Source organism: Gymnoscopelus microlampas, assembly GCF_963454915.1.
Source record: "Gymnoscopelus microlampas genome assembly, chromosome: 5".
Taxonomy (NCBI): Eukaryota; Metazoa; Chordata; class Actinopteri; order Myctophiformes; family Myctophidae; genus Gymnoscopelus; species Gymnoscopelus microlampas.
This window is the reverse complement of record NC_139942.1, coordinates 25,076,250-25,144,599: the sequence shown is the minus strand read 5'-3', so window position 1 is coordinate 25,144,599 and position 68,350 is coordinate 25,076,250. Positions and strand designations below refer to the sequence as shown.

At 41.8% G+C, this 68,350-nt stretch overlaps 4 protein-coding genes and 1 long non-coding RNA gene across 6 annotated transcripts; 3 read left to right on the top strand and 2 right to left on the bottom strand.

The window, feature by feature from the left end:
• Positions 1-19,915: 19,915 nt before the first annotated feature.
• LOC311045005 (kinesin-like protein KIF2C) lies at positions 19,916-27,416 on the bottom strand (the record flags this gene model as incomplete). Its single annotated transcript, XM_084056816.1, has 15 exons — positions 19,916-19,995; positions 21,098-21,233; positions 21,893-21,961; positions 22,049-22,130; positions 22,333-22,400; positions 23,079-23,189; positions 23,687-23,900; positions 24,196-24,338; positions 24,858-24,949; positions 25,506-25,569; positions 25,711-25,801; positions 25,976-26,138; positions 26,646-26,700; positions 26,984-27,079; positions 27,336-27,416. The coding sequence occupies 15 exons, from the start codon at positions 27,414-27,416 to the stop codon at positions 19,916-19,918; spliced, it is 1,545 nt and encodes a 514-aa protein (XP_083912942.1).
• Positions 27,417-28,459: 1,043 nt separating this feature from the next.
• Positions 28,460-29,914, bottom strand: LOC311045825. The gene is made up of 3 exons (XR_014600811.1): positions 29,867-29,914; positions 29,188-29,289; positions 28,460-28,593 (listed from the first exon to the last, which is right to left on the bottom strand). It is a non-coding gene; the product is annotated as an uncharacterized lncRNA (long non-coding RNA).
• A 3,250-nt stretch (positions 29,915-33,164) lies between these two features.
• On the top strand, positions 33,165-33,926 carry LOC311045845 (phosphoglycerate mutase 1-like; the record flags this gene model as incomplete). Its single annotated transcript, XM_084057903.1, has 1 exon — positions 33,165-33,926. One exon carries the CDS (start codon positions 33,165-33,167, stop codon positions 33,924-33,926), a length of 762 nt encoding a protein of 253 aa, XP_083914029.1.
• Positions 33,927-38,279: 4,353 nt separating this feature from the next.
• Positions 38,280-45,323, top strand: LOC311045004 (uncharacterized protein; the record flags this gene model as incomplete). The annotated part of the gene is made up of 6 exons (XM_084056815.1): positions 38,280-38,654; positions 39,794-39,940; positions 40,252-40,518; positions 41,349-41,954; positions 42,563-42,664; positions 43,230-45,323. The coding sequence occupies 6 exons, from the start codon at positions 38,280-38,282 to the stop codon at positions 44,421-44,423; spliced, it is 2,691 nt and encodes an 896-aa protein (XP_083912941.1). The 3' UTR covers positions 44,424-45,323.
• A 794-nt stretch (positions 45,324-46,117) lies between these two features.
• LOC311046323 (uncharacterized protein) lies at positions 46,118-65,357 on the top strand. Of its 2 annotated transcripts, none has more exons than XM_084058555.1 (11): positions 46,118-46,150; positions 46,276-46,444; positions 48,278-48,364; positions 48,491-48,556; positions 49,181-49,241; positions 58,936-59,192; positions 59,339-59,404; positions 61,156-61,216; positions 61,310-61,513; positions 61,850-63,788; positions 64,461-65,357. In XM_084058555.1, the coding sequence occupies exons 2-10, from the start codon at positions 46,284-46,286 to the stop codon at positions 63,185-63,187; spliced, it is 2,301 nt and encodes a 766-aa protein (XP_083914681.1). In that variant the 5' UTR covers positions 46,118-46,150; positions 46,276-46,283; the 3' UTR covers positions 63,188-63,788; positions 64,461-65,357. The 2 variants fall into 2 exon arrangements, with proteins under 2 accessions (XP_083914681.1, XP_083914680.1); XM_084058554.1 differs by lacking the exons at positions 46,118-46,150; positions 46,276-46,444; positions 48,278-48,364; positions 48,491-48,556; positions 49,181-49,241 and adding exons at positions 53,084-53,462; positions 55,948-56,097; positions 57,273-57,338; positions 57,474-57,539; positions 58,767-58,827.
• Positions 65,358-68,350: the final 2,993 nt, after the last annotated feature.

The following is a 68,350-nucleotide window of genomic DNA, read 5'->3' as shown; positions in this document are numbered from 1 at the left end:
AATTAAGCACAGAGAGCCAGCGACCTCATAGATCCTCATCTTCTCTTTATGGCAGGCTGCCCACATCACAGCTGAACTGATGGCTCCTGCTGCAGATACCAGCTCCTGACCTGTGTGTGTAGAGAGGATGGATGCACAGAGGAGCACACACACACACACACACACACACACACACACACACACACACACACACACACACACACACACACACACACACACACACACACACACACACACACACACACACACACACACACACACACTGGAGTAACAAAAGACCTAACTCATGATCTGGTGGTGATTGTAGCTCTCTCTCTCTCTGTGTGTGTGTGTGTGTGTGTGTGTGTGTGTGTGTGTGTGTGTGTGTGTGTGTGTGTGTGTGTGTGTGTGTGTGTGTGTGTGTGTGTGTGTGTGTGTGTGTGTGTGTGTGTGTGTGTGTGTGTGTGTGTGTGCGCGCGCGTGCGTACGTGCGTGCGTGCGTGCGTGTGTGCCGCTTGGGTGGCCCAAAGGATGAGCGCTCATTGTTGTTGGAATTCAATAGGGCTGATTAGTAAAGAAAAGTGTGTGTGTGTGTGTGTGTGTGTGTGTGTGTGTGTGCGTGTGTGTGTGTGTGTGTGTGTGCGCGCGCGTGTTTGTGTGTGTGTGCGTGTGTGCCTGCTGACATGCACTGGCATGCAAGCCCTGCGCAGGCCAGGGTGGGGGGTGATGTATGTGTTTGTACTTTCTTTTTTTTCTTCTTGCACCAAGCACAGCTAAGAGAAGAATGGGGGAATTAGCTGTAAAGCCAGCGAGGAGGCATACATACTGGAGGATGACATACCACACAAATCTGGGGAGCTGGGATTGTTTCCGAGGCGGGCCCCCCTCGCAGACCCAAGCGCTGTGCTTTGTGTGGCGCTCAGAGCTCTTTCTCCCACAGCCACGAGGCAGTGACTTTTATAGGAAAAAAAAATCATCGCTTGATGTTCCATCGTTTTATGTGAAGCGGCAATATTCCTATGAATTGAGACATCTGCTTTGCAGCGCCGCGAGATGTGAACTTGGCCCTTAAGGATGTTTAAGCACTACAAGACATTTCTTGAAGTAATTAAGCACAATGTTGCAGTCCCAGTTGGGTTTGCTGGAGAGTGCATGACTGCGTCAAAGCCCCAAGAAGAAAGAACGGGATGTGGAAATTACACGCACGTCGTTGTAGCTTTGTTCTGGACAACTCTGTGGGACAAATACTGATATTAGAAGTTGTGTTACTTACAAAGGTCTTTGGGAAACTAATAGTTATTGTTGTTGTCGGGCAGAATTGTTGCTGTAGGGCGGTAAATTGAAATTTACCGCCCTACTTGATCATACTACAGCGTCACACAAAAGCATCAAAAGTATCAGATCCGCAAGATCTGCTATTTTTACAGCCTATTCTTGAATTTGAATCCTGAAAAGTAACAGTTTTGGACATCGGCAGAGACGATATGATCTTGTTATGTGTGAATGATCTGTCACCTTCCCCATAACAGTCACATTCCCCATTATGTAGGAAAGGTTACAGCCATCATGTTGAGCCATGCAAGACAAAGATCTGATCAGCCTCTGCATTTCTTTACTTTCCTTCCAGGGAGTAATCACTTCTTGACCTACATGAACCCTGGCACTCCTATTCTGAGCATTTCATAATAGGCAGGAATTAGGTACAAATGGACATTCAGCAAAAAATGGACGGACATCTGGCAAAAATGGATGAATGTTTGGTGAATGTTCTACGAAAATAGCAGATACAAGCTCAGAAAGCATTGTGTTGAGACATTTTTAAAATCTGACATATAACAAAGTATACAGGTTTTAAGCGGTTACTAATAAGTGGGCCAATTATGTGATATGCATCCATCCATCCATCCATTGTTTTATCTATCCATCCATCCATCCATCCATCCATGCATCCAGCCATGCATTGTTTTATCTATCCATCCATCCATCCATCATTTTATTTATCCATCCATCCATCCATCCATCCATCCATCCATCCATCCAACCAACCAACCAACCAACCACATTGACGTATTCATCCATTGACTCCCTCTCTTAATAGTGTTGTTTATTCATTTGCACACGTACGTAGACACCAAATTAATGCAAATTGAAAACAGTCCGTGAATAATGGGAAAAGTCAACGAGCAGGAAAACAAACGTCACCAAAAAACAAAAAAAAACATTGCTGTCGGGGGAGAAACCTCTTATCTCCATATTTATTTATTTTTATGTTTTCTTGTAAATTAACGCCCTACTCCGTCCAACTAATCACACAAAAGTAGCAAAAAATAGACGATTTACGACCTCAAAGCATGTTGCATTGTGATGCGTTTTGAGCTTGTAGATCGGCTATTTTTGCTATTATTGAACCTGAAGCTTGAAAATGTACAGTTTGGGACATATGAGGTTTCGATCCGACAGCAACGACATCAACGCACATTCCTTCGATGACTCAGTGGTTCCCTCAGTCTTGTATACATCCTCTCTGTATGATGCAAACTCACCTCAGCAACACTGTGTGTGCGTGTGTGTGTGTGTGTGTGTGTGTGTGTGTGTGTGTGTGTGTGTGTGTGTGTGTGTGTGTGTGTGTGTGTGTGTGTGTGTGTGTGTGTGTGTGTGTGTGTGTGTCTGTGTGTGTGTGTGTGTGTGTGTGTGTGTGTGTGTGTGTGTGTGTGTATGTTCCCTCCAGTCAACCGTATCCCAGATTGTTGCTCCGACTGACTTCTAATCATCTCTGGGAGAAACAGAGGAAGTCAAAGATCAATATTTACCAAAATGCTCCTCAAAATAACAAATGTGTTTGTAATTTACGTCGTGTGTTATACGTTGTGCGCACGTGTGTATGTATGTATTACTCGGTGTATGTGTGTGTGCGTGTGCGTGTGTGCGTGTGCGTGTGCGTGTGCGTGCGTGTGTGCGTGTGTGTGTCTACACACATAAGCATCAGGGTGTGTATGTATACCTGTGTGTGTGTGTGTGGTATGCATGGATAGTTTTTGTGTGAATGTATTTGTTTATAGTCTGCTATACTAGCGGTTCTCAAAGTGGGGTCCAGGGACCCTCTGGGTTCCTCGAGGGAGGTTCCAAATGGACCTTTACCTGTCTTTAACTCTGAGAGTGATCAAATGGAAACAAATGGACCCTTACAGTTCTGAAACTCTGAGAGCGTATACAAATGGAACCAAATGGACCCTTACAGGTATGTTACTCTGAGAGCATACAAATGGAACCAAATGGACCCTTACAGGTATGTTACTCTGAGAGCATACAAATGGAACCAAATGGACCCTTACAGGTCTGTAACTCTGAGAGCGTACAAATGGAACCAAATGGACCCTTACAGGTCTGTTACTCTGAGAGCGTACAAATGGAACCAAATGGACCCTTACAGTTCTGTAACTCTGAGAGCGTATACAAATGGAACCAAATGGACCCTTACAGGTCTGTTACTCTGAGAGCGTACAAATGGAACCAAATGGACCCTTACAGGTCTGTAACTCTGAGAGCGTACAAATGGAACCGAATGGACCCTCACGGGTCCATTCGGTTCCAGTTGTACACTCTCAGAGTTATGGCGGCCCTTGAAATTAAAAAAGTTTGAGAACCACTGTCTTGGTTGAGACTGGGTTTGGGGGTCTGGGGGGGTTGAAGGAATATGAAGTTCCAGGCAGTCATGCAGGCGGGCGGGAGGGAGAGAGGGAGAGAGGGAGGGAGGGTCTGTATAGTGTAAACATGTTTTAAATAAACAGGAACCAGCGTAATGCCCTTTTAATTGATTCATTCTGTGCTGCGCTGTTTACAGAAGGGCCTAAATATGAGCCTCTTAAGGCAGAGGGCCTAGTGTTTAGAAGTGGTTTGTTTGGTTCAAACAATAACAGTTTGAAACGCCAGACACAGTCATGGATTTTGGGGGTGCTGCGCAGCGTCGCACCGCTGTGACTGTCTCTGTGGCGTTTGTTGTGTTGCGTTCCACTTTGCGTCTCTTCATCAACAACATCATCATCACGCGCTGGTTGTGTTTTCCATTCCCTGACGACTCCATTTTGGAGAGAGAGAAGGGGGGGGAGGGGCATTACAACGGGCTACGCAACCGGTACCCCCACTGTCTCCGCTCTGCAATTTACAGCCCAGACAGGGTGTGCGTCTGTGTGTGTGTGTGTGTGTGTGTGTGTGTGTGTGTGTGTGTGTGTGTGTGTGTGTGTGTGTGTGTGTGTGTGTGTGTGTGTGTGTGTGTGTGTGTGTGTGTGTGTGTGTCTCCGCGCGCGCGCCCGTGTGTGTGTGTGTGTGTGTGTGTGTGTGTGTGTGGAGTCAGCCGCGGTGTAATGATATGGTGGCATGGCGTGGTGGGGTGCTTGCTAAGGAAGGGCTGGGGTTGGTAATTAAACAGAATGCGCACACACATACACACACACACACACACACACACACACACACACACACACACACACACACACACATACATGGTGAATGAGGGGCGCACAGGCGTAGAGAGAGACTGTTGGGGGGGGTGTGTTGAGAGAGAGAGAGAGAGAGAGAGAGAGAGAGAGAGAGAGAGATGCTAAACACATCCAAGTGGTATAGCGTTGGCTGTGGAAACCTCGTATGTCAAAAAAACGTACTTTTCAGAATTCTAATTCAAAAAGTAGCAAAGATAACAGCTCTACAAGTGCCGTGTGACGTGTTTTGAGCTTGTCGGTCTGCTATTTTTGCTACTTTAGTGTGACACTGTAGTATGACGTGGTAGGGCGTTAATTGACGAAAAAAACATTAATAGTTCAAGTATGGAGATAAGAGGTTTCTTGTCCCACAGGCAACGATAGTAAAAGGTAATGAAGGCTCAGTGCTGGGGCTGGCATACAGACAGCCATTTAATGTGGTGAGGAGGACTGGGGCATGCTGGGAGTTCAAGCAGAGCCGTACACTGTGCGCGTTAGGGCAAAATGTGCGGGGAGATGCAGAAATAACAGTCTACGGGGTATAAAGGCCTAAATCCTGAGTGTTAACCACTTAAGACCTTATTTATTGCATTGTCGTATAGTACGGTTGGCGGTGCATGGGGGGAAAAAAACATCTGATGTACCAGCTCACAACGTGTCACGCAGTGAGTGACGTGTTGTAAGCTTGCAGATCTGATTAATTGAATTTACTGATGAATTGAGTACAATGGACCACAATGGAAAGTTGGACACAGGCCCCAGGGGCTTTTTGTGTTATCTAAATAATATCTAAATATACTGTTAACAAACTCGTTAATAAAATATTCAATCAATCAACCTGCTTTGTATTTTTGCATTTTTTTAAATTATAAAAATGTAATAAAAAGCTTGCCGTCATGCCTAAAATAGTGGTTAATTCAACTGTGAAAGTGCAAAAATGCAACCCATATTTCACTTGTCTGGTCCCAGTAACTCCAGCTTCAGGTACTCTTAAAGCCTAATTTACGTTCCGTCGCACAAAGGTGCTGCAACGTCAAAAATAGCAGACCTACAAGCTCACAATGCGTTGCGTCCGTGACGCATTGTGAGCTTGTAGGTCTGCTATTTTCGACAGGCGACACCGTCGCGCGCCGAAGTATTAGTAGAATGTAGCCAAATATGTTCCATATCTACTGTGTAATTGTCCATCTGTGCAGGGTCAGGGACCCAGCAGTCGTGTTCCTATAGCCCAGACCTTAACATAACGTCTGGGCTAAGGAAAAAGTGGCCCTTATGGAGCCACATTTCTTGCGGCTCTTGCGGAGTCCACAATAATACACGCCACAAGTTTTTTCCATATCTTTCGCAGTTATTTTACATTTCATCATTTTAGTTTTATTTTCTTCAGCCGTTGCATTAAAGTGGAGTCTTGCTGCAGTATGTTGTTCAACTTGGGGTTTATACTGTTAGGTATACAGCTCTGCGCTGGAAACATTGGGGACCCACATGTCATAGTACTGTACCGTTTTAAGCAAACATATGACTTCCCCACTCTGGTTGGCCCAATAAAAAAACCCAAGTGGGCTTGAAGGATTAATTTCAAAAGCACACTGACACATTTCTGCGCTATTTGCGGTTCATGGTTTTGATTGGTGTTCATTTGAAGAGGTTATAACGTACGGGGGCCTGCAGTATCTCACTCTTTAGGTTTTTTTTAATGGTCCATAAAAAGAAACTGAATTAGTTTCAGAATAGAACCAAAATGAGAGAATTTAAAGGCATGGATTAAACAGTTTTAAACTAATCTGTTTTTCTTTTTCTTTTCTTTTTTCTCTGTCTTTTTAATTTCAAGGAGTATTTCTAAAGACATATTTGCAGCGGGTGGGTTATAAATTAAATCCACGTCTGTTGAACTGTTTTTTTTTTCTTCTCTTTTTCATTTCTTTTCAGTCTGTGACATGGCTCTGCTCTGCTTTCTATAGGAAGGAGCGTTTGAGCAGGAAAAAAATGGTGAGGACTAACTGGGAAATTGTGAGCGACAGAGTGGCCCTGTGGACTAGTTACTGACCAAATGCAGAGCTGCACCACTCTCTGTGTATGAAACACAAACCTTGAAGCTATTCTAGCACTGTAGCCCACAGGGCATGTCTACAAAGTGGCTACATGCCTAGCTATCATATTCCATCACTTTAAATGTCTACTTTCAGTGAATGGCATATACACATGCATTCATTGTGGAAGTTTCTTGTTATTGTGGAAGGCCACTTGTAGGGGAGGCCGCAGTGGCAGGCCTGCTGATACAGGATACAGTAGATGCAGGACAGGACACAATAGATGCACGATAATAGACAGGAAAAAATAGGTAATCAGTTTTATGTGACATCTCGGCATGCTGAATCTGTTGTAAATTGCTTTAACAATTTAAGCCCAATTTAAACCTCTTATCTCCATATTCTAACTTTTTGTGTTTTTTTCGTAAATGAATGCCCTACTTGATCATAGTATATCATCTCACAAAAGTAGCAGATCCAGAAGCTCGAAACGTGCCGCGAAGCAACACGTTTTGAGCTTGTAGATCTGCTACATTTGAATTTGAATCCTGAAAAGTAACAGTTTTGGACATGTTCCACCCAACAGAGATAGTTGTCATATGACAAACAGTCAATCTACAAGCGCAGTGTTGACGCTTTGAACTTGAGCTTGTTTGTTCAGTTACAGGGGTCTCCCTGTCTCTCCAGCGGTTTAATTCCAGCCAATCAGGAGAGAGTACCCATTTATCAGCTTACATTTTATAGTGTTCCAGTTACAATTGTGTCTGCTCATTTCTTTGTGTCATCACTTCCAATATCACTTGTTTAATCTGTATCCTGTGTGAGTTCTCTATCCTGATTGGATCAAATTCATGGTATCCCGACCTGAAAATGCATTTTCTGTTTAATAAAGAGCTGGAGAGACATGGAGGCTCTATTGCAATGAGTATCAGAATATAGAGCTATTTAACACTTATTTTAACCAAAAAATATCACTTACACTGCCTTTAAGGTTCTTGCTCAGGGACACTTTGACATGTACCCTGGGCGTCTCTCAGACAGGGGGTGAACTGATGACCTACTGATTACCAGACAGTGTGCAATTAAAAAATGCAATAAAATCATGATGTCACTCTGTCTTTAGCTTCCTTTCCCCCCTCCATTGTGTTGCCTACCTGACAGCCTCTGTGGTGCAGCTGTTCATTGATTCTTCACAGGTGTCAATCAACAGGGGTCATGTTCCACAGGTAATTCCTAAACAATGAATCATTCAGGGGGGTAAATAACAAAGTTAATTTTAACAGTTCACAGCTGTTTCGCCCATTTATTATTGTTGTTTTTACCTTTATTTAAGCAGGCAAGGCAAGATTAAGAACAAATTTGTATTCACAACTGCGGCCTGGCAAAAGGAAGGCGTCTTGAAGGAGAGGGTAAAGGGGGACGCGCATTACATTCACCAATTCACTCACACATTCATAGTTCATACACCGACGGAAACCACGCAAGGCACCAACCTGTACAATTAGGGGTTCAGTGTCTTACTCAAGGACACTTCGGCACAAACTCTCGGGGAACCCGGGATCAAACTAGGAACTTTCCGTTTCCCAAGCGGCTGCCCTACCTCCCTCGCTATTGCAGCCCCAAGAACCCAAATACAGGAGAGCGAGGCAGGTAGTGTTCAAAACCCATGATTGGGTGATTTAATACAGGTGAACAGAGACAAGATGTCACAAACTAACATGATGCGACAGCGACACAAACAATGACCAAAATGTGACTATAAAAACATCACATGGAATCCAATTTGCATGACTTCACTTTTTTAAATATACACGAAAGGGTGATTTATACTTGGTTACGCACCAGTGTTGTGCGACGAAAATAGGTTACGATTTGTGCGACATGGTGTGCATGTGCAACCAAGTATAACTCTCATGCATTATTTAAGACAGCCCAAAACACATTGCGTTCCTCAACCAATTACATCTTTCACTTATAATGACATGCCTAAAGAGGACGGCAGGTGTTGAAAGTGTTTAAATGTCTTTTGTTCCCCACTCTAAAGCTGCCTGACCTGTAGAACCTCCTTAGTCACAGGTTAACCCACGCATCACTAATTGTGGGACGAGGGACCCCACAGCAGAGTCCCCAACTAGATCTGCTTTTTTTTTTTGACAATTCCTTTGACATTTCTTTTAAATGTTATGTGTATGTTTTACCTTTTTTTTGCACTTAGCACGGTGACTGCACTTTTCAACAGATACAATAAACATCTAGATAGGCACTCAAAACAAGTGTTATTATATTAACTGTGGGAAAACCGGGACATTTTAGTGTTTTTGAAATATTTGGCGGGACTCGGGGACTCCCAGCTTGAAACCGGGACAATCCTGGCCAAACCGGGACGTCTGGTCACCATATAGCCCAACCACCCCTGACTTTAGCTGAAACCCCAAGTCAGTCCACGGCACGCTGCATGAATCCAGACAGAGACAATTACAGAGATCACTTAATGGGTTTGGGCCCGAGCGACCAAACCACCACCATCACACACTGGGGTTTAGCTATGCTGCCTGTCCTATGGCTAACACACAGACCACACACACACACGCGCACGCACACGCACATGCACGCGCGCGCGCACACACACACACACACACGCGCGCGCGTACGCACGCACGCACGCACGCACGCACGCACGCACACACAGATTTCATATTAACCACCATATTTGAGCTACATTGAGGGTTGCCCTGTCAAAAAGAGGCCAGGAAGGGACATTTCTGCTTGTATCCTGAGCGTGACGGCTAACAAGCCGACCTGCAGTGATGAAACCTTATGTAACTGGAAATGCATTCCAGATTCACACACACACATTGCTTTCACTACAACTGAGTGATAATTGTGTCGTGAATTTCGTGTGAAAATAAAATGTCTTTAACATCCATGATCATTATGTACGTAGGGCTGCAACAATCCATTATTTTCATGGCGATTATTACGTTTTTGATTAATTGAATAATCGAGAAATGATTATATATCAATGCAAACATTATATATCAACAAAATCGATTGACCACTTAACCCTAATTTATACTTTGTTGCACAACGAAATAGTGAAAACAAGTTTGTAGACCGGCCATTTTCACTATTTTCAATTGTTTTTATTAAATAATTGATTTATTTATTAAATTATCAATGATCAATACTTTGTTATAATCGATTACATGGATTAAATGTACGATTTATTTTATAAGGGGTCCGTGGCACAAAATAATTTCAGATGGGGGTCTGCGGCCAAATACATATTTTACATACATACATAACATACATATTTGGGGGTCCTTGACATGAAAAAGTTTGAGAACCACTGGTCTATACTCGTGCCAGTGCCCAAGGTACTGGCCATACAACTGGAGTTGGTCCCTGAGCACAGCACTGTGGCTAACACAGGTTCAAGGTTCAAGGTTCAAGGTCTTTATTAATGTCCCAAAAGGGCAATTAGGTTTACAGCAAAGAGGTAGTGGTTTAAAACATACAGACAGTACAGGACAACAACAGATGTGAAATACCATAGCATAAACAGAGACCTGGGCGCGTCTAGTGCAAGTATAGACAATCCATAGACAATAAAAAAATAAAAATAAAGGCTACATCCAGAAAGTGCGTCGATATAAAGTGCTGGCATAAAGTGCTTGTCAGGATGGATCAAATTCAGAGGACATCTTTGAATATATATATTTTTTTCATTGCATACGTTTTTAATGCAAATCTTTGCTTCTGGGCGTCCCTGGCGCAAAATATTTTTGAGATGGGGGGCCGCAGCCAAACACAAATCATTTTGGGGGTCCTTACCTTGACATGAAGAAGTTTGAGAAGCACTGCCCTAGACAGTACTCTCTAACACTTCCATGGTCACATTAACACTGATGATGTTACTGTGTGGGCTGTCACACCATTTTAGCAGGTGATGATTGCTTTAAACAAGCGGTCAGCTAATTGCGCAACCATTAGTATTCAAATGGCTTCAGGGGAAACCAGAAACCACTGAATGTAAATGTTCCACTGGATAATATTAGCACGGTTATGCATTATATTTATTTCCAACACACTCTTCCATTTGACATCAAATATTCACAGCAATACAAACAAACAGAAAGTGAGTGAGAGTTGTGAATGATGGCCTTGTGTCCCCATTTGGCACCAGAGTCCCCTCGCCTTGTGTTTCCACTGACACAGGCTCCTCTAATTCACCGCGGTGGAAAGTAACTAAGTACATTTACTCAAGTACTCACTTAAGTTCGATTTTGAGGTGCTTTTACTTTACTTACTTTACTTTAAGTATTTCCATGTTTCAGTAATTTATACCTCTACTCCGCTATACATCTCAGAGTCAAATATTGTACTTCGCGTTGTGAGCTTGTAGGTCAGCTATTTTTGAAAAAGTCCTTTTACTTTAATTATGAATACAGGCCTTTTACTTTAACATAACATTGTACCAGAGATTGTTTTGGTGGTATTTCTACTTTTACTTAAAGGCCTCCTATCACCCGTCTTCATATACAGTAATTGGTCTTCACTAATGCTTATTATAATATGGCACCATTTCTATCTAATAAGTCTGTGTCTCAGAGGAGCGCTGTGGACAGTTCAGAAACCTGCCTACCAGTGACAGCATCGGTATAGGTCATTTCTTTTAATTTTTATTCTTTTTATTTATCAATGCAAGAACAATGGCTTCTATATCAAATGCTAACTCTGCAGGATGAGAAAAGCTGCAGTTTCTATTAGCTTGGAATCCCCACTGATGATGTCATTGGTAGGGGTTCTGACCTGTCCATATAGCCCCACCAATGAGACACAGAGTGAGTAGACGGAAATGCTGCCACGTTATGATGAGCATTAGTGAGGACCAATTATATGAAGATATGTTTGAAAATGGGCGAAGAGCTATAATTTTAAGACGGGGTGCCGCGATTTTCAGTGATTCCCCCCCCCCACCTAAAACATAATCATCAGGTATTATGGTCATACAAGGAGGAAGATTTTTTTCAAAAAAGTGTACAGAAATTGTTAAAATTATGTTTTTATGTGGACACGCCTCCAGTTCATGAAGTATACCTGGTTCTCACCTTAGCACCTCCTCCACCACCTTAGCACCACCCACCTGTCCTAGTACCTCCTGCTCATGCCCACACCTGTTGTGTAATGATAATGAGGGGGTGGGTATATTTTTACTATGTCACTAAAGCGCTGTTTTTCTATTGGCACGCTTGACCCTCAAGGTTTCAGCCTCCAGGTAGAAAACTAGTTAGAGAAGACATAAAACACAATAAAAACACCACCAGGGGGCTTAATGAAGTTCTATCAACCTCATAGACACATGAAAAACAGAAAAAGTGCAAAACCGTGGCACCACCTCTTTAACCAATTGAACCCTGTAGTCCATATTCTGAGGGGAACATTAGCCAAGGAGTCCCAAGGCCTTGTGTTTCCAGTGAAACGGGCTCCAGTAATCCAGTCCTGCCTGGGTCTGAAATGGGAGCTAGGTATCAAAGAACATGCTGTAGTGGTTGTGTGCTGATGGAGCCAACCACTGCTCCAGCAAACACTTTCCAGGAGCCCGTGTGGCTACACCTGTGTGTACCAACCTGCTGTCCTCCTGCTCATTACCATGGAAACCTAAATAAATAAATAAACAAAATTACTGTTGAAGAAACAAACAAAAAATCAGCAGCTGGGCAAACATAATGTGGTGCGGTGTGGTGGGCATGGACTTGGCTGTGGTGGTGTACAGTACATCAGTGATTTCCAAACGATAGGTCCCGGACGCATTTCTGGGTCACGGACCTATTTTTATGGGTTGTGAGTACGTACCAGTATGTTTTGTATTTTTTTTTTACGTCTCCTACAATTTGTTTAAGTTATTATTTCAGAAGATGTAAAAAAAAAAAAAAGACAACTGGATTTTTTTCAAATGTTCTATCCCTAACATTTTTCAAGAATAATTTTATAAATGTTTCAACAAAAATAAATCCATACATTAAAAAAAACGTTAAAAAATAGTGATATTAGCAGATCGACATGGTCACCACGCATTGCAATGTGATGCGTTGTGACCTTGTAGATCTGCTATTTTCACAATTAAATAGGACTTAAAAGACCTTCATATAATTGGTCTTCACTATTGTTCATTATAAGATGGCACCATGTCTGTCTACTTACTCCGTCTACTCAAAACCACCTACCAGTGACATCATCAGTAGGCAGGTTTTGTAATTTCAAGATTTCAAATATCTACTTTTAATTTTGTATTAATGCAAGAACAATGGCTTCTGTTTCAGCACGCTAACTTTACAGGAGGAGATAGGCTGTAGTTTCTAATAGCTTGGAATCTCCACCGATGATGTCATTGGTAGGCATGCAGTTTCTGAACTGTCCACAGCTCACCAATGAAACGCAGAGTGATAGACAAAAATGGTGCCATCTTATAATGAGCGATAGTGAGGACCAATATGAAGATATGGTTGAAAATGGGTGAAGTGCTCCTTAGAGTGATTCATTCATGATGTATTTTTGTACGTTCGGGGCCCAAGGAGACATCACATTTCACTCTTGGGTCTCGAGCTAAAAGGTTTGGGAACTTCTGGTGTACATGTTCATTGAAACTTTTCACTACTTGAACTCAGTTATATTATTTTCTGGTTTATATTTTTATTGTTCACACCAGCAGTTGCAGTTGTACAACATATGGTCCCTCATATGTATTTTGAATACAGGCCTTTTACTTGCAACAAAGTATTTTTATATTGTGGTATTGCTACTTTTACTGAAGTAAAAAACTAATCTGAGTACTTCTTATTAGTACGTTTTTGTACGTAATCTGAGGCTGCTTATTAGCCAAGTGTAGTATAGGTCCTACAGTCTTCCATTTACAGTGTAATCTGAGTTCATCAGTTTCTGTTTGCTGTTAGACTGCTCTCTGCTGGTCCTAAGGTATAATGCAACACATATAAAAGACTAACCTTATTTCAGATGACACATTGATGTGGAAAACAAGTAATATGAAATTATATTTATCTGTCTTTGCCGAATGTCCACATTTTCAGTACCTGACAAAAAGTTTTTTTGCCCCCAATCGTCTTGACAGTGACCTGTCAGTATCCCATGCATACCAGATAAAGCTATGGTTTTCAAACCTTTATGAATATTTTGGCTTTATTGTGTTGCTCTTCCACTGATCAATTTAAGACTAGGACAAGACACTAAGACAGCATTTCCTTCATGCAAGCTTTCATCTGAGAGCTTTTGAAGAGTTGGGCAATGGGCAACATAACACATCTAAACACAAGTTGACCACATTCTTGCTCCCACACTCAAACCACGCATAAGCCAAAAGAACAAGGAGAGACTGACCACCAAGGTAAAGAGAGGAAGAAATAGAAGAAACAGCAGTCAGACATGCCTCTCACTCCTGACAGTGTCTGGGTGGCTTGTGTGCGTGTCCATGACCATGTATTGCATGTGTGTTTTGTTTATTTAGTCTGCATTGAGGTGATGGGAACAGAGCCATGTCCACTGCCAGTTTTCTTTACACTGAGAGAATATGCCTGTGGACAGCTGGAAACCTGGGAGTGCTTAAACACACTCGGGGCCAACAGAAACATGAAGACAGAGGCGTCATTTCAGAAAACATTAGAGCTGGGGTCTTCAACCGTTTTCAGGCCAAGGACCCCTTAGCTGAGAGGGAGATGAAGCAGGGACCCCTGCTACATGTTGTATAAAATTGTGTTGCATATTAAACTTTTCATAGATGTCATATAGCTTCGTAGACTTGTTTAACAGCAGTGTAAATTAATGTCGTTGTTTTTTTGCTTGCTTGTTTACACATTATCTTTTCTATTGTTGTTGAAATTCTTTATTGGGAATAACCCCTTGAGATGATCCATCTCATTTTCAAGGGGGTCCACAGATTACAGAATACATAATGATACATACATTTAGAAACAGTTTTAAACTATTGAAAAGATGTTATTGACCGAATATGTTGGATTCATGTTAGTGTGTATTTTCAGACATTTAACTATTTAAACCCTCAATACTTAGTAAACTTGACCTTTGGCTCTGTACTTGGTCTGCTCTTTCCACCCCCTGTACACCAAACAAAAAACAACTACAGATTTGATGAAATTAACTGTATAATGACACCGTCAACGATGTTAACAGCAAGTGCAAGGACTTGCAAGTTCACAACTTGGGGGATGGGTACATTGCTTGACCTTGTTAAAACATTTGAAAGTGGGAGATGCTGGTAGCAGTCGCATGCTCTCGACATACATACAGCATATAGCAGTAGTCTTGCATTGCCAGATGACTGGAGACCCACTGCACGCCTATCTAAATTAAACAAAATTCTAAATGTAGTTTGCTAGAACAGTGACGAGAATGGCTGCTGACAAACCTACGCCTGGGCCAACTGCTTGGGTCAATCAATCCTGTCACCGCCCCAATATGACGGACCACCCTCCTTCTTTGCTGTGGTTCTGCAACTGCAATGCAGTTATCTATCTATATAAATGCACAAAACGTGTGCCCCTGCACGTCTCCATAACTGTCAGGTTTCAAACTTGGCATGTGTATCACAGAGGACCTGAGGGAGTGATGTGCCAAGTGGGAAGTCGGTCATATTGGCAGTAGAACTATCTATAAACCCTCAAATCTCCATATGTCTGTCTGTGTCCCTTTTATGTCCATAATCTCTGTATGTATCTCTGTATGTATCTATGTATCTATCTGTCTGTCTGTCTGTCTGTCTGTCTGTCTGTCTGTCTGTCTGTCTATCTGTCTGTCTAATGGGTATTGCACTGACTAAGTACTCTGACAACAGGTATACATGTATTGCATAACCAAAGGGGAATGCGTTCCCAACGGCATTGTTTAGTACATCGTTTTTCTTTACACCTGATCAAATTAGTCAAAGTGTATCTATAGCTTGCTGCTTCAGGAGAAATGGAAATTCAAAAACATGTTTTAAAGCTATTTTAAAAAATATTTTTGAGAGCGGAAATGACAAACAGACGACATGCAGCTTCCTGTGCGGAACCTTTAGGGGACGTAATTACAGACCCTGCGCAGCATGTGAGGATTGTGGAAAAGGCTGGTCTGGCTTCAGAGACTAGTCTACACACAATGTGACTGACAGACATATAAATGGTTAACCACTTAAACCCTATACTTAGTTGACCGGAGTGCCACAGGGGTCAATACTAAGCCCCCTTCTTTTTCCCTCCATACCAAATCTCTCCGCCGAAAATAGACGATCTACTGTGAGCATAATATATACATTATGCTAATTTCACCCAATGCCCCCCCCCCCCCCCCAGAATAGTGACGCTATAAGGTTTGTGTGGTTAAGGAAAGATAGCAATAAAACATAGTTCATTGTAGTATTTTCGTTAAAGCTTAAATCAACGAGAATGGATACATATGATCAAGCAGATAAAGCAAATACGGTAGCAGGTTAGAATAATTAAGAATAGCAACATAACTGCTTCTAACTTCAGGCTAATGTTATACTGAATTAAGAATTGACTTACAGTAAGTCATTTTGGCTGAGCGACTTCTGTGTGATGAAGCATACAGTATTAGGCTTTACTAAGCACTGCCAGGTAGCAGCAGTCTGGAGTTCAAAAGCAGGCCCTTTGGCCCTCTATATGAAGCCCCCAGGGAAGGTGTTTAGCAGGGGTGGAGAGTAGCCAAGTACATTTCGTTGTTGTCGGGCAGAAACCTCATATCTCCATATTCTAACCTTTTGTGTTGCTTTTTGTAAATTAACGCCCTACTTAATCATACTACGGCGTCGCACAAAAGCATCAAAAGTAACAGATCTGCAAGCTGAAAACGCGGTGCGAAGCAAATTGACGCGTTTTGAGATTGTAGATCTGCGACTTTTGCTATTTTTGAATATGAATCCTGAAAAGTAACAGTTTTGGATTTCCACCCGACAGAGACAAAGTTTTAGGTACTTTTACTTTACTTTTACTTATACTTCTATTCCACTACATCTCAGAGGTAAGTATTGTACTTTTTACTCCACTACAATTATTATCTTTTAGTTACTAATTAGTTATTAGACTTGATACAAAACATACATTAACTACTTAAGCCTTGTTTTATACTTAATGTATTCAACAATAGCCGATCTACAAGCTCACAACGCATCGTCGCGTTGTGAGCTTGTAGATCTGCCATTTCCAAAAGATTTAAAGAACTTTTACTTTGGGGAATTTAGGTGCCAATACTTTTGCACTTTTTACTCGAGTCAAATTTTGAACACAGGCCTTTTACTTAAGTTTAAAAAAAACATCAGAGTTCTTCTCTCCAGCGCTGGTGTTTATAGCATGGGGCCTGGCTCTGAATTGACAGACATTGACTGACTGTCTACCTTGAGCAGGAGGAGGAAAGGGTGGAACGGCTTGACGGGAATAGGGCAGGGCCCGAGAAGTGTTGGGAAACAGAGGAAGGTAGAGAACGCGGAGAAAAGAGAGGATAGGGGGAGGGGAGGGGGGGGGGGATACCACCCACTAAGCCAGTTGTGGAGAGGTTCTGGTGGTGTGTGTGTGTGGGGTGGGGGGTCGGGGCGCGCTGCTCACAGGAAACAGTTGTGGCTCCCTCCCAGGCCTCACACCGAGCAGCCCTAGGCCACCCAGTCACCGACAGACACACAGACCCGACCAAACGGACCCCGGGCCAGGCCTCCCTGACACACATTTGTTTATTTTGATCCTTTGCTTGGGGGAGGGAGGGCAGGGGAGGGGAGGGGGGGTGAAGGGGGGCGGGAGGGCATGTGTTCGGCAAAGCTGTTTATTAGGCCTTTGATTTGTCATGTGTCAGTGTTTGCTTGTGGGGGAATGTGTATACATAATTCCAGCTTGTGTATTATAGTTAGGAGTGTTTTTTTTTTTTGTTGAGGCCCGGGGGGCTGGGGGTTGAAGGTACAGGGAAAGACAGGGGGAAGAAGAAGGGGGGGAAGAAGAAGAAGAAGATACTTGCCTCTTAGAATACATGTCAGAGGCAAGTAATTGTGCTTTTGCTCCACTACAATTATCTGACAGCTTTAGTTACTAGTACTTTGCAGATTTAATCATTGATACAAAATATAGTACATTAAACACTTAAGCCCCTATGTTATACTTTCGCTATTCAAAAATAGCAGATCTTTAAGCTCACGATGCGTGCATCTGCCATAAAAATAGACTTTATGCTTTGCTTTAGCAGAGTTAGTTCTACGTTGTGATATTGCTACTTTTACTTAAATAAATACAAATTGGAGTACTTCTTCCACCGCTGAAAAAAAAAAGAGGCCTCCCACACTGAACAGCATTACGGGTCATTCTCCAGCTGTCTGTGCTTGCTGATGTCATGGGGGTTGAACTCCCAGGCACACAGCTAGGACTGGGGGATGGTGGGGATTCATGGACGCTGTATTGGAAAACTAAGTGGTATAAAAAAGTGGTTTTCCCCCCAAACAAATATGTATTTGGCCGCAGACCCCCATTTGAAAATATGTTGTGCCCTCCACCCCCATACAATATTTGTGTTGTTAAAATGTTTAAAATATCCCAATGGCTACTTTCAAATAGCCGAAGGTAAAGTGGTTAAACTGGTTTTAATGCTATACCGGTAAACACATTTAGCTGGGGACCCCCTCAAGGACCCCTGGGGGTCCCTGGACCCCACTTTGTAAACCACTGGTGGGCGTGACCATGCAGTGATGTCATGAGGTTCACCATCAAATCTTCAGCAGTGATGGACAAAGTACTCAACCCCAGACAGATACTTCTGGCGGTCAAATAGTACTCAACTAAGTGAAAGTTGCTCTGTCAAATTTGTACTTGAGTTAAAGTACTGGAGTACTTGCTTTAGAAACATTGTGTAAAAAAAAAAAAAGCACTAAGAAAAAGTTAAAATAACCTTAATTCAACATCAAACTCGCAGGCACACAGCTAGGACTGGGGGTGAGGATAGGGCTGTGGCATAGCCATTGTGTGTTATGGACAAAACATTTCATTGCAACTAAACTGGAATAGTGTAGACCGTTTTCTTTACCACTTAATCAGAATCAACTTTGTCACATCACAGTTTTAAAGGTGGAAAACAGTGGGTGAAATTTGTCTTTGTGCAAGCTCCATCGTTTTCGTTAAACTCTATAAACTTACTATACCTTTTCTGGATCAGGGCACAATTAAAAATCTGGGCCTACCCATTGTTTGCCGTGTTAAGTGGTCAGATGGGTGGGCTGTGCACTTTCAGAGCACATATCAGAGCATGTATCATCGTTTTAGTCGTTGAATAAAAACTAGCGTAGTATTGCCTACTTTAAGCTCCTATCTATTGGTATAACAAAGAAAACTCATTTATTTCAAGGCTGTAAACTAAGAAAAAAAACATCTTAAATACATTTCAGTCAGATAACTCACAAATAGATTGACCAATAATAGCGTGAGAACATTTATAGAATGTAAATACAAATGTGATATTTGATCTTGGCGTTCAGGCTCTGCTTATACATTACTCCGTCCCCTGGAAACAGAACCCCTACTGGTGGTGCTAGTGAGAGCAAACAAAGTGCATACAACATCAGTGGCAGCACTGACAATACAACAGGAGGAAGCGCAATGAATCAGGTGAGATTAAGTAGAACGCCAACTGACACGTCACATACAGTGTCTCATACATCTCCCACACAGAGCTGCACATGTGTGTAACTGTACTGCCTGAACTTGTCTCGCAAGCTACGCGTCACAATTAAAACCTTAATGTTTTGCCAATTATTTGAGGACCCATTTGCAATATCCTTACAGCCCACAGGTTGGGAATCGCTGCTCTGCACTAAATACCTTTGCTGGAAAACAGCCAATCAACATGCTCACAACAGGTTGCGATACAGTGAATGTTCACCCCCAAAAGAGAGACACTAGGGTTTTGTGGTTAATGAGGCTCTGGGATGGAAACTACTCGGGTGTACAGTTGGTCAGCGTAATTAATTATTCTGAAGAACTCATTAATTCTTCCCATTAACTTTACGAACCGACCACGACTTTCATAATGTGGATCTCGGATGCATTTTGGACAACTGATTTTCTGGGATATGAGCTACATGATGAAAAAGATATTATACACCCTTAAAAGTTACAATGAGACTTATTTTTTAACCAGTCTGTAAAAATACAGCAGCCTTATCCTTAGATTATCATAGGGCAACTAGAAGCTCACCATTTGGCAAAAAGCCCAATAAATCTATAGGAATTTCTCAGACATGTGAAAAGTTAAAAACAAAACCATGACCCAAAGAAATTGTCAAATCTTTATTTAATAAAAAAAAACATTAAAACTTCACACAAACATTAAAATCTGAACACACAGCTTAACAAAATCCATCCCCAGCACTGCTCAGCGACGGGAGCCTGTTGCTTTAGGGAGACAGGACGTTCTCTCCACTTCCACAGCAGCCTGCAGAGCCTCCACAGCAGCTACATGGTGACAGGGGAAAAGGCACTTTAATGCCCTCCTTCATCATACTACAGCGCCACACAAAAGCATCAGATCTACAAGCTCGAAACCCAATCTGCTACTTTTTAATCCTGAAAAGTCACCGTTTTGGACAAATGAGATTTCCACCTGACAGACGTTATGTCAGTTTTCTAAAAAAAAACAAAAAACGACAAGGCACAGACTCATTCAAAGACTAGAAACTATAGCATTCAGTAATCAAATGTTGACTAAATTGCTACACCCTCATGTTGTCAGGCAGAAACCAGACAAGACCACCTCTAGCCACAGAGTGGTGCCGTTTAGTCATATTACACAACAGCAAATGTGAGTCTGCTTCACTTGAACCCTAGCATCCCTATTCTGGTGGGGAATATTCTCAGAAAATATGGGCTATTTTATAACATCGATTTGGTTTAGAGGGTGGGAAGCAAGGACAAAGTACAGAGACAAATCATGTCCAGTTTACAAAATAGGGTTTTAGTGGTTAATTTAGCACGGTACCATCAATTAACCATTTAGACCCGAGGCCGAATTGAAAAACGCCTTCTAAATCCTAACCTAAGTTCTGAAAGACGCAACGATTAAAGCAAGCCAATATCTCATGACTGATTTTTTTTTGTCCGGCCAAGTCTTAATCTGCAATTTGTGAAACTGTGTGCTGGGAGGCATTGTGACCTTTTAGATCGGCTATTTTCGGCTTCTATGGAATCCGAATGACTGAAATCAGTCGTGGCGACTGAGAACTTTAATCCATGAAAATGTTTTAAATTGGTATAACAAATTAACATCTAAAATGACAGATGCTCTAAATGGGTAGAAAGCTACACTGCAGGATGAACTCTTCCGATTTTGGTGACCCAAGGTCTGTCCTATACTGCCAGTCGGAATAGAAACCTCGCTAGAAACCCATGTATGGAGATACAAGGTTTCTGCCCGACAGCAACAATATGCCCACCAACTCATTCATTAATAAAGCTTTAGAAAAACTGCATGTATTTGGCTGTCACATTTGTTGTGATTTAGTCACCAATTTATGAGTGACATACTCAAAGCAGGTAGTTTAAGAACATAAACCCTAACCTTGCAGATTGTTGGTATATTCCTGCGCACGTCTGGAATAGTCCAGCAGATCAGGGAGGGCAGCTTCCACGTCATAAGAGATGAGCCTCATTGGTTCGAGAACCTCGCTGGCTCCCTGGAACACTTCACAGGCTCTCTGGAAAACCATGAAATCAAAAGAGTCATGTCCATGCTACAGTCAATATTTCCCTTTCAGTAGCAATTTAACCACATGAACCATAAGCGTCCCTATCCTGGACAGAACATGATTGACTAACTTGGTGAAAACAGTCAAACATGTCGCCAAAAATTGACAAGCTCACAACCACCGTGTCGTGAGCTTGGCTATTTTGGGAGAGATTTGGTGGAGGAAAAAAAATGAGGGGGCCAAGTGAGTGACCCTGGTCAACGAAGTACGTCATCTGTCGGGTGGAAACCTCATGTCCAAAACAGCAACAATAGCAGATCGACAAGCTCAAAGTGCGCTGCGTTTCGAGCTTGTGGATCTGCTACTTTTGTGAAACGTTGTAGTATGGAAACAAGTCCCCACGACTTGGTGTTATCCTTTTCAGCCTAAATGTCTGGCTGTACTTGCCGTTTACATTTCTGACTAATAAAGTAATCAATCAAGTAGGGCATTAATTTAAGAAAAACAGAAAAAGTTAGAATATGGAGATGAGGTTTCTGGCCGACAGCAACGCTATAGGATGTGTGGTCAAAGTCTAATATTGCAGACACAATTTGAAGGGTTAAACACAGAGCCGGAAAACGATTTAAAAGTAGCCAGAACACTTTGTTAGTTAAGGGAAATTATACCTGTAGCTCGCCCTGGACCTTGTCCTCTAGCTCTGCCACCAGGGCGAAGGGGTCGGACTGGATTGAGTCCTGCAGAGGAAAAGAATGACATGAGTTCAGAGATGAGTTTCACAACTAATTTCAGTCAGGTTATTTGGAATCAGTGTTCAATCTGACCTCCTCCTCCGATGAGCTGCTGTCCATGGGCTCTGCTGCCTTGGCGGGTCGCTGGGCCTTGGGACCGTTCAGCTCCTTCACCCTAAAATAAAAAAGAAGTAAACACATTCAAGAGGTGACTTGTATCTGTATGCATGCATGGCTGTCCCGTCTTCACATAGAGAACCGTTCATTGGATCGTCATAACACTTGGCAGGTGTGGAATGGAAATGCAGTGTAGTGTGTTTAGTCTATTGGACGAGCGTGTGTGTTCATGGTGTAGGCTCATGAAATATAATGTCTACCTGTCCGCATAGCGAAGTGTATTCATGGTGTAGTCACAGGAGGCCATGGTTGGAGACAAGAGTGCGATCTGGAGTGATGGAAGAAAGGTGCAGGTATATACACGTTAATATGTAACCTGGTTAACTGACTGAGCACCATCATTTCATTTGCATGGCATTACAGTCAGATATTTCTCTAATCTTTGCATTAAAAAGGCCCAAGTACTAGTATATTTGTGGGCGCTTCCAAGCCAGTAGGGATGTTCGTGCCAACATAACTGCTAGCCTATGATGCTTTCATAGAACCAATATGTTGGTTAACCAGCTTGTGCCTAAATACAATGTTAAGCTGTGGTTAACTCCTCTAGCCAGTTAGTTGCTACTTTGTTTTGGCAAATGGATAACTGTCAAGCGGCTCCGATTCCTTTTTGTATGCATGTAGTACAATCATTATGTCAGTTTGTTCCTGCTGGTTATTGAAATCCATTTGCAAAAAACACAAGTGGATCTGATTTAGTTTGTGGCTAGTAACTGGAAGTAGGAGAAATGGCTTCTGCTCAATTATTTGTGTTGCACGGTCATGTTAGACATTATTATAGTCATGCATGTCATTACTTTGAGGTTTCCTTTGGCCTTGATTGACATGCACCCCAAATGTTTAGAACATGTTGCTTTCTTAAATCAATTTATTCTGAGATACGTTAGATGCCAGGAGGTATTTTACGTTATATGCCAGGAGGTATTTTACTTGTTCCATGTATACGTACCATGCAGGTCCTGGACTTTTCACCAATGAAGGAGTCTCTGAGTACCTTGGTCAAGGTGCTCATTCTGAACGGCACATGGTCACCATGCCTCCCCAGGGAGCGAATGCACTCCTGTGGGAGTGAGAGCAACATGTTATTCAGAGGGCCCAGACCACATAAATTAATGGAGAAAAAAAATGTTAACTTTTGGAGCTCATAGATTTGGAGCTCATGGTAAGAACCAATCACTGCCTCTAGATGTCACCGTCTGCTTTTAAAGCAGAGGGTTGTGTCTTCAGAGCAGTTGTGGATGATGATTTAGCAAGACCACAACATAAAAATACTGTTACAAGCCAAGTCCTTTATTCAACATTTTACTTACAGTTAATGTACATTTTGTATTAAGAATCTAAATATGCAAAAGAACTAGTAACTAAACCTGATAAATAATAGAAGGGTAAAAAGTACAATATTGTACTTTAGTAGATGTACTTATTGTACTTTAGTAGAAGAATCACAAAAACTCAAGTAAATGTGCCTCAAATTTGTATTCATGCACAGTACTTGATTAATGTACCTAGTTGCATTCCACCACTGCTTCAGAGACACCAGTGTGCAGCCAGTCTTACCTTCAGGGCCAGCAGGCTGCGGTTGATCTCATTGGTCTCCACCAGCGTGGCACGGTCGCTGCTGCTGACGTCCGTGCCCCGCTCGTTCCCGGCCAGGTCGATCAGAGAGAACTTTCCGTGCAAGGTCTTGGCGCGGTTGTTACGTCGCAGGACAATCTGGAGGATGGCGTGGGAGCGGGACGAGTTGGCATTCGCAGATGTCTGGCCAGACGTCCTATAGGTGTGACAGAAGAGAACGGACGGTGGAACGGGGCAAGAGAGAAATCTAGAGTAAGGCTGCAACTATTGATCATCTTCTTAGCCTCGGTCGTAATCAAGGAACACGTCTTTTATATTCTTTAGTAGCCAATATCCATCAATAAAAAGGTCCATCTACAAGGTCACAATAAGTCAATTTTCACCATTTGACTTTTTGCCTGACATGCCAATAATCAGGATAGATGAATTGGCTTGGTGACATTTGATTTTGGCCATACAGCCCAGCCCTACCTGACAGCATTAATATGTACCTGCAAGCACTGCCAACTTCTATGATGTTGACGACATCCTCTGCTGCGGAAACTCCCACTTCCTGCAGGCCAACCACCTGAACCTGCTGCCGCTCATCCTCCAGAACGCGCAGCTGGGACTTGTTGTTCAACAAGTCATAGACCTGAAATGACGACACAAGTTCACTGAAATGACGACACAAGCTCACTCAAGCCTACCAGAACACTTTGTTATGTTGGTTCATTTGGTCTACACACCCCACCAATTAACAACTTTCAACCTGGCATCCCCATTTTGGCCAGGCGAAACATTTTATAATAAGAGCAACATTTTCTTCATATAATATGGTCCTCACCAATAAGATGGTACATTTCTGTCTACTGTGAGTCAGAAGGGCTGTGGACAGTTCAGAAAACAGTCTGCCAATGACATCAGTAGGCAAGTTTGGCCATTTCAAACAAAACATCTCTGGGCTTCCATTTCAGCGTGACAACTTTCCAGAAGAAAATGACTGTAGTTTCTGTTAGCTTGGAACCTCCAAGGCAGATTTCTGAACTGTCCATAGCCCACCAATGAGACCTGGATGAGCATTAATAAGACTGATATTAGGTTGAAAATGTAAGTGATTACTACATGTTTGGGTACAGCAGACACATGTATATTAGATTACTAGTTTTCCTACCTTGCCGTTATAGATCTCAAAGAAGGCGACATATGGACAGAGATCCAGGCAGGCGTAACTTCGGCTGTTAATGAGGGTGAACACATCCTGGGCTGCACAAGGGACAAAATATGAGAATATAATTAACACTAGGCAGCAGGGAGGAATGAAAGATTACCTTGATTGATCAATCTGGTCACACAGCTTTACAATTGATCAAAAACAAACTGTTGTTGGCCAGGTCATTTGCAGAAGTTGGTAGGCTACCCCTTTATGAAAAATGTCCTAATCTGCGAGGTGTGAAACAGCACTGCGTTTCATAAACAATATGTACAATTATGATGTTTTGGTAGCCAGACAGCCAACCAGTAGAAAAAATATTGCAGATTCAGGCTTTAACAAAATACCCGAGATCATTAGGATTTTCTGGAAGACGGCACATGTATTGCTAATGTGTTGCTAGTTTTAGTCCCAAAATAAATAACCGGAAACAGGCATAAAATCTACAGGCAGACAATGAGTCGTGCTGTGACGCGTTGTAGGCTTAATGTAGATAGCCTATTTCGGAGCATGACATGCCTTCCATAGAAGACATGAGACCTTGAATCCATGGGGTTGCCATTTTTAAAGTGTCATGGTTTTTGGTATGGCAGTTAGAGTAGGGCTTACCTGCCAAGGCGTAGATGCCTTTAGTGCTGTTCTGGCGCTTCCCAGAGAAGTCACCTCCCATCGTCTGAAAATAAGTAAAAGGCCATTATAAGCACGTGGTACATTTTAACTAAAGCATTAGTATCTGGGTAGCCTCAAAGATTCAACCCATAGTGCTGGAGAACCAGATCATGCATTGTATGCACTGAACAGACTGCACACTCACATGAGTCTTTCCACTGCCGGTTTGTCCATAAGCAAAGCAAGTTGCCATGGCACCTTCAAAGATAGCCTGGACCAGGGGTTTGGCCGTGAACCTATTTGTGAGTGAAAGAAAAATGATAATAAAACTGTTTAATCTTTGGTCAGGAACGCCCAGGGATCCTTGACAGTTCCAGCCAAATAATGGACCAGTCCCTGGCCTGGATAGCATATTGGGAGTCCTTGAAGATAGAAAGTTTGAAAACCACTGGAGTAAGGCAATGGATTACCTGTAGACCATGTCATTAGTGACGCTCTCGTCGAAGGAGTAGTCAAAGTTAAACACGTGATTCTCCAGGTACTTGGTGAGGTCCACCTTAGTCTTGGGTTCGTGGACCAGCACAGTTCCATTGCCGGGCACAGAGACTACATCTATCTCTCTTCTAGCCAGTTCTGGGAATATGACACATCAGGGAACAAATAATTAGCTCTGTCAGCTGGAAACCTCACGTCCAAAACTGTTACTTTTCAGGATTTGAATGTAGCAGATAGAGCTTGCAGATCTGCTACTTTGGTGTGACACAAGTATGAAGTAGGGCATTCATTTACAACAAAAAAACGTTACAATGTGGATATAAGGTTTCTGCCTAACAGCAATTAAATCAATTTGCCTATGATGAAGACAAGACAGTCAATAACATTTGAAGTATCCATTTAAACGCATACTGTGGAACATGCATTTTAGTAGTCCGTTTTGGCAACACCTCATGCAGGGTCTTTGTGCTTGAGTATATTGTTACTGTCAGCAACCTCATGGGAATACAGTGAAGTAGAGGATTTAAGTAGTTTGGTGAGAAACATGGGAACAATGAGATGAACATAGATACAGTACATGTAGTGTGCATTTTATTCCATGTAGAACTGATGACATGTTTTGACATCACATTTCTTTGAACATACCTTTGTTGTTGAATGGCCGCTTGCGAATGCACACGCATATCTTTTGATCTTCAGCCTGTACCAAAAAAAGTTTAATTCAGAATGACATTTGAGAAACTGAGATCAGATATAAGATCTATCACAAATAATGTGCTATAAATCATTCTGTCACCAATTCAGGCATAAAGGATATACAAATTATTCATTGTCAGTGTAGCCAGGTGCAAGGTTTTCATTAAAACCATGTTGGAATTCTAATACATTTCTTATAATTCACACACGCTCATTGTCTTGGTTGGACGTTAGCAGCAAACTTAGCAGCAAACTTAGGCAGAAAGACATTAAAAACTACTTCTTACTTCCTCCATGACTGAGGGAGGGTTCATTTCCAGGGTCTCTCTGAACTCCTCGATCATTTCATAGAACTTCTGGTTGGGCCGGTAGACCTCTCCGAACTGCAGGCAACAGAAATAGTTATTAAACCAAATTTGAGTCCAGCAACTTTCACCTGCCGCTGATCAGGCAATAAGAGCTAGATTTGTACAAGTATGTCATTAATGGACTATGTACAATGCAGAGCACACTGGTTGGTACAGTATTATATACAGTATGTACTAGTTATAACTGGTACATACTGTATCAATACTTGATAGACAGGCTGAACAGTGTTGATTAATTTCAGATGCGTCGATACTGGGCAATTTGTCTCACCTTCCCCCTCTTGGTTTGAGCGTCGGGGGGCTTCGCAACACCAGAAAGCCTTCTTGGTTTGATTTTATCCTTTGGAGCCATGGATGCTCTTGGGCCTGTGTACATAGAAATATGAAACATTACTGTCAGTAAAAAAAAAGTCATAAAGATTTAGATACACCCAAACTTTCACCCAAACTTTACCAGGAAACACATTTTCATCTGCTTAAAGACGCACTGAAGTGACATTTTCGGTCATTTTATTTTGAAGGTTCAGCCTGAAACGTCGGCTCAACGACTCTAATCCAATCAGAAGGTCCCATCCCTTCAGGCTATGGGACGTTGGATCTCAATCACTTCAGCCGTGGGCAACACGGCTAGTGTTTGTTTACAAGTGAGAGAGAGACGGCCAGTGAACCGCGTTTGCTACTACCTGGCTTATTTCTAACCTATAATGTTTTCAGATACATATTTTAGTGTGCAGATGAAGTTTAAAATGAGTAATACACTCATCTTCAATGAGATTCAAAATGGAGTATCTCTGTAATTAAAATCAGCTGTGTTTGAAGAACGTGCAGCTATGGGAATCAAACAGGTGCATGTAATCAAGATTCATTTATATTCACGAAGGTCGAGTTATGTCATCACGCAGCACGTTTTCGTTTACAGGAAGTAATTAAGATTGGCTTTTTAGGGACTTTAGATGTAAAAATACACAAAAATGTTTTTTTTTCTTTTTTTTTGGCATCTATTGTTAGGTATGCCCATATGATGACCACGGATATGCTCTAAAAGTGTGAAAAACATATTTTTCATTTCACTACACCTTTAACACAATGGTTCGTACTTTGTAGTCATCAGTTGTAGCTCAGCTACTGATCAGTTCTAGCTCAGCTGCTGCTTGGACAGTGAAACCGATTTTACTTCCAGAGCAGGTTAAGAGTGTTCAGACTGAGACGCATCTTAATAAATCTGATATGAAGCGCATTTGAAACTACCTCTGAATGTCAGCTTTGTAAAAATCTGATTCCATTTTTTTCTGTTCAGACTTCATAATAAATCTGATTACAAAAATTCAATTAGGCTGCCAGTCAAAACTGAGCCTTAGCAGAGGTCAGAATACCAGTTAAACGTTCTAAACATTTGGTGGCTTCAATCCTCTGACCTCTGGCTACAGGCATGTTGACAATGTCCTGGGCCTCATCATTCTCCTTGGCCTCCTCAGGGGGAAGATGGGTTGCTGCCGTCTCTCTGTCCTTCCTCACCCTTTTGGTGGCCACTAAGGAGAGAGATGCTAGTTATACATATGCAGGCAAGTTAGTCTCGTTAGCAAGATCAGAGCACACTGCCTATGGGTATGTCAATACAAGTAATTGCAATGTACAAGTAATTGCAATGTTCTAGCCCATAGAGTTTTAAAATTCCCCAGATGCATCAATAGGCAGAGATCTCCGATCTGGCTACGCACATGCTATCAAAGTTATTTAAACGTTTTGCATGGCCACAAATGCATTTTTTTAGATAGAATCTGTCTAAACATGCTAGGTAAGGTTTGACATTTATCCGGTATCCCGGTTACCTTTTAAACCCTTTATTTCACAGCACTTGGCCATTTTGTGATCCGTTGACTATTGTCCACTCAATACCTGCGAGTGTCAGCTAAATGCCCAATGTAAATTGAGGTGGCCAAATGTACTCCACTTTTTATGAGTTCAAATGAATAACTTTAACCCCAGTCCATATACAGGAAGCTGCTGGGGTTATATCAGATCTACAAGCTCACAACAAAATTAAACCATAAGGGGTACTTCAGTTGAACCTTTGAGACAGAATGGTTCAGAAGAGGTTGAGAACCTAAATAGTAAATACTAACCAGGTCCAGTGGGGGGTGGGACCGGGATTGAATGAGTTCGCTCCGGGAGTGCGGCTTGAAGTGGCGCCACAGTTCTGGTCTGCCTGGTCCGAGGCCTGGAAACTAAGCAAGAAGTGAAGAAATGTAGGTGAAACGGCAACTGGAGTTATGATTGTAGTCAAGTCTCCTTTTCCGCATTGTGTACAAGTCAAGTTCAAAATCATCTACAGCGCGCACTTGGAAAGAGACAAAGCCATAGCAGCCTGAGTTTCTGACCCACAGAGCTCAAAAGCAGTTTGCGAAAGACAACTGCAACGGTGCTGGAACACCAGTCTAACTAAAAAGGTTGTAAGTGTTACACAACCCTCTCACAATAGAATTGTGGTTAAATCTGCAGGGTTGCCCTTCGAAACTGACATGCACCCCCTCCAAAAAGTGAAAGGCTAAGCTCAGCAGGTGATTAAAATATCGCGCATTGTAATCAATCACATTTGTTGATCATGTTATCAATTGAAAACGCGAGTATTTCATGGACAGGGGTTGCCAACAAGGATACATTTATGTGTAATTGAGAAAAAAATGAACTTGTAAAGATTCAACTGTTCAGATATGATCATCATGACCTAGACAATGACTTAAAAGGCAACATGATCCCAAAATAGATAGGAATCAGAAGTGTAGTGTAAACCAATGTACATACTAGTTGGAGGAGGAATCCTGGACGAGTGCAGGCGACTAGGGCATTGCTGCAAAGGGAAGAAAATTGAGACAGGTTGGCAGTTACCATGACAATCAGACACAAAAATGACACTATGAGCTCATGTAACGTAAGGGCCAAAGAAACAAAAATGGCCAATATCTTGATTGCATGGAAACAATGTTCACTTGCCTTGTCCTGAGTGGGACTCTCAACCGAAGTAGAGAGGCGATGCAGTAGCTCCTCATTGAGGGCAAAAAGGTCTTCAAAATCAACCTGTGCATCATAGATTAACATGAGTAGAGAGGTTAGGCAGGGTTGCTGTGTCAACCAAGGGTGAATAAATAATGAGGACTGTTGACCTGGCTGACATAAACATCCATAAACACTTAAGACAACACCAAGAGGAAACATTTTGAGTCAACTTAAGGTCTTCATACTGTCGTCTATGACAAGCGGTATGGTTGTTATTGTTGGACATGACAGGCAGTATGTTAGTTAAGTTAGTGCGGACATGATGGGCTATATGTTTGCCATATAAATTAAAGACAACTGGCTTTGACACTCACCTCCTTCCTTTTGGCTGCATTCCTCTCCGTCCACTCAACCATAACTACACCTTTGGCTTCATCCACTGATACCACCACCGAAGAATGAACTCGGCCTGGTTACATATAGATTCATGAAATATGTCTTAGTCATGTTGCATATACATTTAAAGGGATATTTCACTTTCAAAACAAATTTGGTTCATTTTATCGTCTACTCTTGCTTTTGGGAGCACCCCAGTTTTTAAGTTGCTTGAGTCAGTATTTAGATATTTGATATTCATTTTATCTGACATGCCCCCTTCCTATACGTACAAACCCAGTGTAAATTCAAACGCCATTTTAACAATGTTAGATTAATCGTAAAGACCCATCCTTGGTTCTGGTGACTGAGATTGTCCTTCGAATAGAAGAGACCGTGTTTTTCAATTACTTTTTCTTTTGGAAAATGAAAAATATTGAATCAAGCAAATTAAAGCCTTAAACTTTTTGCATGGCCACAAATGCAGTTTTTTTTTAGATAAAGCTGTCTGTCTAAACATGCTAGGTTTGACATTTATCCGGTATCCCCGTTACCTTTTAAACCCTTTATTTCACAGCTCACAAAAGCCCGAGTAGACAATAAAATGACCCCATTTTTTTAAAAGTGAAATATCCCTTTAAGTTTAAAATCAATTGGGAACCAACACAAGTCCTAAACAAATCCTGATCTCTAAACAATGCAGAGTAAAATCAAGTGTTTCTTGCCCCCTTCCCCCCAGTTTAGTCATTATGCCAATGATTCCTCCCCACACACACACTTGTGTCCCCACTGGGAGGACGTAGTTAGAGCCTTCGGCCTACTCCTCCCGCCCTACAGGTGCCACCCCAGCCTGTAGAAATACATGTAGTGACAATTTTCACCCTGCCCTCCCTCCCCAAACACGTGTTAATTTCATAACAGTTGTGCACTTGGTATTTATATGCATGATGTAAACTCAGAAATAGTCTATATGTTACTGGTTGAGATTAAGTGCATTTTGGATAGGGGCAGTGGTTTGCATGTACATAGGATGAACTGTATTATTGTTGATTGAGATAATCAGCTTCAGGTGTGAGACCTAGGCCTACATGGGAATGGGGAAGGGCTGGTGGTTATGCTGCTACTGAGGAAGACAGTCTGACTCTTTGAGACACACATCCGTGTTTTAGACCAATAAGCACCTTTGTTTGACCCAAAGGAATCACCTTCCCTTCCCCACTTCGCTCATACTAGGACATGATGTATGTGTAGGCAGAAAAATAGCTTCAAATATTTGGCTTAACAATAGTTGAAGAGAACACATTATTTTTTCCTTTAAAAAAAATAACTTTAATCAAGCCTTCCCATGATTACACAAACACTCATTAGCTATATTGTCTGTTTATTGAAGAGCTGGACAGACCCCGTCACTGAATAAACACTCTAGCAAATGATTATGGGAATATAGAGCAAAAAAACACAACCTCTAGAACTACATTAATGTTAAAGACTCACCATTGCTCCTGCTGATCTGCAAAGTCTGGCCGAGCAGACATCCAACAATATGTGCCTCCATTTCTGCCAGAGGATAGTTCTGCCCTAAAAACACTGCACAAGAGTAACAAACTGATGTTCAGATTGAAAACACCTGAGTGATTGCTATTTACTTGTTTGGATTTTTATATGCAGTTGGAACACCCGATTGGTCGAATGACAGGAAGTTGTCATCATCAGGCAGATGACGATTGGTTAGACGTTTGACTGGGGCAAACTCATAGGGGCAAACTGGGCGGGGTTGCATAAGGTACAAGATACTTTTAAATCTCAGACTGTTTTAAATATATAATGATATGATATGACATCATATGATATGAAATATAATGATATGATTACTGACTATATTATATTCATTCATCATAAAGACACACTGTTGCCGATGCGAACCACATACGGAATTAATGATTTAATAGGCAGAATTATCAACAGGTAGGATTGTTTTGCAGTCCATTCAATCAAACAGTAATTGTGCAATATCATGCATCACCACACAGTGGTAGTGTCGGGACATTTTTACACCATAGGTGAATAACAATCATAGGCGCACCATCACAGACAGACATGCCTCCCAATGGCTGGATATCCACCTTGTATTTAATATTACGTTTTTCACTGCAGACTCATCTAATTCATTCATGAATGAATGAATTATTTGAAGGCTACTTATTTATTTAAAAAGAAAAGTGCCATCTGTCCACAAACACACACACGCACGCACGCACACACGCACGCACGCACACACGCACACACACACACACACACACACACACACACACACACACACACACACACACACACACACACACACACACACACACTCACACACACACACACACACACACACACACACACACACACACACACACACACACACACACACACGCACGCGACGCACACACACATATGACGTCAAGGCTGATTGACGTTAGACTGGCTTCAAACTCTACTCTGATAATGGGTACGGGAAGCACTAATAAATGACAGCTACAGGTGTCTGTGAGGCATGAGTGCCTACGTCATCATTAAGTCACGACAAGTCATCTCTGTAGCCAGCAGCTGTATAAGTGTGGTAAAATGACCACACTTGAAAAATAACCTGTCATTTTTTATTTGTTCTTTTTAGTCTTTTTATTTGTCTATGAGTGAGGAGCCTGTCACCGTTACATTCCCTGAAGCAGGGGGCATTGGTCAGAGTATGGCCGCATACACGCTTGTTCTGATCCGCCATGGAGAGAGCTGCTGGAATCAGGAAAACCGCTTTTGCGGATGGTTCGATGCAGACCTCAGTGGAACCGGGGTGGAAGAGGCAAAGAGGGCAGGACAGGCCTTGAAAGACGCTGGCTATCATTTTGACATCTGCTATACTTCTGTCCTCAAGCGGGCCATTCGGACACTGTGGCTTGTTCTGGAGGGCATTGACCAGATGTGGCTGCCTGTCCACCGTACCTGGCGCCTCAACGAGCGCCATTACGGTGGCCTGACTGGGCTAAATAAGGCAGAGACAGCAGCCAAGCACGGAGAGGCCCAGGTCAAGATCTGGAGGCGATCCTTCGACGTCCCACCCCCATCCATGGATCAGGAGCATGACTTCTATAACAACATAAGCAAGGACCGTCGCTATGGCGACCTGACAGACAACCAGCTTCCAACCTGCGAGAGTCTGAAGGACACCATCGCCCGGGCACTGCCTTTCTGGAACGAGGAGATCGTCCCTCAGATCAAAGATGGCAAGAGGGTTCTGATCGTTGCCCATGGCAACAGTCTCCGTGGCATCATCAAGCACCTTGAGGGTATGTCAGAGGAGGCCATCATGGAGCTAGACCTGCCAACAGGCATCCCCATCCTGTATGAGCTGGACAGGAACCTGAAGCCTGTGGGACTCTTGCAATTCCTGGGCGATGAGGCCGTTAAGAAGGCTATGGCGGCTGTGGCTGCCCAGGGGAAGGCCAAGAAATAGACACATCGGCCAGATCACTATCACATGTACTGTTCCATTATGAATTAAACCCTAACCAGTAGTAAAAAGGGAAAGTAAAAAAAATAGTGTTGGGTATGTGCTGGCCTGCCCATTGACCATCAGGTCTAGAGAGTTCATGGGAGCCGTAGTGTGGCAGTTAGCAGGTACTCAAGTCCTCCTGAGGTGTCAGGAGCCGTCAGCGGACCCGTGCTATTTTAACCTAAGGAAATCACTCTCAGTTTGTACTGGAAAGTACTGTTCCTGATTGATCCTGTCTAAGCTATTTATTACATATTGTGATGTCACGTGAAACTTGACCAATGTTAGGTGTTCTCAGACGGACACACACGCACGGTCGGGTAATTTGTACTGGAAAGTACTGTTCCTGATTGATCCTGTCTTACCTATTATATAACATATTGTGATGTCACATGCAGCTTGACCAATGTTGGGTGTTCTCAGACGGACATATACAGAGACGGACAGAGGGGAAAAGATACTCTCCATTAATCCTGTCAATATTACATATTGTCACGTGTCACTTGACTAATGTTAGCTTGGCTGATGATGGATAGGTGTGTCTTACCTCACTTCCAAAGACATAAATAGTCTTTGGAAGTGACACACATATTTATAGGTCTCTATTTCATCATGCGTCTCGCTAGTCAATCAAAGCACACCCTTTCAACATATTGTCACGTGTCACGTGAAGCTTGACCAATGTTAGCTTGGTGGACACACGGAAGGACGAGAACGATAACATTACTAAATGTTTGCCTATTGTCCCCAATTGTTTGTGTGTTTCCGTGGAATGTTTGTCTATACCTGTTTCTCGCTCCTCCCGTTTGTATGAGAACTTCTGGGAACTCAGATTAGTCTATACCAGGTTTTCACCCATGCATGTGAGGATACATAGTATATCTAAATCTCATGGTTTCTGGTACTTTATTCCTATTCCCTGTGGGTTCTACCTGCTTACACTTTTTTATTGCTATTATTTTTCTCCTATTGTAGCTGTATCTCTTTTTCTCTATCAGTCCTGAGTTTCATAACTGCAGTACTGCTTTGACAACTGAAATTCCCCCACCGAATCAATAAATTGTTATATCTATTGTTATATTTGATTGGTGGACCTTTATGACATATTGAAGCAGCAAATTATCAACCAAGTTAAGTACAAATTAGGGACCAGCAAGTGGGAGCAATAGCAGTTATGTTTTTTCTGCCTCAATATTGTTCCCCTGTATGAACACTTACTGAGACAGACATATCGTTTCTGTCAGGAGGAAACTTCATAGGCCTATGTCAAAAACTGTTACTTTTCAGGATTCAAATCCAAAAATAGCAAAAGCAGCAGATCTACAAGCTCAAACCGCGTCGCTTCGTGCTGCGTTTCGAGCTTGCAGATCTGCTACTTTAGATGCTTTTGTGTGATGCTGTAGTGTGATCAAGTAGGGCATTAATTTACGATAGCTCTTTATGATAACTATAGGGCATAGCAGTGGCGGCCATTTTCTGGTTCCATCGATCCAGACCCCATACATTTGTCCCATAGAGATTTCCAAAAATATTTGTATCAATTATTTTAAGCCTAGAATCAAGCCATCCAGGATCCTGGTGATTCATCACCATAAAACGTTTGATTCTGTGAAAATAAATATTTGAAAACTGCAAAACATAGTTAAATATAGTATCATACAATTAGATATTACATTTTAGTCAACAAAATTAACACTGCTGGGTGGGGAATGGATGTGGGCTTAGATGAAGACAACCTAGCCCTGGCCAGTACTTTAATATTCTTCAGGTATGCCAGTGTGTGGGCCTGGGCCATAGCGTGGCGGTCCAGGGTCCAGGCAGGCACCATGCCAGCCTTACAGCGTGTCACGGATTCGACTCCCATTGGGTACAAAGGGTACAAACAGACATGTCCGTTCGCCACGGAACGAACGGCCGGAAGTCCCATCCACTCCCATGTTAAAAAAAAAAACGGGTACACGCCCCCGTTTTTTTTTTAACATGGGAGTGGATGGGACTTCCGGCCGTTCGTTCCGTCGCGAACGGAGATGTCTGTTTGTACCCAAACAGACATGTCCGTTCGCGACGGAACGAACGGCCGGAAGTCCCATCCACTCCCATGTTATAAAAAAAACGGAAACGAAACGCGTCCGTCTTTCCGTTTTTTTTTTTAACATGGGAGTGGATGGGACTTCCGGCCGTTCGTTCCGTCGCGAACGGACATGTCTGTTTGTACCCAGTCGGTACAAACAGACATGTCCGTTCGCGACGGAACGAACGGCCGGAAGTCCCATCCACTCCCATGTTATAAAAAAAACGGAAACGAAACGCGTCCGTCTTTCCGTTTTTTTTTTTAACATGGGAGTGGATGGGACTTCCGGCCGTTCGTTCCGTCGCGAACGGACATGTCTGTTTGTACCCAGTGGGTACAAACAGACATGTCCGTTCGCGACGGAACGAACGGCCGGAAGTCCCATCCACTCCCATGTTAAAAAAAAAACGGGGGCGTGTACCCGTTTTTTTTTTTTACATGGGAGTGGATGGGACTTCCGGCCGTTCGTTCCGTCGCGAACGGACATGTCTATTTGTACCCAGTGGGTACAAACACACTTGTCCGTTTTTATCCGTTTGCAACCGTACGGACGGCCGGAAGTCCCATCCACTCCCATGTTAAAAAAAAACGGATAAAACGGACGCGATCCGGTCCGGAAAAAGCACATCCGGTTTCCGCAACACATTTGTATACATAACAAAATTGCCGGATCCGGAACAAGAGCTTCCGTTTCGTAGCGACCCGTTTTCCGCCAGCAAACGGACAAGTGTGTTTGTACCCACTGGGTACAAACAGACATGTCCGTTCGCGACGGAACGAACGGCCGGAAGTCCCATCCACTCCCATGTTAAAAAAAAAACGGGTACACGCCCCCGTTTTTTTTTTAACATGGGAGTGGATGGGACTTCCGGCCGTTCGTTCCGTCGCGAACGGAGATGTCTGTTTGTACCCATTGGGTACAAACACACTTGTCCGTTTGCAACCGAACGAACGGCCGGAAGTCCCATCCACTCCCATGTTAAAAAAAAAACGGGGGCGTGTACCCGTTTTTTTTTTTAACATGGGAGTGGATGGGACTTCCGGCCGTTCGTTCGGTTGCAAACGGACAAGTGTGTTTGTACCCATTGGGTACAAACACACTTGTCCGTTTGCTGGCGGAAAACGGGTCGCTACGAAACGGAAGCTCTTGTTCCGGATCCGGCCATTTCTGTCTGTTACTCAATGAAAAGCGGAACACGGATGTGCTTTTTCCGGACCGGATCGCGCCCGTTTTTCCGTTTTTTTTTTAACATGGGAGTGGATGGGACTTCCGGCCGTTCGTTCCGTCGCGAACGGACATGTCTGTTTGTACCCACTCCCGACGACCGTTGCTGCATGTCACCCCCCATCTCTCTCCCCATTTCCTGTCAGCCTACTTTCCCTATCCCTCTCCAAATAAAGCTATAAAAAGAAAATCTGTGTGGCGGTCCAGGTTCCAGGCAGGCACCCTAGGCTGCAATGCTTTACTGTCACATTCACTTTACTGTCATACTGCCCCCCCCCCCCCCAAAAAAATCGTTCTACTGCTATGCCACCAAAATGTGGAATGCCAGTCATAAAAAAAAAATGTGACTCCTTCCTTACTCTCCCTCAAAACAGCTCTAAAAGAGCACTTACAGGTGGCTGCAATTCGCAACTGGCCCCTATAACAAGTCTAAGCTTATCTCTAGAAATGTACATATTTCTATTTTTTTTTACTACTCATTTATATGATTTATTTGCATATTCTGTATATTATTGTTTGTCTTTAATGTCTGATAAGGGGTAATGTCTCGATGAAGTGAATGATGGAAACAAGCCATAGTGCTTTCTTGGGTTTATCCTTTTAGCAGCCCTTGTATAAAACTGTACCTCTGTACTTTTTTTGCGAACTGTTAATAAAGAATAACTCTCTCTTATTTTAAACTCTACGATAACTCTATGCCCCCCAAACGGAAACGACCTGAATTGCGGTGGGACCAAGTGCTAGCGTTGCCATGTCGGCTTATTATAAGAACTTTGAGCTTCTTTTTTCTGTAAAGTTGCTTGTAAATATTGGTAGTTGCAGGTTGGATTTTTTTGGGTTTGTTTCTAAAGTGTAGTTGCTTATTTAGGCTTGCTTCCACAGCAAGCCGATGGTTTAAAGTTCTCATGTGGCTTCTTTTGGGCTTGTTTTCAGACCTGTGGATGCAACCTGGCAACACTGGTGCGCTTCTCTATTGCATCCTCCGGAAACACCGAGAGAAGAACAGACACAAACAAACATGGCTGCCTCCGATCCATTAACGCCCATAAAACTTATCGATGATTGTAGGGTGTGTGGAAAGAATTTCTATCGCATAGCCTTATTTGATTTATTGCTCGGCTCCAGTAAGACACTCAAGCCCAGTTACACGCTGGCTCTGGAAGCCATAACGGCCAGAGCCGTGTCCAAGGAGGACGAGCTGCAGTCAGTCTGCAAAGCCTGTAAAGTGGAACTGGATTCTTACCATCGCAGTAAAGCAGTGGTAGAAAGGATCAGCAAGTTTGTAAAGGAGAACTCTGACAGCGCTAGTACTGCTGCTAGACACAGCCAGTGTGCTACTGCTGATGCTACTAGTACAACACACGACACTAAAGGATGGGGACTGTTGGAAGAGGTAAGTGCTATTTATTTTATTTTTTTCATTTAGGCTAATACATCTACCACAACCAGTGGTGGAAGAAGTACTCGGATGTTTTACTTAATAAGTAAAAGTAGCATTTTTTTTTTACATTTATTTATATTTCAAGTAAAAGTAGCCGTTTGTATTTATTTATTATTTATTTATTTATGTATGTTTTAGTCCTAATTTATTTGGGCTAGCAAATCTACCACAACCAGTGGTGGAAGAAGTACTCAGATATTTTTACTTAAGTAAAAAAATGAAAATTTTAAACTTTTAAGTTCCCAAATTAAATTACAAAATGTTTGAAAATAGTAGTTTTGTTTATCGTGTGTATGCTAGCAGACTCAAAATAAAAGCACCCCCATTCTTCTGGGCTGTGGGTTAGAAGCCAGGTTAAGTGGCTGTTAAGCAGATGGATATCATTACTTTAACTTATTGCTTTCATTAAAGCCTCTGCCCTATGTTACTTTTTTCAATTAATAAAATGTCTAATTGGTTGAATACTTTACAAATAGATTATACAATGATGCTAAAAGGATAATACAAAAAGCCTTTAGTCCAATCTGTATGGTAGAGTATGTTAATACAATATAACTTATACAATTGGGGTGGTTGTATTTTGTCTCACTGCTCTTCTATTGAGACATTTAGATTGTGTCAAAGGTCATGTCTCACTAGGCACCTAGACACAGGATCTCACACACATTTGAACCTGATTGTGATGGTCAAGATTCAATTTATCCCCCGAGCAAGCAGGCAGGCTCTATTAGCTCAATGGTAAAAATGTCTCAATGGTAAAAAAAATGCAACACTTATGCAGGAAACCAGGTTCAAATCCAGGGTAGAATATATAAAAATGGCTCTGTGAGTACAGTATGTCTGTCCAGGGCTAATCTCACAAACGGCAAGATTTTTTGTAATTGTTTTTTATTTATTGTTAAAATAAAATAAAAAAGGTTGATTTTTCAATAAATAGCCAGACTCATAACGTGCCCTAATGAGGAAGAGAGCTAAGACATACATCTGTTATTTTGTTATGTCATACGACAAGCATAGGCCTTAAGTGGATACGCTATATGCGCTAGCCATATGCTGATGAATTGTTAAAACCAATGACTTGTTCTTTTCAGAGTATGAAACACACCACCTCATCTGCAGTGATGCCAGAGTCAATTTCACTCATCACAGGATCCGTGTTGCCATTGATGCCAAAGCCAGCAGTCAAGAAACATGAAAAGCCTGGAGCTAATATAGCCTTTTCTCTAAGCTCTGTGAAGGTTAGTGTGTGTGTGTGTGTTCATAATGTGACAATAATGTTCCAGTATACAGTATACTGTTTTTGGATTATTCACCAAATTATTTCAGGCCGCCATACTTCCCTGCAAATGGGCCAAATATTTTATTTTCAAATATCAGAGAGAGATGCTGGAGAGGTGTGCATATCTCTTGGTTTCTTTCTCACATTAATCCTTAGTCTCGGTGAACAAACAGGTGTTCGTTATCTTGACTCTCACTCTCAGAATGAGCAGAATTGTAGTCGTCACATCTTCATGAAAAGATTATTGACTTAATCCTTTCCCTTTCTTAGTCTGCTGTACAAAGACTGTCGAAGCCCCATGAGCCTGGTCAATCCACACAACACATTCCAACACCTGCTGTGAAGCTAGAGACTGTCCAACACATCCCAACACCTGCTGTGTTGCCAGAGACTGTCAAGACCATCCCAACACCTGCTGTGTTGCCAGAGACTGTCAAGACCATCCCAACACCTGCTGTGGTGCCAGAGACCCAGTCACCCAGCTCTACGTCTTCTCCTGTGCTGAGCCGTTCAAGAACGCAAAGGAAACTAATCAAGGTAATTATTTTCTAAAATACTATGTATATATTCAATGTGCATTATTTTACTTGTATTAACCAGTTAAATCCTATATACATTATTGATTGGGGTCAAACCATAGAGTTGAAAATAATAGAGAGGGCACCGGATATCCCCTCCCATCCACTTGCATTGAATTGCTCACCCAGCGCATGGGCCGAAATCACCCCTTCTTCCGGGTTGGGAAATGTGTTGGGCGAGGCCTATTTAGGGCCTCTGCGACGCGTTTTGCATCACCTTGGTGCGCAGCCCCGTGCGCAAGCTTGTGCGCAAGTTCATGTACAAGTTCATGTACAGTGGCCCCAGCTGCAGTACCTATGCATGGCCAGTATGTCCAATGCGCTTCAATGCAACCACTGGGTTCTGGGGGCTGGGGTCAAACATACTTGATACCTTTTTTTCCCCCCTTTACATCTCTTCCCTGAAAATGGCTAATCTACAAGTTCCAATTGCATCTTGTTGTTAGATGTTGTGAGCTTGTAGACCTGCTATTTTTGCAGTATGTTTGCCTACTATGACATGCTAGGATTCATGTGGTTAATTATGAATAATAATAGGGGTGCAAGCTCACAACGTGTCACGACATGAGCTTGTAGATCTGCTATGTTCACTAGTATTTTTTCTCGGACACCATTGTGCGACAAAGTGTAAAATAGGGCTTGAATGGTATACAAAATGTACCGTAAACGGTATTTAAAAAACATGTGCTTCTCTGTTATTCGATTATAAGAATTAGAGAATAATCGCTATGAAAATAATCAGTAGTTGCAGAGTAATAATAATAATAATGATGTTTCATATGCCCTCAGGTCTCAAGTGTCTATGAGCACAGCTCTTCATACCGAATCTTACGTGGGCCAATGGAAAAGGTTGGAGAACGTCTTATTAGAGGGAAAACCCGACTCCTCCCAAAGACAGTGATGGCGGTTCCTGGCTTGTTGGATGTAACGGTGGATGAAGTTCTCAAGCTTTTGGAGAAAGAATGTAAGACACTATGTAGTCGAAATTTCAATTCCGTTTTAAGGCGGACAAATCCACAAGCTCTTAAAGACTTCAAGTGGGCCAACGTGATAGCTGAGTGGAGGACAAACGCACCCATATTTTTCAAGTTCCTAGAATGCGTTGGCGCAGTCTTTGATCAATCCAAGACGGCACAGGGGCTCACAGCGCGACAGGAGCGCATATGGAAAACACAAGCCGACACAATGGCTATGGCTGGTGCGACACTCTTACGATCACGTGAAATTGCCATGAGTGCCCCGATGTACCGCAACACACTTGCACTGAGACATGGAGGAGCAAAGAAAAAGTGCATTCAGCAGCTTGCCAGGATTGGAATCTGCACATCAATCCGTCGGTCATTGTCTAAATTAAAGGAGATGGGGGAAGCATGGGACGTAGAGGTTGGCCAGCAGGTTTGTAGTCAAAGGCATGTTAAGATTGAATGGTAAGAGTTTGCATGTTCTCCCCGTGTCTCCTAGGGTAGTTAATACCCTCACAAAAACATGTAGTAATCCTGGTCACTATACTGCCTCCCCCTGGTCAGCCGGGGCGCCTGATGGAGGGGAAGGGAACTGTTTGGAATAACGTGTTCCTTCCATGCGCTACGACCAGGGAAACTCTCCCCTGTCAGGTGACAAGAAGGTCAGTTGGCTCTCATGCATTGAAGGAGGCATGAGCTCGGCCCTGTCCTCCCTAGGCTGGTGGGGGGAGTGTAGTGCCCAGGATCACTTAGCAAATTGGCACTGGGTGAAAAAAGGGTTACAAAATCGAGGGATAAAAATTAGAGTTAAAAAAAAAAAGATTGAATGGTAAAAAAAAACATATATACGTGTGTGTGTGTGTGTGTGTGTGTGTGTGTGTGTGTGTGTGTGTGTGTGTGTGTGTGTGTGTGTGTGTGTGTGTGTGTGTGTGTGTGTGTGTGTGTGTGTGTGTGTGTGTGTGTGTGTGTGTGTGAGTGAGACTATAGATCTAGATGTGTGTGTGTTTTTTTGTCTAATGGCTGCAATGCTCTGTTGTACAGACAGGTGGTGATGCCAGTTTCAGCAGCAGTCAAAGTGGTATCTCTGAGCTTGAGATGACAGACTCTGAATCTGGAGAGAAGCAATGTCAAACTGATCAACTGGTAACTTATAACCTTATTATATATTTAAAAAAAATATTAGTTTTCCTAATCAGTATCGCAAGAAGACAAATCCCCCAAAATATTCTGAACTCTATAAAAGCCTGTCATTGACTTTCATTTTAGAATTCATTCCTCTCTTTTATTTCTAAAATAATTGTGCCAGGGTAGCTCAGTCGGTAGGGCACTCGTCTTTGGTTCTGGGTTCGACCCCTGGCATCACCAACGCAGTGTATGAGTAACACGGCTTGCGTAACTATGTAGTAAGTACTGGTCTCAGGAAGGCATTGTCAGTTGGTTCAAACCACTTGGTAGTCTTGGGTGTAGCTAGCAGGGCTTTTAGACTCTTAGTTATGTTTGACTTATTTAAATGGGAATGTTTCACATAACTGTTGCCTCTGAATGTGCTTCCCCAGTGTATCACGAATATGCAGGAATCACTTTTTATTATAAACTTTTTATTTATAGCTTTTTGCATGTTGGCACACATGTAAAAAAAAAAGAAGCATTGTTGAGAGATGCATTCTTACTGCACACATTATTCTGATAATCTCTTCTGTTTTTACAGACAGAGCAGTGCCATCCCCCTGCAGAGAAGCTCTATCAATGCCCTGACTGTCCCGAGGTGTTTATGACCATCAGAGAGCGCCGTGAACACATACAGAGTCACAGAGGTCCCAACAATTTCGTTTGTCACTTATGCGATATGAGGTTTATATATAGAGGTTCACTGCGGAGGCATATGTATGTGCACACAGGAGCAAAGCCGTTTACATGTGAGGTGTGTCAGCGCTCATTCAGCCAGGCAACCAGCCACATGCGCCACATGCGCATCCACACAGGAGAGAAACCCTATCAGTGTCAGCACTGTGATAAGAGCTTCACTCAGAATGTTAGCCTGAAATCCCACATGCGCATCCACACTGGAGAGAAACCCTTTCAGTGTCTGCACTGTAATAAGAGCTTTAATCGGAATTTTAGCCTGAAATCCCACATGCGCATCCACACAGGAGAAAAACCTTATCACTGTCTGAACTGTGATAAGAGCTTTACGCACAATGTTAGCCTGAAGAGTCACATGCAACGTTATCATGGACAAGTCCCTGACCCAGCGATGGAAGTGCAGATGGAGAAGCCAAGAAGGAATGAGTCTGAGGCTGAACTAGATGAGACAAATGAAATGGAGAACGATGCTGCATTGTTCATCTGTCACATATGTAACACAGCGTTTCCCTATAGTGGTGTATTGGAGAGACATGTGGTTGTGCAGACCGGAGAAAAACAGTTTGTATGTGAGGCGTGCCAGCGTTCATTCAGCCAATCGGGCCACCTCAAATCCCACATGCAAGTCGCTGACCCAGGGATAACGGTGCAGATGAAGACAAACAGGAAACAGACTGAGGCTGAATTAGATGAGACGAATGAAATGGAGAACAGTGGTCTTGATGCGGAGGAGGCTGAGCGAAATAATGACACATTGTGCAACTCGGAGGAAGAGAAGGGGGTTACAAAGAAATCGAACAATACGTTCACAGGTAAAGGAAGGCCAATGAGTAGTACAGCGATCACCTCAGATGGCCAGTTGAAGAGAAAGTTATGTGACGGTGATGAGAATGAGGAAGTCCAGGGCAACAGTGATTCAGCCTCTGACTCAGCAGAGGAGAAAGAGGAGAAGAGGGGAAGCAAGAAAATGAGAAAGACCACCTGGAGATCTAAAGGAAGACCAACAAACTCTGGGGGTGAAGAGCATAGCAGTCACTGATATTGAACCAACAGGGCGGAGAACCAAGAAAAGGTGTGGGGCTCAACCCTTTAAGGACAGTGCAAAAGAACAATCCATTGGTCTGACTCCTGTAAAACTGAAGTACTACTCTGGCTGAGGAGATTGGTAGAACAAAAAGTGTCATTCAAAAATAGAAGGGTCACATCATGAGTTAGACTGTTCGGTGAGATCTACTTTGAGACTTAATTTTTGTTATGGTAAACAAAACACAAAAGGCCCAGGTTTCATACATTTAACTGTGTCCCTACATTCAGTTATATAGTATATGTGTATTATGGGATCAAACCGTTCATTAAATGAGACTTATGTCAAAATGTTGCTGCAGTATCCTCTGTTGTTATATTTGGTTTCCGTATAGCTCAGGTTATAAATTAATTATATTATATATGTTTAATTGATGGCGATCATAAATAAAATGCTTGTGTTTATACACTCAAATTCTAGATTCTTGACCAGGGACTCAACTCTGGATGCTACTTGCTTACAGTATGTGCATAGCCAGTTTGAAAGTCCATCGCATCTTTGATTCAAAGTCTATTCACCTTTCTCTGTCTTGCGCTGGGAGAGCCAGAGGCTGCTTCATGGATTAGACATACCAGTAACTGTATGGATCTATGGGGGTTCATTTCTGAGCGAAGGATGAGGAAGACCATCTTTTTCTCTTTGCACAAGGAGTAAGACAAGTTCTTGAGAAGCCTCCTAACCTAAGTACATACATGTTTTTTATATATATCATTTTAGGTTAAATGGATATGCATTTCATTTTTCAAGTTGTAGAAGTCATGGCGTCATGGCTATGTTCGAATCTATTGTGTAGCATCTACTTTTCTTCAAAGCCAAAAAACAAGAGAAGATAATAAAATAAAAATCTCAGTCCTACTGCTGGTGTCGATCTTTATTAGTGGCTCACTTAGCGCTGGTCGAGCTAAATATGACTGAAGCAAAAATATTGAACGACCACTTGAGAATTAAAACTCATCTTTGTTATCATACATGTCAGACTGTTGCCTCTCTAAAATCGTTCCTCAAGTTAGTATTAGCCTGCAGCTGAGAGAAAAACTTGACTTGTTAACTGCTGCAACAATTCTCACCACATTGTTGCATTGGTGTAAAGTAACTTAAGTACATTTACTCAGGTGCTGTACTTTAGTACAGGGGTCTTCAACAGGGGGTCCGGGACCCCTAGGGGGTCCTCAGAGTTACTACAGGGGGTCCGCCAAATCTTTGTGTGATATGATATTTTTTTTTACCGTAACCACTTGAACCTTAGCATCCCTTTTCTGAGGAGAACTTTTAGCCAAAAATAGCAGATCTACAAGCTCTCAACGCCTCGTGCTGTTGAGAGCTTCAAGTAGATCGGCTATTTTTGGCAAAGAGGCTATAGGTGTAGAGGGGAAAAAGAGCAGACTAAGTAAAAAAAAACTTTAATCTGAGACAGTTTTATACAATATAGAGTAGGGGGGTCCCTGCTTCATCTCTCTCAACTAGGGGGTCCTTGGCCTGAAAACGTTGAAGACCCCTGCTTTAGTACAATGGCTTCTGTTTACTCTAGAGGGTGCTCTTATTCTGAAGAGATCGGAAGTCTTATTGCTGTTAAGTTATTGCTGCTCACGGAACAGCCGACATGAGCTATGTATGTATTGTGTGGGCAGAAGAATAGCTAAACTAAAATCCTGTTAACACTCGTGCACAATCAAATAAGAAAGGTTAGTGCTGTCATCATCACCAACGTTGTATTCGCATGCATATTATATATATGTTTTTTTGTGTTTTTGTTTTTGTTTTCAAAAATTGACGAGTCCAGGATTTTAGGTTTTGTTAACCACTGCAGGCTGCAACATGCCGCCTAAAAAAAAGAAGTACGCTTCCACAAAGCTTGCTGACTTACGAAGAGGCAAGACCAGAGTAAACATAGGATCAGCGTTTCGTCGGTGGAGTGTTTTGATGAAGATGCGAGGCTTCAAGTCACACGCAGAGGTGGCCACTTATCTTCTGGATCGGTAAGTAAGGTAAGGTTTGCCGACTCCTCTGATCAACCTGCAGTGGTGTAAAAAAAATAACTTAGTACATGTACTCTAGTACTGTGCTTGAGAGTACAATTTTTAGGTATTTTTACTTCAGTTTTTACAATTTTCAATACTTTTACTGGACTACTCCACTACATCTCAGGCAAACATTTTACTCCACATTTTTACTCCACCACAACTATTTGAAAACTTTAGTTACTAGTTACTTTGTAGATTTAGATTATACAAAACGTTATACTTTTGGTACTTTTAAGTACATTTTGTAACCAATACTTTTGTAGCTTACTTTTACTCAAGTACATTTTGAATTCCAGACTTTTACTTGTAACAGAGTATTTCTATATTGCAGTATTGATACATTTACTTAAGTAAAACATTTAATCGAGTACTTTTTCCACCACTAGTAGTAACTGTCGACTCGAGCACGCGTTGTTGTATTGTGCATATACAGTGCACAACGGAACGGACCTCAATTGCAGTGGGACCAAGTATGTTTGTTTTATGCATAAAGTTATAAACAAGTTTTATGCCAGCACGAGTGAGAGACAACATAAGTGAATATTGTAGCCCACTCTAAACTTACAACCAATGTTATCTATGGGATGTTGACAGCACTGTGAGTGTCAGCTCCCATGCACGCTGGTAATTTAACACATTATGTAAATGCTAAACAGGAATAAAGGTAACCTTGCAAACCTTCACTTATTTCTGACATTTTGATGAATATTTTATGAACAGTTTTGTAGGTCAACAGGTGCCAGCAAAGGGCGCTGTTGACCATGGAATTATTAAGTGGCAATAACAACTTTAACCACATGGTTGGTGAGAATAGTGTAATAAACCTTGTCTCTGGTATGAGAAATGTAAAGAGCTCACCCACAGAATATTTCTACTGTAAATATTAATAAAGGCAGAACTTCCAATGGCACATAACAGGATAACCTTTATTTATTTAACTCATCGAAATGATAAAGCAGACAGAAATAAAGCAGACAATGTTCGGCCATCCACCAGACTAACAGGTGACCCGCCCACATGGTCCAGTCCAGTAGCCAGCCCACCCGTTACGACCCCGTCAGTGCACTGCACGTATTAAATACTACCAGCCACTGAAATGAGGCAGGCTAATAATACAGCAAACACACAAAAAGTGCATGAGCAATACTTACATGTTTTTTTTTTTTTTCAAACTGTTGCAGTTTACAGTTAATCAGTATTTCACAAGGACTTACATTTTTTAAACGGTAGCCTTATTATAAGCAGCGTTACATTCTATAATCATCCATCTTACCCCCTCACTGCTTCAGTTTGTTGCTGCCTGACGCTGAAATGCTGCGAGGAGGAGGAGGGCTCTCTGCAGGCCACGCAGTTGTCAACAATATAAAAAACAGACATAGACCTGCTCAATGTCAGGTGCACCGCTGCAACCAATTCAAATGTTTGGTCACACTTCATAGATTTTTTGGCGCACATGCGATCAAGGGTTGCCAACTACCTGAAATTCAAATAATGGACACTCGCCCAGGCGTCCCTTATTTCCAAGTTGAAAAAAGGGACACCCAGAAAAAGATTAAATCTTTTGTGCAGTTTTTGCATATTAACCACTTGAACCCCAGCGTCTATATTCTGGGGGGGGGGGCGGGGGATTAGCCAAAATAGCAGATCTACAAGCATAAGCAATTTTTGGCAAAGAGATTTGGTGTGAACAGAAAAGGGCATGTTGTTAGGATTCGAAAAGTTGTGTATGCATCAGGTACGTTATTGCCTACTAACATGCTTATTATGTTATCATTATGATAATCTTAGGTATGAACAACTTGATGATTGGGCCTCCAAACCCTGCAAATGTGGCCGTAAGCGCCGCTTGACTTCAGGTTCACTTTTAACAGAATGGTGAGTAGTATGAAGAATATTGTATTCTATTCTATTCTAATAAATTCTCATACAGACACTGACTCAACGAAGCAGAGTAGCAAGTGCCAAACGATGTTTATGTGAATTGTGATTTGTTGCTTGAAGGGAGCATCATCAGCCAAGGAGCAGTGATGAAGACACTGTGTCAGCCTCGGACAGCTTGGAGGAGAGGTATAAATAATTGTATTTAGTGCGACATCTAGTGGCAGTATGTTGTCTGTAGCAACTTTAAAACTAAAGGCTGGTGAAGCATTTGCAGTGGCAGCCCTGAGACTGTTGAACAGTCTTCCCCATAGCATCTACAAGCAGCTATGATCTACTTTTACTAGTGGTAAGCTATTCATTGCCCATAACCTATTATCTCTATTATTATTATTATTATTATTATTATTATAATAATAATATTATTATGATATTATTACTGGGGCATGAGTACTTGACTTGGTACAGGACCCATTATCATAGTACTTGGAGGCCAGTCTACGACGTCAGTACTATGACGACATAATTATGACATCAGGGATTTCCATACATGGACATAAAAGGGACACAGACAGACAGTTACAGAAATCTCCATATATGGGCATTAAATGGGACACAGAGAGACCGACCAAATTCCCACTCAGCCCAACACACGCTTGGGTCCTCAGCGATTAGACGCTGAGTTTGAAATCGATCAATCAGATGGCACTTGAGTTACGCCCGAGACAGAAAGCTCCACATACTGATTCCGTGCATTTATACATAACTTGTCTAATGTTTATGTTTAGGTTAATGCTAGTCACTGTTTTTCAGGTTTTCAAGGGTTCATGGGAACCCTACTGTGGACTCCCACATACAAGGAAAGCCCCAACAGGTAATACTTTTACTAGTATCTCAAATGTGAAACAGAAGACTAGAGATGCATTCAAATGACAGTGAAGGTTACAGGTCATCTCCTTTGTAACTGTTACAGGCAGGTGACACCCACAGCTGCATTGATCCAGAGAGTTCTGATGCCGCCATCACTGAAACTATTGGCTGTAGTGATGAAGAAAATGTCTCATCTGATGAAGAAAATAACTCCTCTGATGAAGGAGAGGAAGATGGGGAAGTTCTCAATTGGTCAGACAGTGCTTGGATGCCTAATAATAAAGACAGACAACCCATAGAAGAGGATGAAGAAGATGGCCTAAAACCCAGACAACTCTGTCCTGATTGTGGAAAGTTGCCCAAAAGTCTGAAGCCTCATACATGTGAGCACAAAATCAAGCCCTGTTCTTGTAATGTGTGTGGTAAGAGATATGCCACTGAGCGTCTTCTAAGTCTACACAACCAGAGGTTCCATATGGGAAGCTATAAGCATGTCTGCAAGTTCTGCTTCTCAACCTTCAAAACGAGGCCAGACAAACTTGCACATGAGCGGTTCCATCCCCCTGCAGAGAAGCCCTATCAATGTCCTGACTGTCCAGAGGTGTTTACGACCCTCAAAGAGCGCCGTAAACACATAAAGAGTTCCAGCCATCTTGTTTGTGACATATGCGACATGAGGTTTCACGGCAAAGATAAACTTCAGAGGCATTCAGTCGTGCACACAGGAGAAAAGCAGTTTGTATGTACGGTGTGTCAACGTTCGTTCAACCAGGCAGGTCACCTCAAATCCCACATGCGTGTCCACACAGGAGAAAAACCCTATCAGTGTCAGCACTGTGATAAGAGCTTTAATCACAATGTTGTGCTGAAGAGTCATATCCAGTGTTATCATGGACAAGTCCCTGACCCAGGGGTGGAAGTGCAGCTGGAGCAGCCAATCAGAAATGAGCCTGAGGCTGATTTAGTTGAGACGAATGAAATGGAGAAGAGTGCTCGGCTTGATGCAATCTTCAAGAGCTTGTGCTCTTGAAGATTTCTCTCTCTGTGGAGATTGGTACAAGACGAGTATTTAAAATAGGATGGTCAAATTAGGTAGACTATTTGGGGAAATTTGTATACTTATTTTTGCTACTTGTGGAGATTTGCGGAAATCTACTTTCAATACTTAATTTTGAAAATGGTAAACAAAACACTCACAATAGGCCTAGGTTTTATAAGTTAGACTGGTGATGTCCTTGTATCCCTGTAGATTGAATCTCAGTTTGTAAATGTGTTTATTAACCAGCACTGATGTGATGTCAAATAGCTGTGTGTGTGCATGTTGCGGCAAGTTTCATCTGTTATTACATGTTTTGTTTCCTTAAAGCTCAGGTTAGTAACTTGATATCATATGCCTAACTGGCAGCGAATATATATATATATATATATATATATATATATATATATATAAATATAAATATAAATATATATATATATATATATATATATATATATATATATATATATATAGATTAAAACAAACTCAGTCCGAGCTGTGGTTTTAGAATACAGTATTTTAGAATACAGTATTTGAGAGAGTATATATATATATATATAAATATAAATATAATATATATATATATATATATATATATATATATATATATATATATATATATATATATATATATATATATATATATATATATACTCTCTCAAATACTGTATTCTAAAATACTGTATTCTAAAACCACAGCTCGGACTGAGTTTGTTTTAATCTCTGACAAGAAACGAAGTTTTCATTCTCCAGTCTGGTTATTGACCCAGCTCTTGATAGGGCTAACAATATTTGATAATATATGCTGTAATTGAAAACGTGAGCTTTAATGCGATTTCCCACTCCTTCACAACTGCATACGACCGTACAGCTAGCTACATGTTATTGTTGAACTGAATGTACTATGGGACTAGTAGAGTAACTGTGATAATAGTGAGCCAGTCATTGGTAAATAAACTCTGCCACCTTCGCAATGAAGGGGTTTATTTTTCAACAATGATCAGCTGTACATGACACACATTACATGAGTAATTATTTGACACATGTTGATTAAAATATTTCATTACACATGAGAAGCTTCTGCTTCCAAACCAACGTGAATAGAGGGTGGTGCTGTACAGAAATGACAGACTGCAGAATACCTTGATTTACTGAGTGGAATTTAGCTTTGAACAATGCCATTTGGTGATGGCAGTCAAACACCTAAGCATGACTACTGCCTAGTCTTTAAATGAGCATGTCTGTATCACAGATTTCCCTCATCAGGTTTTTTTTTGTTGCACCAATCAAAGTTACTGCATTGGTTTAAAGATGGGGACGTAAGGGGAGTTAAGAATTCAGAATCTCAACAAAAGACGCAGGTGTCTATGTGACAAGAAAGAGACACTGGTGTCTACATATTGACAAGAAAGAGACAGAGGAGAAAGTGGCACAGTCAGCTGGGGCATTAAAGCCACTGTGGCCTCAGGGCATGCCATTTTTTTGAGGGGAACAAGGCTAAACTGAGGGGCAACGGCAGCCATGGCCTTCGTGGCCTCCCTGAAATTCCTGCCCTGCTCCTGACATAAATGCCTTTTACTGTTTAGTGATTTAATACAAGTTTGTGCTATTATAGTGTCATTACTATAATTGGTCTCCAGTGACATTGTGTTTGCAGAAGAAATTGTTGGGATATTTCTACAGGGATGAGTATTACTCACACCCTCACATCCATAAGTCACCCTATACAACTCCAGACAAATACTTCAGCTCCATTACAGTTGTGTTTCAAAAATGCCTTGCTCAACAGGACAGAAGAGACAGAATGTCCCAAATATTTAGTTTGAAGGTCTATCATGTATTTTAAAGCCTTGGAAAGCCTATTCAGCTTTTCTTTCTCTGACAAAGTGCCTGTCTTGTGCTGGGAAAACAACTTGCTTAATGGATCAGACATGCCAGTAGACTATACTTGATCTAAGGAATAAGTTACTATACTTGGACATCTTGTGTAAAATCAACTGGGTAACTTTAAGCCAACATTGTATTTATTTCCCCCTCTATCAGCCACTATATAATTATGCTGGGGTGTTTTCCTGCAGAAAGACATCCCTCTGGCTGTATTTAGGTTTTGTTCCACTGTTTATGTTGACATTCCACTGTTTATATTGACATTAATCCCTTGCAGGGACGCCTATATCTGGGGGAGCTCGACCAGAGCTCTTAATTGATCCCTTTGAACTTCAAGTAAATATAATTGTTTACTAGGCCTAGGAATCTTAGCTGCATTGCCAGTGGTGTAAAGTAACTAAGTACATTTACTCAAGTACTGTACTTAAAGTACAATGTTTAGGTATTTTTTACTTTACTGGAGTAATTCCAATTTTCAATACTTTTACTTCTAGTCCACAACATCTCAGAGGCAGATATTGTACTTTTACTCCACTACAATTATTTGAAAACTTTAGTTACTAGTTACTTTGCAGATATAAATCATTATATTATAAAACATACATTAACCACTTTAGCCCTATTTTATACGTAGGCTATTTGAAAATAGCCGACAAACATTTTTGTACTTTACTTTTGGTACTTAAATATATTTTGATACCAACAATACTTTGGTACTTTTACTCGAGTAACATTTTGAACAGGCCTTTTACTTGTAACAGAGTATTCTACATTTGTGGTATTGCTACTTTTACTGAAGTAAAAATATTGAGTACTTCTTCCACCACTTTGCAACTGATGCTATTGCTTTAAGGAACTTGGCCCCGCCCCCTCCCCATCTCCACAGTGTTGACACTGCTTAGCTCACACCCACAGTCACGCTGAAGTCCAACCAGTCCTCGTCTCCTCGACTTTTTGGAAGATTTTATTTATTTTAATGCTTTTACGTCGTTCAAGAAAGGTAGCGACAACACGATACTGTGTTCTAGCCGATAACAGCGCGAGGGTGTGTTCAAAGGTATTGAGGTATTCCCGGGTACAGCCCCCCTTTTCCTTGCGTTCATTCGTTGATTCAGACGAACGTACAGGACTAGCAATGGCCGACGTTTTATCAAAGAAAAGAAGGTTAAGTAAACGCCATGCAGACAAAGTTCGCGGTAAATCAAGAGTAAATCTGGGGCTTGCGTTTACCCGATGGCGTGCGTTGAAGGACAGGCTGCAGATGAGGAGCGACGCTGATTTGGGAATGTTTCTGTTGGACAGGTATGTTTCTCTACCAAAGTGTTTATTCACATAATAAAACGTAGCGCTCCCAAAGTAAACCAACAAGTATTGTAATCTGCTCGTCTTGGTGGACACAGCCACAAAGCTTTTATCCTGCCAAATTATCTGGTTTTCCATTGTAACCAATGCTAACGCTCCTATCTGGTGAAGCTGGGTCCATTAGCCTTCATTGTATGTACTACACGGTCATTTTACCAACCATGGGGAGAGGAAATACATATATAACCATCGCATCATAGTCTATTGCCGAATTCGGGCTTCAATGTTTTTGATGGAAACATCACCATAGGCTCAGTGTGACGGTGAGAGGGGGAGGAGCGGAGGGTGAGGGGAGGGGGGGGGTGTGGAGGAGCCAAGTTTGATCTCTGAAGTTGCCTAGAACCCCTTTAAGGCATACTAGGTAAGATAGCAGATCTGTGCACACACACACACACACACACACACACACACACACACACACACACACACACACACACACACACACACACACACACACACACACACACACACACACTTCCCCTCTGACAGGCATCAAAGTCATTGCTGTCTTTGGTGCATTCATTGATTAGAAGAGCACAGACCGAGTTTGACATTCTTATGGCTCAATCAATCAACTCGGTGCACAACCCCTTTGAGGTTCTAAGGGATCAATTAAGAGCTCCGAGCCCCCTCCCCCCCACAGACTTTTCAGTCCCTGCAAGGGATGAAGGTCAATATAAACAGTGGAATGTCAACATAAACAGTGGAACAAAACCAAAATACAGCCAGATGGATGTGTCATTCTGCAGGAAAACACAGAAGCAAAATTATATAGTGGCTGATAGAGGGGAAAAAATGAAAAATAAATGTATATATATTTCAAATTTAGGCTCAAAGTTACCTAGTCTGCCTTTACTTTTTCAAAGTTACCAAGTAATTCTTTTAGTACAATTTTGAGGTATTTTTACTTTATTGGAGTATTTCCATAATAGATCGGCTATTAAGTAACATTTTGAACACAGGCCTTTTACTTGTAACAAAGTATCTCTACACAGTGGTATTGCTACTTTTACTTAAGTCAAATATCTGAGTTTCTTCCTCCATTGTTACGTTGCATAATGCATGTATTACATACAGTACACACACAGCAATAAATTAAGAAGACTTGGGGTCAGCTATTGTTATCTATCCAATTTCATATCCATTTGACATTTCTAAAATAATAACAATAAATCCATAGTTAGCAGCCTGTGGAACAGTATACCTGGGAGCAGGTAGGAATATGTGTCCAAGATGAATATTATTATTCCAAACAGCAGTAAATTCAGCATAATTGAGACTCATGATGCTTCTCAGCTTTAGGGCTGGACAATACATCAATAGGCTGATACATCCATATCATGATACAGTATAGTAGCTACAGACTAGATATCATCTGTGATCAAGAATATTGCAATATAAGTGCTGTTGTCACCTCCTGCAGAAAGATACGCCCCTCTTGCTGTATTTTTGTTTAGTTCCACTGTTGTTTATGTTCATCCTGAGGACCAGAGGGCTTCTCTGTCTGTGGGGGTGGTTGGGATGGAGGGAGGTTGGCGGTGCTTTGAACACACACTGTTAATTAATCCCTTTTGAACTTCAAAGGGTGTGTGTGTGTGTGTGTGTGTGTGTGTGTGTGTGTGTGTGTGTGTGTGTGTGTGTGTGTGTGTGTGTGTGTGTGTGTGTGTGTGTGTGTGTGTGTGTGTGTGTGTGTGTGTGTGTGTGTGTGTGTGTAGCTGCCTGCACTGAGCCACAGAATTGATTGATTGGGCCATAAAAGTGTGAAACACATTCTCTCTTGTGCTCACTAGTGCTCTCTAATTCCCATTAAATTGAGGGAGAGAGAGAGAATGAAGTAATGCATCAAAGAGGGGGGAGCGGCTGGGCAGTGCCAAGTTAGAATTCTGTTTGAAAATAGACACTCTATGTTTATCAAGACCTTTCAAATCATAGTTCCCCTTTAATGATTAATTAATGGTTTGGAGGATTCCTCTGGTATCCCTGTATAGGTCAACTGTGTAACTTTAAGCCATACATACAACACACACACACACACACACACACACACACACACACACACACACACACAAACACACAGTCATTTCCCTCTATCAGCCGCTGTATTATTGTGCTGGTGCTCACAGTTAGCTGCTTTGGGGTGCCAGGTAGGCGTGTACCTACCAGAGAGTACTTAGTCTAACCAGAGGTGGGTTACAACAAACGCATTTCAAAAAAATTACAAAAAACATCAACCCCAACATAAATTGCATTCAGTCACTTTAAATTCAAGAACCAATCAACAATATCAACCCCAAAACAAATTCAAAGACTTGGGTGTACAAATGGGGGTTATTAATTTTGCTTTTAGAAAGGTGTGGTATAAAAGTCCCCCCCCACCCCAACAATTGTATAATAAAAAACAAAATGTGTGTTTTGTTTACCCCAGTAAGTTGCCGACAGTACTGACAATACTTGCTGAGAAAAAGAGGGCCAAGACGAGGGTGAACATTGCATCAGCGTTTCATCGTTGGTGTGAGCTGATGGAGATTCAACGGCTGAAAACACATTCAGAGATGGCCACTTTCCTTCTTGATTGGTAAGCTAAGGTTTGCTAACTACACCGACACCATCTCTTCAGATCAACATGCCAACATAAATGCACATAATCACTGGTCGTTTGAATTATATGTAGTCATTTTATCAACCATTTCAGTCGGGAATCGGGATGCTTGGCACAATACAAATAAATCCAAAATCACCAAGGCCTTTACCTGCCTACCACTCAGCTGGTACAATAAATCAGTGGTGAAAAAAAGGAAAGGATTTCAGCTTTTGTTGCTAATATACAATGAATATATATATATATATACAGGGGTGTAATGGTAATGATTTTGTTTTTACTGGAGGAATGCTATTTTTATGACATCAGGCACATCACACACATTTTATTTTTCCTTAATGTGTATACATAGGAAACATGTTTGTTTAGGAAATTACTAGTTTTTAGCTTAGTTTTAGTCTTTGTAAATCTTCTCAAGGAATGCCTTGAATTATAGGAGCTGAAAGTAAAAGTTTGCTTTGAACGGTGGCTGAGGCATGCATGCAGATAGGATACTGGCAGCACTGAAGCCAAAATGCTGTGTTGCTTACCATGTATGCGAGGAGTGAGGATGCACGCGCACACTCACTTCAAATCAATCTTCGAATCAATAGAGGGGGCGCGTTCTATGTGTCGCAATGGCACCAGGCGCAAACAAACCGGTCAGCTCCATATATGGGCACAAAAGGGGATATGCCCATATATGGGCATGGGACAAGGACTGACAGATACAGAAATCTCCATATATTGGCATATCGGTTGGATCGGTGGTGCAGTGAGGGTTGCATAGCTGTATACAGTATATATACAGCATTACAGCACCGATGCAAAGACTTTAGGGTGGCCCTTAATATTGGGTCAGTATCAGGATTGGTTTTCAAATTCAACTACATTGAATTTAGATGTCAACAGACATCGGTTGGCCAACATCTCTGATGGTCTAGTAATGCGAGACTACATGGCCTCTACAGAGCTAGGATTATTATGTTCTACCTGGAATTCAGTCATACCTTAGTCTTAGTGTATTACAGCATGATAAATGTGACATCTTGTGTTTTTATACCACATCACAGTGAATCATGTCAGGATTTTTTAAGTTGTGTAGTGTGCAGCCGCCAGGCACTTAACTAACTAATGATATGCTTATTATGTTTCCATCATGACACTCTTAGGTATGATCTAACTGGCCCATCGACCTCCAAACCCAGCTTGACTTCAGGTTCACATTCACCAGACCGGTGAGTGTTATAAACAGTATTATAGCTGTTTGTATTTATAGAATCTCATCCAGACACTGAGTCAAAGAAGCAGACTAGGATGTTTATGTGAATTAAAACATTTCTTTTTACAATGTAGCGACTTGTTGTTTGAAGGGTGCAATATCAGCCAAGGAGCAGTGATGAAGAAACTCTCTCAGCCTCGGAAAGCCTGGAGGAAAGGTATAAATAATTGTATGTTGTGCAATATACCCTACCTGTGGGACGTGAGGATAGTGCAAGTGGTCCCCCAAATAATTGGCAAAACACTTAAGACTTTATTGATAATATAACATTAATATAAAAAACATACTCTAAAAATGTCATGTTATTTCTTCCTTAAAACCTTGAAAAGTGAGTTTTCATTGTGATGCCAATAAATAGGAACTTAAAGACCTAGTGAAATAAAATAAAAAAGGTTTTCACACTTTTAGAGCATACCCGCGGTCATAATGAAGACATTTCTATCATTAGATGCCATATGAATATGAATTTTGATTTCAATCACCATTACAGAGCTTCAAGATGACATCCAAACGGTGTATTACTCATTTTAAACTTAATCAGCACACTAAAATTTGCATCTGAAAAGATTTTAGGTTAGAAATAAGCAACATTGTAACAAACATGCTTCACACTGGCCAGCTCTCTCTCCCTTGTGCAGCGAGAGCAGAAGGCTACAAAAAACACTTGCCCACTGCTGAGATTTCCAATTGTGCCTGATTCAGAAACTGTTGGGAACCGCTGATCTAGTGGCTGTATGTTGTCTGTAGCAACAAGCATTTTAGTGGCAGTCTTCATTATACTGTGGAGCAATCTTCCCCATAGCATCTAATAGAAGAAAAAAAAAGAAAAAACAACCCTACTTTAAACTAGCATTTCATTTTCCGTATTAATATTATTATTACTTAATTTTGTTAGTTTGTTGTAATTTATTTCTGTTTGTCATTATTCAGATTATATTATCTTGTATTTCTCTTTTTTTTTCTTTGCTGTTAAGCACTTTGGATCAATCATGCCTTGGCTTGTGTTTATAAATCGCTCTATTAATAAAGTTGACTTGAATTAAAGGTAATGGATTGGATACTTGGTAATAGCAGGTACTTAACTCTTGAGTACCCTACATTGACCATATGCATCTGGACGTACTTTGAGTTTTGTTTTCAGTTAGTTTTGTTTATGGTAAGGTAATAAATAATAGTGTAATAGCAATAATAATAACGGCATGGCTGTGGATCTTGGTCTTCATGTGGCCAGTCTGTGACGTCCGTCATCCATGCCGTATCTATGATGTAGGGCTCCATATTTGACAGACAAGACATTCGACAGTGATCGGTTGTGTGGTTTGTGAGATTATCCCTGGTTCCAGGACTGGAAAACTAGCCTAACCTAATTCTAAATATTTTTCAGGTGTTCCAGGAAGGAATTGATCGGTACTGGGGACTCCCACATACAAGGAAAGGTCCAGCAGGTAATACTTTTACTAGTATCTAAAATGTGAAACAGAGGATGTAACAACTAGAGATGCATTCTAATGACAGTGAAGGTTACAGGTCATCTCCTCTTTTAACTGTTACAGGCAGTGACCTCAGGTGACACCAATGATAAGGATCCAGAGAGTTCTGACGCCGCCATCACTGAAATTATTGGTTTTAGTGATGAAGAAAATATCTCACCTGATGAAGAAAAATACTTCCCTGATGAAGAAAAATACTTCCCTGATGAAGAAAAGTACTCTTATGATGAAGGAGGGGGAGAGGGGACGTGCTGTAATGATCTAGCTGGCCCATCGACCTCCAAACCCTTCTTGACTTCAGGTTCACTTTCACCAGACCGGTGAGTGTTCTAAACAGTATTATAGCTGTCTGCATTTATAGAATCTCATCCAGACACTGAGTCAAAGAAGCAGACTAGCAAGTGCAAAAGGACGTTTAGGTGAATTAAAACAATTATTTTACAATGTAGCGACTTGTTGTTTGAAGGGAACATCATCAGCCACGGAGCAGTGATGAAGAAACTCTCTCAGCCTCGGAAAGCCTGGAGGAAAGGTATGAATAATTTTATCTAGTGCAGCGATTCCCTAATTGGCGAAACAAAAACAAAAAAAAATATATATATATATACTGTACACTTTTGTATAGCACCTGACGAAGCTCGCGGCGAAACGCGTCGTGCTAATAAAATACTTATGCAATAGTAAGTTGTCCATTTCTGTTCCCTGGAGTGTGCAGTCCCTTCTTTGAAGGTTCATCCCCTTTTTTTATATTTTATATACCTGCTGACTAGACTTGCACCTCCAACGGGGTCTTTTGGATGTGCAGGAGTCCCCTTTTTGTAATATTTATATCCTACTATAATTCTAGTAACCTCTGTAGTGGTGGTGAGTACGTGAGTGAAGACACCCGGTTCTCCTCACTGGCTGGACCAATTGCTCTGATTTTGCACACAGCCATTGACCATTACCATCTGAACGCAACTGTGAAGCCCGTTTTTCAATTTCATCAAATCTCAGCTTCTTATTAGCGTTTTTCTGTCAAACACTGTCGCCATGGTTACGGGCCTGCCCAGCTATGGGACGAACTGCCTCCCGGGTTGCCAGATCATGTGCGCATATCCCCCCACGGATGCGCTGCGCCGACGGGTATGGTCTAGTATATATTAATGTAATTGGAATGGCATGGCATCTTTTCTCAATGTTGGCTCCATTGATCCAAGCTGGATCACGATTGATTGATCATTTAAATAAACATGCTCTGAAAATGCACGCGGCCCACCCATATGACCACTTAACGGCTAGATGGGTGGCCCACGGATGTTTTTGGGATTTCAAATTGGGCCCTGATTCAGAAACTGTTGGGAACTGCTGATCTAGTGTGACATCTAGTGGCTGTATGTTGTCTGTAGCTACTTCAATCTTCCCCATAGCATGTAAAATGAGCTAAAAACAATAAATAAAACCCCTACTTTTTCTAATTGGCTTTTATCTATAACGTATTACAACCATTATTACTCATTTTAGTTAGTTTATTGTGATTTCTTTCTCTTTGTCATTATTGTCATCCTCTATCTTTGGTCTTTGTTTTCTTTGCTGTTATAATAATGGTATGATCTTGGACTTTATGTGGCCAGTCTGTGATGTCCGTCATCTATGCCGTATCTATGATGTATGGCAAGTGAAAAATGTACTTCCTTGGCTTACTGGCAAGACCTTTGACGGTGATTTGTGCTGTGGTTTGTAACAGTAGCCCTGGACAGACATACTGTACTCACAAACCCATTTGTTAAAAAAACAACAACAATCACACCCAGTGTGAAGTGGGCGGTGTGTGGTCATCACAACATGACTCACTTTAAAAAAACGATAATTGACTTTTTTTAAAGTCCATACTGCTATTCATAGGGCTGCACATGTGTCATGTGTTTCGCTAGCCAATCACAGTCCTGAATTTGCAAAGTCAGCCAATCACATTACTGTTAGTGGTGATGGCACTAGCTGTAATGTGATTGGCTGATATGAAAAAAGTATCGATTTGCATTAACAATGGAAGGGTTAGGGGGTACACAATTTTTTTGGTCGGTATCCAAAACTCACTTATAGGGGGCGGCTACACCGCCCCAAAAAAAAACCCCAACAAAAAGAAACTAGTTATTTGTGTCACTTGCCTGTGTCTGTCCTGAATTTCACCTGAATTTCCCCTCAGAGATAAATAAAGGACGGTATATATATTCATCTATTTCTCAAATTGTCCTTGTATTTTCCAGGACAGGAAAACTAGTCTAACATTCATTCATTTTTCAGGTTTTCCAGGATGGATTCAATCGCTACTATGGACTCCCACATACAAGGAAAGCCCCAGCAGGTAATACTTTCACTAGTATCTAAAATGTGAACAACTAGAGATGCATTCTAATGACAGTGGAGGTTACAGGTCATCTCCTCTTTTAACTTACAGGCAGTGACCTCAGGTGACACCCATGATCCAGAGAGTTCTGACGCCGCCATCACTGAAATTATTGGTTTTAGTGATGAAGAAAATGTCTCATCTGATGAAGAAAATGACTCCCCCGATGAAGGAATTGACTCCTCTGATGAAGGAGGAGGAGAGGGGCCATCAGATCACAGTTCAGACAGTGACTGGACGCCTGATAAAACAGAAGTAGGGGGAAAGAATGTTTGTCTTTTGTGCTGGATCTTTGATAATCATAATCATAACTTTATTATCTATGTATTATTCCCCAGCATCTGCGATGTAAAGATTTGTAATAACTAGGCCGATTCCCGTTGCGAATGCACCTCCTGTTATGAGCAAAAAGAAGGCATCCACACACACACTTAATTGCACGCGTCTGTTTTTGCCAATTCCGGCCATACCGGATGGTATGTGGGAATCAGTCCTTTAATTTGTTGTCGGCTTTTTTCAGGTTGGCTCACTATCAAACTAGATGCATTCCTACTGCACACATTACTGATCACCTCTTCTTTATCTTTCCAGGCTGTGCCCTTGGGTGACACTCACAGCCTCAGCAGTGTTCCACATAATTCTGCTGTCACCCTTACTGAAAATATTGGTATTCTTAATGATGAAAGTGACTCCTTCGACTGGAAGCTCATTAATACAGACAGCAAGCCCATGGATGGTGACCCCAATAGCGGTGAGAATTTTGCCGAGGCTGGAGCAGTTGGCCGAAAGCTCCGCCGACTCTGTCCTGAATGTGGAATGTTGTTCAAAGATCTGAAGCCTCATACGTGTGAGCACAAAATCAAGCCTTGTTCTTGTAATGTGTGTGGTAAGAGATTTGCCACCGCGTCTCATCTAAAGAGTCACAACAGGATCCACAAGGAAGGCTGGGAATATGTGTGCAGGTTCTGCTTGGAAACCTTCAAAACAAAGGCAGACAAAATTAAACATGAGTGGAGCCATCCACCTGCAGTGAAACCCTATCACTGTTCTGACTGTCCAGAGACGTTTATGACCTTCAGTGAGTGCCGTGAACACAGAAAGAGCCACAGAGGTCCCGTCATTATTGTTTGTCAGATATGCAACATGAGGTTTGCTAATAAAGCAAGACTGGAGAGGCATTCAGTCGTGCACACAGGAGAAAAGCAGTTTGTATGTGAGGTGTGTCAACGTTCGTTCAACCAGGCAGGCCACCTCAAATCCCACATGCGCGTCCACACAGGAGAGAAACCCTTTCAGTGTCAGCATTGTGATAAGGGCTTTAATCACAATGTTAGCCTGAAGAGTCACATCCAGCGTTATCATGGACCTGGCCCAGGAATGAAAGTGCAAACGAAGAAGACAAACAAGATTGAGTCTACGGCTGAATTAGATGACACGACTGACATGGAGAACAGCGGTCTTGATGTGGAAGAGGCTGAGCGAAATAATGACACGGGCAACTCTGAGGAGGAGGAGGAAGAGAAGGGGGTTACAAAGAAATGGAACAATACAATCACAGGTCAAGGAAACTCAGTGAGTAGTGCAGTAATAACCTCAGATGACCAGTTGAAGAGGAAGTTATGCGACGGTGATGAGAATGAAGAAGGTCAGGGCAATAGTTATTCAGCCTCTGACTCAGCAGATGAGGAAGAGGAAAAGAGGGGAAGCAAGAAACCGAGAAAGACCACCTGGAAATCTAGTGGAAGACCAACAAACTCTGGGGGTGAAGAGCATAGCAGTGATTCAGATTTTGACCTTGAGAGTGAAGAGCATAGCAGTGACTCTGATTTTGACCCAACAAACGGGAAACCCAAGAAAAGAGGTGGGGCTCAAACCTGTAAGGACAGAGAGAGACGTAGAGGAAGGTCAAAGAACAATCCATTAGTCTGACTGTCTTTTAAATGACTTGCAGCTGTTGCTGAAGAATGACAGAGAGATTTTATGAGGATGTTTGTCTTTACTGGCTGAGTATTGTTAAAAATAGACGGGTCAATGGAGTTGGACTGTTTGGGGAGATCTGCTTAATTCTGAACATGGTTACAAAACAGGATAAGGACGTAAGCCCAGGTTTTATAAATTAACTTTTGATATCCTTGTTTCCCTACAGATTGAATATCGGTTACAGTGTGTAAATGTGTTTATTTTAGAATCAATGTATTACTCACGCACTCTATATCCATCTTACCCAATACAACCCCAGACAAATTCAGTCCATTGTCCAAAACTGCTCCAGTTCCATTGCAGCTGTTGTGGCAAAAAAAGGCCTTTCTCCACAGATACTTTTACAGTTACTGAAGATAGAAGAGACTTTGTATTTTCCTCCAGCCAGACTATCCCAAATATTTTTTTTTATAGATATGCAGATGGAGAGGGCAAAGCTTTTTATCAGGCCGGAATTATGGGTTTTCTGAAGTAAAGAAAGAAAGAAAGAACATGAGGCTTGCAAAAATTGGCTTAAATTCTCTCCATTGTTTCAAAAATCACACCCTGTGTGAAGGAAGCGGTGCCTTTGGGGCGGGGCTTAACTCATTTCAGTTGTCCCTATTGGTGGTCTGAGTCCATGTACAAAATCTGTACTCCGTAGCATGCTGCGAACTTGAGTTATGGCTGTTTAAAGGCCAGCCAATGGGAAGACAGAGGGGGCGGGGCTGCAGCAATTCATGCTCGTCCCTATTGGTGGTCTAAGTCCACATACCAAATTTGGACTTGGTGGCATGCTGCAAACTGGAGTTATAGCTGTTTAAAATCCCGTGCTCTAAACGGGCGGACGGACATAACATACGCTGGGGGTCCCTGGACCCCGCTTTGATAACTTCAGCAATTCATGCTCGTCCCTATTGGTGGTCTAAGTGCACATACCAAATTTGGACTTGGTGGCATGCTGCAAACTGGAGTTATAGCTGTTTAAAATCCCGTGCTCTAAACGGGCGGACGGACATAACATACGCTGGGGGTCCCTGGACCCCTCTTTGATAACCAGTGGCACGTGTGGCCAATGAGAGGAGAGATGGCATAGGCAATCTGCAAGTTTGTGTGTGTGTGTGTGTGTGTGTGCGTGTTTGTATGTGTTGCTTCTTTGCCGTGCTCATCCCGTGCTCATACGCCGTGCTGATACGGACATACGGACAAAGTCAAGTGTAGAGCGGTTGGCACCGCTAAAAAGTAGGATGCTTCCTGCTTATGTTTAGCTTTGCTCTAGTCTGTACACAGGTGCATAACCTGTTTGAAAGTCTATCATGTCTTTGCTTCAAAGCTTTGGAAAACCTATTCAGCTTTCCTTTCTCTGGGAAAGTGTCTGTCAGGTGCTGGGAAAGCCAGGGGATGATTAATGGATTAGACATGCCAGTAGACTGTACATCTAAAGGATGGAAGCCTTACTGTGATTAGCTTGGACATCTTGGGTAAAAAAAAAAACATCTATTTTTGGAAGCAGACTTTGAGACAGACCATGTAGTGGGATTGGAGGTGTAAGCAATGATACATTATTCAGTGACAAATGAGGACCAGGTTTCTTTCTTTTTCTTCTTCGTTTTAATCTTGAGAAGCCTCTTAAGTACTTAGAAAACATTTCTTTAAATCATTTGAGGTTAAATTGATATTTATTCAGTCAAGTTCTAAGAGTCATGGTTTGAAGTTTTATTCAAAGCCAAAGAACAAGACAATATAAAATAAATATTACATCTATAATGTCTTCTGCTTGTCTAGTAAAAAAAAGTATTTTGTCACAATGTGTTAAACATTGTGAACAAGGGACTGATACCTTATTCTGATAACAAATACGTACTCTACTATGTTTTTAACAGAGAACAAGGGAATGAATACGTCTTTTCTTACAGTATTACTTCAATGTATATCCTTTAATATCTCTGGTATCTGTAAATCAGCATCTTGTGCCCTTTATGTTATTGACAGAGCTTAATTTTCACTGTTCAAGCATATCAGTTTGTGCCAGTTTAGAGCTCACAGTACAGTAAATCGTTCAGGAATTAATCACTGTTTTACATAGTGGATTCATACATTACTCTTTAGAATTCTGATATTATACACTGTAATAAAGTGATCCCCTCAAGTTGGTACTCTGGCTCATAGCTTTCAAGCCAACCAAAGGGCTTGGCTTGCAAATGAATAATTATGACTATATTATTACTAATTATGAATTGTACGTTCTTGCACGTATTCAGCTAGGGTTTATGGATAATTTAATGGTTTAGTGTGAGATGCTGAGCTAAGACTATCCAACATACAGGAAACATAGTCGTCTGCTGTTGTGTGGTGTTTAGGTATAAAGAAGACGGGACATTTCCTCGTGTCTGTAACTGATGGCATAATCGGGTCATGCCATGGCACCCCTTAACCACATGAACCCTAGCTTCCCTATTATGTGGCGAACTTATGTGGCAGATCTGCAATCTTAAGGTGTGACGTCGTGTCTATTATAGAGCCCTGGGGGCCCCGTGTCAACTATAAGTGGTTAATGATGTCAATATGAGCATGTCCCTGTGTAGATCTTGGCATCCCTGAATCAATATGAGCATGTCCCTGTCTAGATCAGTGGTTCCCAAACTTGGGGTCTGCAAATAATTTTGCGGGTCCCCAGTTGAATAGCTTAATGTGCAACATTGTTTTCTCACTCAACAGTAAACAAACCAACATACAGTACAAGTGTATCCAGGGTATCTATCTGCACATTTCTAAAGTTACAATTTAATTACTTTTAAGCCATTTTTAATACCAAATTGTCAAATACTACCTAAGAAAGAGGCAAACGTTGTGAAAAAATCTACAACCTCACAACGCCTCGTAAGCTTGTAGATCTGCTATTTTCACAATATTTATCTGGAACAGAGTCAAACTAAATGTAATGCCTACAATTCCAAGCGCTTGTCAGGGTGGGGGGTACCCAGTTCAAATATGATTATTACATGGCAGGGGTGTCTAAACGTTTTTCAAAGGGGGTCCTATATGAAAATACCTGAGGGCCGACTGCATCTCCTGTCATACTGTGCCTTTGGACCATAACAAAGACGCATAAAATTGCATCCCATTATGTTTACAAGTGTACCCAAATGCAACCACTCATCTGTGCTGTGAACAAAAAAATATTCAGCCTTTTTTTTATGCATGCACTGCATTTCTATTATAATAACAGTGATTAGGCCTACGAAAGACATAAATTGCCTTTTGTTCAAATGGCAGTGTACCCAAATGTAACCAGCTGATCACATCTTGAGAATTAGACACCACAAGGAACAAGTTAGGAATCCTTACAAATTCTACTGAGAAACAGCCTGTCTGCCCAGGTTCATTTAAACACACTCAGCAACTTAAGTATGAATTACACCTGACTATACTGGCAGGCCACAAGTAAAACATTTTAGGAAGGAAGCCACGGCATCGCAAATGGAGTCTATGGCTCCGATTCACTAAGCAATTTACGACCATATTTTGATCTTACTGGCATTTAAGACAATATTTTGCATGTAGAAAATTGTCTTAAGTGCCGGTAAGATCAACATATGGTTGTAAATTGCTTAGTGAATCGGGGCCAATATGAGGCCTTATTTGGTAATGCAGCTGTTCTTGCTAATGATGAACACTAGGTGTCATCCTTGTGTCACAAACAGATAACTTGCCATTATTGAAGTTGAGTCATTTGATGCTGTACATTTCTGCTGTACACTGTCATTGTCATCTGGGATGCTTTGGTTTTTATATTGGTTAGTCAACACCACCCCCTCCCGTTTTGTAACTTCTCTTGCCTCTCATCTTCTTTGATTCCTCAGACATCAGACTTACCTCCAATTACCATGGTAACCGTCTTCACTGCTGCATTACCGCCGTCTGTCCTTTATGAACTTTTGAGTGAATCTGAGGTTACTGCTTCTCAGTGTCCTCCTTCACTCTCCCCCTCACTCCCTACTCGTGTCCCACCGCTCGCCTCAAGTATCTCCATAACACATCCAGGTAGCTGAGACAGGGACAACGGTCGGAGGCTGTCAGTCACTCACACTGCAGGGAGTAGGGACACCTCTTACATTCTTTCGCCCCCCTTTTTTCTCTTGTGGTTTAATTGATGTCTAGTCTACCTGTCAGCCAATCTCTTGCCCTGTCTCTCACCTAAAACACTCCCTCCCTCCTCCATCCTTTCATTAGGCCTATAGGACACTATTGCTATGCTTCATATCGTCGCTGTCAAGTGAAAACCTCATATTCCCTAAACCGTTCCTTTTTATGATTAAAAATCACACCCTGTGAGAAGGTAGCGGCGCCTTTGATACATTTTGTCATCGATATGTGTTTATAATATGTTTATAGCCACGTGTCATGTGAAGCTTGACCAATCACTTGGTTGACGCACCTGACCAATCAGAACGTTGACGGACCTGACCAATCAGAATGTTGACGGACCTGACCAATCAGAACGTTGACGGACCTGACCAATCAGAACGTTGACGGACACGGACAAAGTCAGGTATAGAGCAGGATCGAGCGGCTAGCGCCGCTAAAAACAATTAAAATAGTTAAAATAGCCGATCTGCAAGCTCACAGTGTTTGTGTGACACCCTTGTATGATGAAGTAGGGCATTCATTTACACAAAAACATGACCCTACGGTGGCCCCTGAGGCTCAACTTTGACTGACTACATGGAGATACAAGGTTTTTACCAGACAGCAACGATATAGGCCTACAGTAGATGTCCACGTGACCACTTCACACATTTTCAACCTATCTTCATATCATTGGTCCTCACTAATGCTCATTATAATGATACCATTTTGTTCTATTCTGTCTGTGTCTCAGAGGAGGGCTATGGACAGTTCAGAAACCTGCCTACCAGTTTCATCATCAATTGGGAATCCAAGCTAATGGAAACTGCAGTCCTTCGCTTCCTGTAAAGTGAGTAACCATTGTTCTCAGTGTCACTGGTAGGTGGGTTTCTGAACTGTCCACAGCACAGGCACACACTGCGCAGTGAGAGGAGTAGCACGCAGCACATACACAAACTAAACGGCAGGGTTTTCCCCCCGTAGTCTGTTAAAATTATGCAGTGT

Excerpts from the sequence above, each read along its gene's own strand:
- LOC311046323 (XM_084058554.1), top strand. The coding sequence starts at position 53,137 with ATGCTTTTACGTCGTTCAAGAAAGGTAGCGACAACACGATACTGTGTT. Across the intron at positions 59,405-61,155 it reads TCGGAAAGCCTGGAGGAAAG|GTTTTCCAGGATGGATTCAA; the intron begins GTATGAATAATT and ends TTCATTTTTCAG. Across the intron at positions 61,514-61,849 it reads GGACGCCTGATAAAACAGAA|GCTGTGCCCTTGGGTGACAC; the intron begins GTAGGGGGAAAG and ends TTATCTTTCCAG.